At 41.6% G+C, this 72,089-nt stretch overlaps 1 protein-coding gene across 2 annotated transcripts; it reads right to left on the bottom strand.

The window, feature by feature from the left end:
- Positions 1–38,696: 38,696 nt before the first annotated feature.
- Positions 38,697–71,653, bottom strand: CDH20 (cadherin 20). 2 transcript variants are annotated; one of them, XM_026079765.1, is made up of 10 exons: positions 71,346–71,653; positions 69,537–69,656; positions 65,331–65,498; positions 63,261–63,448; positions 58,170–58,423; positions 53,878–54,014; positions 51,055–51,176; positions 49,044–49,161; positions 42,285–42,536; positions 38,697–40,273 (listed from the first exon to the last, which is right to left on the bottom strand). In XM_026079765.1, the coding sequence occupies exons 1-10, from the start codon at positions 71,626–71,628 to the stop codon at positions 39,774–39,776; spliced, it is 2,142 nt and encodes a 713-aa protein (XP_025935550.1). In that variant the 5' UTR covers positions 71,629–71,653; the 3' UTR covers positions 38,697–39,773. The 2 variants fall into 2 exon arrangements, with proteins under 2 accessions (XP_025935550.1, XP_025935551.1); XM_026079766.1 differs by lacking the exon at positions 69,537–69,656 and having other exon boundaries at positions 71,346–71,634.
- Between the last annotated feature and the right edge of the window lie 436 nt (positions 71,654–72,089).

Genomic DNA, 72,089 nt, shown 5'->3' with positions numbered 1-72,089 from the left:
ATAAATTCTGGTTGATGATGGTAACGAATCGCTGCATCCTGAACTCAGTCACAGCAATGAAAAATAGCAACACTCTTTCTTAGAGGACAATCACAGTGTCCAAGACAAGAACTCACAGGCAATGCAGGGTATCATCAAGGGGTGGAATCTGTACTCCTTTTTATGTTTTGCAGTGTGGTGGGCAGGTATGCGCTATTGCGTAAATTACAGCAACACGTAGACTACTATCCAACATGTCATTAACTCCAAGGCCTGTGGGCTTCAAAACGGACTCACTTTCACCTCTGTTTGTTATTCAGATGAAATTATGTGAAAAACTTGGCTATCTAGGCGTTTATCTCTTTCCACCATGGTCCTTAGATGATTATAGTTTTGTCATATTAGTCATCATTAGTTGCATACAACCCCTGAATTAATTAATGTTATTCAGATTGCAAAGTCAAGTGCTCACAAAATGCCTGTTGAGTATGTAAATGACAGAATTAAGGTATTTGCCTTTTCAGGCTTGACTCAGTCCCCTTGTGCATGGGCTTTGTGATCCAGCCTTGATTACATGATCACATACTGTTTTTCCCACATTCGGYGCCAGGATGGCCAGTGCTGTCTTTATAAGCCAGCTAGTTGATATTTTGCACTCATACTTTCTTAGTAGGTGGTGCCAGGATTATTTTTGATATTCCAGTCAAACACTGTAGACATGTTAAATATCCTATTATCCACAAAAAAGTGAGGATACTTATCCCTAGCACATTTTCAGAGAAATGACATTTAGCAGAGCAAAAAGAAATTCAGGAAATTTCACAATTTCACTATAGTCTTATCCTCCAAATCTCTGCTGTTCTGAAAAATGAAGAGCAAGGGGAAATTTAAAAATGTTAAAATATCCCATTTCAGCATTCCGCAAATACTGAAACAGATTGGTCTAACATTTCAAAACAAACCTTTTAATCATTTTGTTTGAAAGTAGCATATCTTCAAACAATGTGTTAAAAACAACCCCAAACCCCCCAAACCCAGAAAAACATTGAAATAGTTAAATAACACTCACACACACTCAAAAATTGCACCAGAAGGTTGTCTTGGATCCAACAAAATGGTTCGGTTAACCTTAAATAAAATGTGTTGATGCTTTTGATCGTCTGGAAAATATCTGTTTTGACTGCATCTGAAACACTTTTTCATTGACTTCCTTGTTTTAGCTTGTGTGTTTAAAAAATCCATTATTTTTGCAGTAAAATGTGGGAGTAACTGATAGCAGTAGTAACTTCTCTATTAAACAAAAAGAAATTGCAAAGTGATCTTATCAGGGGGCATAGGTGCTTATACATTGGAAATAGCTCATCTCAGGGTAGGAAAGCTTTTCAACTTTGCTAACAAAGGTGTAAATAGATCCAAAGCCTGGAAGATGAAATTAGATAAGTTCTGTCTTGAAGTAAAAGACAATTACTTAGCAGTGAGCCTTAGAAATTATAAAAGCTGCCTAGGGAAGTGGTGGATTCACTATTCCTTGTGACTCTTCAAAGTGAAGCTGTGTTTTTTTTAACATCATTTAATGCCTTTTCAGAGGAAAAAAAATATTGGGCTAGTCCACGTATTTGGGGTAGCTGGATGCAGGGGTCCTGGCTGGCTTTACAGTTTGCAGATCTCACATATTCACTCTTTTCTTCTTGGGTTTAGGTGAGAACATGATGCCTGCTTTATCTTAAACATAGTCCTAACACTTGCAGGTCTCCTCTGAGGCCCTGATTCAAATCACTTTTCATGTTTCAGGGATGCAGTTGTTTGCCTGCATTGGTCAGGAAGGATTTCTGTCTTCCCTGTGTATATCCAGGCAGCTCTCTCCTTTCCTTTTGAAGCAATAGGAAGATTGGGGAGGTTGGCACAGAGCACTTCTTCCCTAAGCTATCTGGCTGATGTGTCTTGCTTGCATACTTGGGGTCATAATGATTGCTGTGTTTTGGGCAAGACATAATTTTTCTGTGTCAGGTGTGTTGAGAACTTGGGGGTTTTAATCTTTCCCCAGTGTGCTTAGTTAGACAGGATCATCTCATAGAAGCTTCAAGCGCATTTAGTACTTTCACCTGTTAATAGCAGTAAACTTGGTTTCCAGTGGAGGCGTGAATGCATCAATGATCACTGACCGATCCCTTCTTTTTCTGTCTTCTTGCTCCTTCTCCTCAAATCTGTCCTATAAAGGAGCCAACTAGTGCTTGATACAATATGCAGAATCAAAGGACCAAGCTCTGGGAGTGATCTGTGAATCTGTGATCTGTGACAGTCTCCAGGTATCCTGTGGGGAAACTGTGGGGTCTTCAGAGTAGCTTTCTGGATACTCAGGTCATAAAGATGTGGAGGTCTCTGACTTCTGTAGCGTGAGGTGTTACCTTGTGTGACCAATATTACAACAAGACCTCTCCTGTACTTCATTGGCTCTGTCTGATCCTTGGTTCAAAAAGGAAATAAGAATTTAAAATTATTGTCACCTGAGGGATTTTCCCAAACAAGATGTATGCTTAAGTAAAGATGTATGCTTACAGCCAGCATCACACAGTTCAAGTTCTGTTGTGTTCCTTCATACTTCCTTAGCTTTGGGTGTTTTAATCTGAAAATAGAGATCCATTAAACATGTTGTACTAAAAAAATGCTCTTAATTTCTTCTTTGTTTCTTATCTCCTATGTCTTCTCTAAGTTTTCCTCTGTCAACCATCTTAAAAGATAACACAAATTAATAGGTTGTTTTCAGATTATGTCTCATCACATGACACATCAAGTTATTATGACAGCTTACAACATGTCATGTCATTATGTATCATTTCTCCTGATATAATAGAATAAAGGCAAAGTAATAAAAGTGAAATTAAGCTGTACAGAGAAATAACACAGTATTTTGAAATTCTCTAACACAAACAGGAAAAAAAATCTTCAGAAAATAAAATCAATGGGAAATAATAAAATTGATATCATAATGGAAGAGCACTTGAAAAAAATATTCTAGCAGTCCTGCTCAGGTCTTAGCTGACCAGGGTAGGGATCCTCGGAGAGTCAGGGCTGAAGGATCATATTAGAAGGCCTACTGCAGGAGAGGACTCATCACAGAGAGTGTGAACTGGCTCTCAGCAGCCAAATCCAGCTCTGCTTATCTCTGAGGCCTGCCCACGATGAAACTAAAGAACTGCCCCACTTCCATGGGAAAAAAAGAAGAGTGAGGAAAAGAGCGGGGAAAGGGAAGCAAAGGAAAAAAACAGGAGCTCTCCAAATGGTATTGGTGACTCTGAGAGGAAAAGGCCAGAAGGAAATGGCTCATCCAGTTTCACCCAGTGTTTGTTATGCCCAAAGACCTACTGGTGGCTGAAGAATGCAATCAGCAGTTTCCAAACCTCCACTGAAGCTCATATCTTCTGTGTGGTGGAAGTCTGTTCTCTACCAAGATCTATCCCTGTAAACAGGCAGGTTCCTGGGAGACATCTCTGCTGATCTGCTGGGTGAATTCAGAAGGGCTGCGAATCTGTTGAGGAAAGATCATGAAAAGGAGGTGGGTAACAAGGTCACAGCCACGTCTGGGGTTTCTTCTGTTCTGGGCTCCTGGACTCTATGTATCATCTGGGGCCCTCTCTGAGGCTACGAAGTGCCAACCACATTACCCAATGGGGTGAGATTCTGCAAAAAGATGTTTGTTGAAGTCCTTGCTACACCCACCTCTCCCTTGCAAGAGAAATATTCTCACCCTGGCTGCTTTTTTTGATTTTTTAAGCCAATAATATGCAGTTAACTAACACTCATAGTCCTTAAAGTGATCCAGTCCTGATAACTTTGAGAGAAAAATCAAATGGTTATTTGTCATCATTATAAAACAACAACAACAACAAATCTTGTACCTGATTTCTTGTTTACATTTTTTGTCTTCAGCTCCTGGCCATAATTTTGCCTTTCTATTCTCCTTTCAGGGTTAGCCAATATTTTCTGTTTGGGAGGCCTCTCCTACTTGATAGCAATAACTTCTCAACCTGTTATTAAAGGGATTGAGATCATTACCTTTGACCCTGGGCAGCCCTCAGATTTTTTTTGTAGTTTTGATTTTTTTCAGCCCTTTTTCAGCATTCTTCAAGAAAGCTGGCCAACAGAACTGCATATATTTGTTTGGGATTGGTATCAATTGCCTGAAATACAGAAACAATGTCACCTCCTTTTCCTATGAATGACTATATTCTCTATGGGTCCAGACATCTCAGCAAATCCTTTTATTACAGCATGAGAGTCTACGTGGAATTGTTTGTTCACTGTGGCCATGAGATTTTTTTTTTTTTTAGTAGTTCTTCCACTGTATAAGGCTAGCCTATCTCCTGTGTTCCTAGGCGTGTGACATTGCTTTTGACAATATTAAAATACATTTTGTTGAAGCATGCCCAGATAATGCATCTACACAGATTGCTCAGAAAGAATTCCTTGCCTTCATTGTACTTTATTTTATGTGCCACTCACCAAATTTTATATTCAGCAGCTGTTTTATATTTATTTCTGGATAATTGAAAAAAGTCTTTGTAAGCAAAGATTGTTCCTAAGAGGACACCCAAACCGCAAGTACTACAAATATTGCAGATTCTTCATTGCAGTTTGGGAAAGGCTTGCTCTTCTATGCATCTGCAGCTCAGAAGGTGCGTATGCTCAGGAACTCTGTTAGTCTGGGGATGTAAGCTATGTCTCAAACCTTGCAAATTCATTTCAAATTTGCAGTGTAAACGGTCACCATATCACTATATTGCATTGCTCTGTCCTCTGAAATAGAGAAAATATGTTTAGCTTTGATGATTTTTATTTTATATTTCATATTTAGGGGAAACTGAGTCAAATAAAAATAGAGTGACTTGAAAACATTCTTACAGTGACACAGTGCCAAAGCCATGAGAAATGCAGACCTTTTGAGTCCTAATCCCAGGACCCATTGCCTTGTCTTCCTTTCCTCTATTTTCTACCTTCAGGCACAATTTCTGCCTTTTCTTTCATCTCCTGTCATCAAAGGGAGAATTTTCTGTGATCTGCTGCCTGTGAAGTTTTTCACGGTCTGGCTGAGCCTCCCTAGTGGATTGTCACCAGATTGTGCTATTTGGACCCAGTGTTTAAGTTCTGTAGCATCCAAGCTGTCTTCTTCAAGCTGAATTCACTCCTCTCTTCATGATGTGGAGCTCCTCAAATGCTCTTTCTGGGACACATCTTTTTTCTAGTTGTCTTCCCGCATCTCCAAGATAGTGTTGAAACATCCTAAACTGTTGAAACATCCTGGCTTATGATTTAACCCCTTTTGGAGCTTCATGGCAGTTGAAACAAGGAACACAGGCTTTGCAAAGGAACTTCTCAAGCACACATACATGACTTGAAACAGCATAGGAGAGCTACAGCACTGGGTGAATCAATAGCTATCTGGATGCAGCTCTCTCTTCAGCCTCCTGAAACAATTTCTTCTGACAATCAGTAGATTAAGTCAGTGTCCTTAAGGTCTTTGTCCAAGAGATCACTTTCCTTAGTGAATTACTTTTAATAGTTAGTGCTATCTTTTTCTTTCTCAGCATTTTCTGGAGATTTTTTCATGTCTCAAATCACTGTAGGATTACTATGGCAAAAAGTCATTAAAAGTCAATGATTTTGTCACAACAGCTTGCTGTCTGCTAGGCTAATACTGTTCCAGTCTGATGACCCCACGAGGACCCTGCAGTTTGCTGGACAGAGTTTATTCTCATCACAAAACTCAGTCTAAATGACACTGAAGGTTGAAATCATAAAATTACTGTATTTACTTGAAAAAGATCCTCATTCCAAGAATGGCCATATGCATGGACTGTTAGCAAGTGGTACATTTACCTCAGTTACGAATAGCTAATTTTGAAGGAAAATCCAGAAAAGAAATTCTTGGTTATTGTTTGAATAGAGTCAGTACATTAAAGTCATAATCCTAATCTGATGTATATTCTGCAGTCTGACACAGGTGTTTTTCCTAGACATGTGCTATAGTTCAATCAAACATTATATGCTCAACCGAGAAATGACATCTTCCTTCCTCCTTTTCTGCAGCCCAGCAGTCACAAAGGGCTCAGTGGAGTCTTCTCATTCTTGTGGCCTTGCAATCACTTATATCATGTGTATCTGAGGTGTTTTAGCTCAGACTTATCAGAGAGTTATATTTTTGGCTGCAGAACAGCAACAAATAATCCTGAAAAAACACTGCACTCTTACTAAAAGACAAACAAGTAAATAAACCTGCACTCCCAAAAAGCAAAACAAATTGCAGTATTAAACCAGCAAAACCCCCCTAGGGTGGTGGAGAGCTTGTGAGCCATAGACTGCAGTCAGTTTGCTGCAGATTCCCGCTGTCGCTAATGGGAATTGTGTGTCTGGCAGGAGGGCAGATGCGTGGTCCTAACAAATAGCTCTTAGAACGAGATACTATTCTTGAGGATACTATTCTTTGCTTTGCTGTGCAAAGTTATATCATGGTTTGGGAGATAGAAGAGAGCATGAAAGAGGTTGTATAGAAGTGAAGATGAGAAACAAGGAACAGTCCTGATGGTCATGATGAAGGTGAAAATAAGAGAATCTTTTAATAACTTTTGTCAGGAGGGAAAACAGATGTTCAGTAATGCTTGCCTCACCATGTATGCAGCCCTGAAAAATACCAGTATTCTTTTGGAACCAGAAATGAAGGTGCCTATGAAAGAAAACTCCCTGCTTCTCTTCAGAGGGTGAGCAAAAGCTGAGAGTTTTTTCTGGTTGAAGTGGATAGATTCTGAAACTCCTTGGTGGCAGGATCTGATTGATCTGACTGACCGTATGCAACACAAGCCCTGACAGGCACTACCATGGCATCCGTGAGTAGTTTTGCATTGTCCATTCTCAGGATTTTCTCTAAAACTTTGGATAATTTCAATGATATTCAAGGTGTAGTTTCATGGCTCAAAACAGGGAAGGGCTGGGAGCATAAGGATTACTAAGAGAGGAAAAAGATCATCATTCTCCACCACGCCCTAAGATGATCTGCTCAGAAGCTATCCCAGATAATACAGGGATTTCTGGGGGCAGTTATTCCCAGAAAAGAAAGTATTCTTAGCATGGTACTGTGGCGTGGCAGGAACACTAGAAATAACATGTCATAAACACTGACAGAGAGATACACAAAATGGGAGAATTCATTATAGCAAAGTTAATTATTTGTCCCCATGAAGGCAGAGAAGGACAATGACTAACTGCTGTTCCTCCCATAAAAACTGAAATGTCCTGTCTTTCTGTTTTGGATATTAGGATGTGACATTATAGATTTTAAATACCATCCAAGGATGAAAGTAGAATTGAGTCACCAGCACTTTACTTTTAAACCAAAAATGTTAATACAGAAAGTGATTGCTCATCTTTGATTTTTCCAAGATTTATGCTTTCTTTGGACTGTTTTTTTTTTTTAAATGAGATTACATCAAAAATTTAGATTAGAAGTAATTAAAGACTTCTGTTGTTGGCATATGGATGATGGTTACAGTGACATAAGGACTAAGGACAAATTGGATTAGTGGAAACCTTGCTGATGCTGAAAAATGCCTAATGAGAGACAGGATGGGAAACCATAGACTGAGCATAATTTTTTTTTGAGTAAATAATCTTTCCTAACATCTTTTTTGCATTTAATCTGTGGGTAACGGCACAGAATTGTTGCTGCCCTTTTACCTGTGTGAGAACATGTTTAAGGTATCACTGATGTTTGTGCTTCTCTGGGAGGAAGCTGAGCAAGTTCTACAGAAACCAGCGGAGAATATTTGGCTCCAAATAAATGGATGAAAGAAGCGATGCAAAGCTGGCCACTCTGAAAAGAAGGTGGGTCTACAGGGACAGTGTGCACTCCTAGTGCCTGTGCTGTAACGAATAATGGCAGTTCAGGCTTCTTATCACTCTGTGCCGTCAAGTTATTAGAGCTTCTTCTCTTCCGAATACTCTTTGAAGCTGATTGTGGTTTGAAAGTGTTCCCTTCAGGGTACCAGGGACCAGCAAGGATGAGGAAGAGAGGCCAGCAATAGCTTCTTTCCTCCTTCTCCGGACAGTGTTAGTAGGTAGGAGGGAGTCCTGCCAGTTCATCTGAGCTTTTCATAGAGCTTTACCTCTTGGAGAGCTGGGAAGAGGCAGCTTCAAATACCTATCTGCTCATTCCCAGGAGTCCTCAAAGATGATTTGCCATGTCAGTTAAAGGAGGGAATGGGTGCATCCAGACCTCTGTTAGTTCTCTGTAGGACAAAGCAACCAGATGATTGAAAAGAAAGCCAAACTTCCCAAATGCTGGAATGTGCAGGGTGCCTCAGAGCCCTCTTCTAACATCGTACTGTGGCAGAGCTAATGAACACAGCTGAGTCAGCACAAGAAGATTCAGCCACTTTGAAGCAGGTGATAACTTTCTTGTCCTCCAGCAGAATTTTAACCTCTGCTAACCATGTTTGATTTTTTTGGCTATTCACTCCAGCCACTCTTTCACCTGTTTGAATGAACATGATAGAGCAGTCTATACTGGCTTCCTTGAAGAAGAAAAAAAAAGCATTTGAATTATGTCATTGTTAGCCCTTTTTATTTTGTCACTACACTATATTCTGCATTAAAGTGACAGGCTACTCATTTGCTGTGAGCACAAGAACATCTCTGGGATAAAATAATCCATAATCCSTGGTAGATCAGACTATAGCTGAATGACATGAAATGATTTTAAAAAGATAGTATTAAAGATACAAAGTCAAATACACAGAAGCTAGGAAATTCTGGAATTTGTGGTCAGACAAAGCCTTATTTTGCTCCCTTTCCGTACAGTATGCCTTTCCACCACTATTTGATTACAGTGTTTCCACAGACCTCCTGTCTCGCCAAGCATACAGGATATTTGGTGCTCATTTGCTAAGCATCTTCTAAAATATTTCTTTTCCATCCTTCCTCAGTATGGGCTCCTATACTCTCCCCTAAACACAGAGTTCTTCATTTAGTCTTGGTCTTTTCTATGGTGCTTGTACTGGGTTAACCTACTCATTTCAAGTACTAACGACCTTTTCAAGTAGAGAGGATAATATTTTACACATTTTGCTAACTGCAGACTGAGACATGAAAATTAAAGCCAGTACCAGAGGATTGGCTATTATTTTCCAAGTTGACTTTCAGTTTCCTTAGTTGTGAAATCTTTTTGCTCCTCCTCCAATTTCCTGCCTCCGTCACTGTTAAACCTGCCAATGTCATTAACAGATGCAATGGGGTCTTACGAACAGCCTTTCCACCACAGAATTCCAGTTCATCCCCAGAACATGTTCGTTCTGTAAAATGAACAGAAAAAATAGTTGATGATTAAATATCTATAGTCTTTTATAATACATAGGCATATATACAAGCATAATAGATATTGCATAATGTGAACGCATAATGTACGTGCAGATATATACAGTATATCTATGTATCTATTTGCATAATATACRCCACTAATATACATCCCGACCTGGGCATTAAATTTGCACATGTAACTTATTTCTGACTTGCAATCTGAACTTTTCTTAACACAGATTTAAAGAAGTATTTTCCTCCCTACTCACCCCCTTCACAAAATAAAAACTAGAAAACACTGTCCATCATGTAGCCTCTCCTTGACTTCCCAAATGACTCACCGGTAGCATTAGCTGCACAGTGCAGTTTTCAACCACCTGAAGCAGTACTGAGTTGTTACCGCTGTGTGGCTCAGTTTTTAGTGCTGGTACATACCAATGTTAGTGGTCTGATAGCTACTTGTATACAGCAAAGTAACATTGATGCTTGGAAATAAATGGACTAGTTCTACACTTTRCTTTTAAAATGGAAGGAAAAAAAGATTTCTTCAAACTTTCTTTACGGAAAGGAAAAGAGGGCTTTTTTTTTTTTTCTTCAGCATATCACAGTAAAGCCCCTGTCTTGTTATCTTAAAGAAAGTCTTAAAGGAGAATAGGACTTTGGGGAGGGGAAATGTCCCTGTAGGTGGAAGATGCAGAGGAACCAGACAGCCCAAGCAGACTGCCAGCTCCCTCCCCATCTCCTGTGGAGTTTTTGTTGAAATCATCAGGCTCTTGTGGAATGGGAGCAATCAGAAGAAAAGAGGAAGAAGTAAAGCTCAACTTGGAAGTAGAAGTAGAAATAGTTAGGGACACTTTGGAGGTGTAGCAATAAAGAAAGTGAATTGTGAAGGTGATATCCAAAGAAGGTTCCAGCTAGCCACTACTGAGTTTGGAAACCCCGTGGGATGTGGGATACTGCAGACCTTTTGGAAATGCAGCAACCAGCTCATTTGAGAGTGGTGTCATGTCACTGCCCTCACATGAGCTGGTAGCTCTAGAATGAGGAAAACCAGTGAAGGCAAGATAAAATCTGTAGAAAGGAGGTGATTAGCTGGAACAGTGAGAGCTTCAGAGCTGCAGAAAATTTATGAGTAGGAACTGAAAAGGAAATGGCTAGTGTGAGGGCATTAGGGAATATTCAAGAAGGACTACTGGGATTGCTTAGCTGTGTATCAGGAATGGACCCAGAAAAGACACCCACAATATATACCCAGATAAAAGCAATGAAAAGCAAAGGAAACCCTAAGGATGTATTAGTGAAAACTGGTATGAAACAGAGAAGCTTAAAGATGTACAAAGCTGTGAAGTGACTGCAAGACGGAAAGCAGGTGACCTACTTCCTTCTAAAGCTGGAAACAGAATTAAGCAATTCCATGGGAAGATCAGGCATGCAAGGCTTCTGCAGCCCCTTTGTATAAGCCTGTGGCTGGGGATAGCGCAGTGTGCTAGAACAGACTGTAAGTTCTCAAACACTTTGGAATTTATCTGTGGCAAGAAAATTAAAATAGGTTTAATGGTCTTGCAGTCCTTTGCAGAGAGGTATAGATTTCTCTGTAAATGTCATAGGAGTACAAACACCGAAGGTGGAAACAAGAGCTCTCCACATTAAGGGACAGGGAATGGCAGTGCCCTTTTATGATGATGCCTCATCTCCACCTCCATATTACAATAAAGTGGATAGGCAAAAGAAACAACTGCTAGATTTTTCAGGTGACCTGCACAATAGGAAAGCAAATCGCAGCACTTCTACAAACATGTGTGATTTTCCCTTCCCACTGTCCCTTTATCTCCAAGCTAAATAGGATGAGCAAATCAGTACTTCAAAAAGACTTTTCAGGCTTCAGATTCTTTGCTATCCATGGCCATCAAGGCTCTCTATTTGTTTATCTCTTGTTAGGGTGAGCTCTTAGAGCCTTTCTGATGTGAAATTTAGCTTGGTATAGCTCCTTGCCAGAACACAAAACCTGTTAATGAAAACTACTTTTAAAATACGGGCTTCAATCTGAAACTTCTTCTTTGCTGTCACACACACAGGCACACACATCCATCCTACAAGCATACATGTAACTATTGGGTACAGCTTGCTTCTAAGTCTTTAAGAATATTCAAAACAGGTTAGTAGCTTTTGCGGTTGGTTACTATGTTTTTGTAGGTCACCTTGTAATGAAATGCTGTAAAGCCATTTGCTTCATTTCCTTATCATTGGATTACAGAATCGCAGTTCAGCTGAGCCTTAACCATTTTCAGGACAATATATAACACTAGCCAAAAGCCATGTAACCAGCTGCCTTTTTGTACACAGATAGGTGTAATGTTCTGAAACACTGCCATCTTTTGGTAGCTTGAAAATGTAGTGTACAAATAGTTTTAGATTCCTCACAGGTGATCAGGAGGAGAGAGAGGTGTTTATAGGCCTGCAATGATTTTATCCCATGCAGCAGTGCATTACATTACAGAAGCCCAGGGAATCACAGCTCTATATTTTGGTGGGAACTTCGTTATTTGAAAAGTACTGCATTATTTTCCTTCCCACCCCCATATGCATGTGCAGGAAATGTACATACATCTCTCCCCACAGGCAAAAGCATGAACTTTTGAAAAGCATGGCAAAGCTGTTTAATGTTCTGCTGAAAAAATGCTAACATAGTCCATTAATGATGGCTTTATGAGACCCTATACAGAACAGAACATGGGTATTGAGATCCTTTAGGACATGAAGCTGAGGTAAACATGCTCTGAACATTGTAATCTAGAACATAAATCATTGGGAAATGCAGAGTCTAATTCCCTCTTTGAAGTTACCCAAATCCTCTAATCCATAAGATTTCCCTGTTTCTTCTATTTATTGTACATTTAGGAAGAGTTGTGAGGCCTGCCTAGCTTTCTGTTCAAAATGTTTTTCAGTACTGCTAGGGACCTTTGAATTTACTTTAGACCGGGCAGTTTAGGAATGAAACCTTGGAAATAGGGAGACTGGAGAGAGAAGCTCCAGCTCTATTGCAGGGGACAGGTCCTTGGTGTGCTAAGACCAGGCAACAGAATTTGCAGACTGCCCTCTCCATGCAGAGGGTGAATACAACCAAGGAAATGGTGGCAGTGGTTTGAGTCCTTCTTTAGGGTTCTGCTGTGTATTTACCTGACTGCCTTACCTGATAATTGTAATGTTTTGCGAGATGAGTAAGGTGATTATAAAATGGGATTGTAATCAGGAAAAAAGGGATAAGGTATCAGAGGTTAGATTCACTAGGCTTGACTCTCTTTTCTGCTATGAAGCTTTTTGTCTGGATTTAACTATTACTGAAGCATTACATTAGTGCAAGGAAAAGAAGAATTAGGCGCTCTCTCTCTCTGTCTGGTGCAGATGCCAAATAATTCAATAGCGCTGCTTCAGTACAAGACTGGAATAAGTGAAAGAAGAATTAGATGCCCAGACTTACTAAGAGATGCTTATTGATACATGATTGTATGAGAATACAAGTTGGTACAATTTGTCATGACAGAGAGCCAGAAGAAATTGTCACGTTAAATTAGGAGGATCTATTTTAATTTTCTCCTTCTGACATCCTACTATAGATTTGGTCCAAGTGCCTTTATTCAATAATTCTACTAAATGAATACCAAGCAGTCTAGTTCCTTAAACAGCATTTATTTATCAATACAGGTTTTAAGACACAAAATTTCAGTCCATTAGAATCCAGCTTATTTAGGAAAGTGTGTGATTAAAAAAAAAAAAAGTGTATTTTACCAGGTAGCCTGGGCAGTGATTAGCTGTAGCATGGAAACCCTCTGTTCTCAGGACCAGCCAGATTGCAGCTTTTCAGTAATGGTACTGTCAGATATACATCAGCTTTCAGACAGCACCTACCTACTTGATTATTTGGTATAAAAGAAATAAAATAGACATTACATAGAGGCAGGGGACTGTTACCCTATGACAACATTCTAGTGTCTGACGGCATTATCACTTAACCACACAAATAATTGGAAATGAAGTGGTCATTTGTGAAATTGTGTGGAGGCACCATGTCAAGAAAATTGAGTGACATGAATAATTTCCAAGTGGCTCAACATCATGTCTAAATCTGATGTGGTGTAGGAAAGTTTTATCCGGTATCCCCTTTGAGGATTGATTGCAACATCAGCAAAGCTTTTGTATGTCTGTTTTATTGCTCTTTGTTAGTAGATTGGGAAAATACAGTCATGAATTTAATATCTTCTTTGGAGGAGAAGCAACGCTGAAGTTCTGATAATCTGTGCCACTGAATTTCTGGAGAAGGTAAGAGTGGGAAGTTAATCCTCCTCCCACRCTGGTCAAATTCTATTTTGTGGAATAACATTGTATCGCTTAACTCCTCCAATATAGCCAATGGGCAATGGTGCTTTTGTTCACTTTCTGGTATTACGGAATGGCTTTTGTTACTTTTCTCTGCTCGTACAGTTTGTAAAAGCAGTGACAGCATTTCAGGGGTTGCTGTATCTGTGTGTATGTAAACATAATTATTGTTCTTATCACAGAGCCTTTCGGAATTAGAAATAAATTCATTCAGGTTGCTCACATTGCATCAGTTTTGCTGGTTTAGTTTCTCTGCCTCTGTAGAAAAGAATTGTTGCAGATGTGCACGGCATATATGTGAATGTATAATAATTACTGTTAGGCCTGAGGTTTGTGGAAGTTTGTCTAATCAATGAATAATTTAAGTGGTGCAATATTGATACTATCCAGAAAGTTGGCCATTAAGTATTCATCCTTAAGCTGCCTAGTATACAGAGATGTGCATGTGGAAGGGAATTTTTCTATGAAAATACGGAACAATAAAGTGAAACATTAGCAGAGTTCAAAGAAACATGGTCTTTTCTATCTAGTTCAGATACTTTCTTGCACAAACATTATCGTGTCCAGCTGACTTCAGAAGAAAACCTCTAGCTTGGCCAGCTAGACACCAGAAGACATTGTGGGAGGAACTTAATGATGAAGTTTAAGACTAACTAGCTCTTCTGTTACCTTAGTAGTGCTAATTCCTTTGAATGGGTATGATGAAATACAGTTTGATCAAGCAAGGATCAGAGAGAGGCAGTCATTGACGACAACTGATGCGGGGAGCAGACGTCAGATTTGTTCCTGTCTCCCCCCACCCTGTTCCCATTGGCTCTGAGAATTACTGTATGTAATGACATCAGGCATCAGAAGCGCCTTGCTGCAGTAGCTAACTTATGGTCCTGACTGATTAATTTTCTATAACTCAGTAAACTGTAAATAAAGGGATTAAAGAGTCATTTGATCTTCAAGAAGAGGTTTAAAGTGGCTTTGATGACTCAGTATCTGGAGGAATACAATGGATTATCAAGGATAATGGATTAAAGAGGAAAGGACATTAAACTGATGTGTATGTGAATACATATAAAGTACAGTTTGTGCACGTGGGTTTATGTGTTTGTATGTGCCTGTGTATATGCAGACATATAAATGAAACAGTAGAGTGGGTGATATAAATATGCATATTGCTATTTATTTACTATGCGTGCTTTCTAAGTAGGAAATGAGAGATGAGATGCTATGCTGTTACACTTTAGCTGTATTTGGAGATATTTTTATCAATCAGACACACTAACATATTAAAACTGCCTGAATGTAAAGGGCAGGACCATGACTATTAGCATAAGTGAGCTGAAGCATTCAGTCTTGTTTGAGAGGGTGGAAGGGTGCTGTAAACGTTGTGCAAATACCTTAGAAATAGCCTCCCCCTAATTAAGAGCACCAGCCAGGATGTTTCCTCATGCTGTCTTTCCCAGTGTCTCTTGATGTGGATACCATCAACTCTTTCTAGTGCGAGTATGTGCCTAGAAAAGGAAAGTTTAAAAACGTGGGACAAACAGTAAGGAGACGAAAAGATCTAGGAACTGTGCCCTCCACATTTCTTGATGGAAGAACCTGAAGATTTGTCTCAGCTTTTAAAAGATGATATTTTAAAGTCAGAGGTAGCCAGAAATGAAAATAATGTAACGTAACACTTGGTGACTAGTTTTACGACCTCTTTAAACTAAACAACTGGCTCTCCTACTTTGTAAACCGGATTTCAGTCTGGAGTATGTTAAGTCAGCAGAGCTGTATAAACCCACTAAAAATAAGAAGGGAAACGGAAACAACAATTCTGTCTTGACCTTATCTCTGTGAAGGCCAGGTTACAGGGACTGAAGTAAATTTATATATTATTTGCTTTTGATTTCTCTCTTTCTCTTGGATGAAATATGTTTAATTTTTACAGTTTTCCTTTCCTTTTCTTTCATTTTAGTAAAAGCTTTATTGGATAGGGAAGGGTGAATTTGTCTTGAGAAGGTGAAGAGGGAGATGATGTTTGTGCCTTGGGGCAGGTTTTTTGTTGCACTACTGTGACCTTTTTAGTTTTAACAGTTTTGTAGTTTAAATGATGACTTTACAGATAATACAAAAGCAGAATGATATAAAACAATCCATTCCTTGCTTTTGCTCCTTTCCCCCATATATTTCCTGCCCAACTGTAGTTGCTCTTTAAAATTAAGTGGAGAGAGAAGGATTTATTTTGCACTGGGGCTTTGGGAAATCTAGAAAGTAGCTGTTCACTTTCACTAGAGCAACAGAGACAGCACAGACTGTCCTCTGGGGACTGACACAGAGTATAGTACTGCATTATAAACACCATTTCCTAAATACAGACTAGGCTCCCTGAAGCTGATGAATAGACCCATGCTGTCTTTGTATTGGGAGTTAAAGAACAACATTTTCTTCACTCACTTTCAGAGCAGGGGGAGGTGTCTCGCATCATTTCTTTTACTCCACTGATTATGTCTGAGGTTGGATGGACCTTTAACAATCATTTATGGACTGACCTTCGCATTGGCTCTGGCATCTTCATCTCCCACTGAACTGAATTGCATTTAGGGGTGTGAAGCCCTTCTGAACAGAGCGTTACTAAGAACTATTGTTACAGAGGGAAAAGAGCTGAGAGTTAGGACCTTTCTGCACTTACCTGTAGGCTCAGCTGCTGGTCTGATGCATATCTTTTGGTAAATGGCTTCATGATGTCTTTGTATCGCATTGCTGATTTGTGAACTGGAGCCTAAACTTTCTCATAGTACTGTAGGGATGTTTAGATATTTAGTCCATTCATGGTTCTTTAAGTAAGCCACTCTAAATGTCTGTCAGCTTCACTGAGTGCCTATCTTTTTCTGCTCATCTGAAATAACTTTCCAGCATCATTAGGAAAATTAAACACCTCTCACATAATATGAAGGAATTAACTTTGTATGAATAACGCAGTCTGAAAGAGACACTGAGCAACTGGGTAGTGCTCCCACTGAATAACAGCAGGGAACTGTCCCAACAGAAACTGCTCCTCATTGTCTAATGCCCATCTTTTTGGGTGCTTTATTTCCCCTTCTCATTCTCTTTTATGCATGAAGATATGCCCCTTCCTATATTTCATATTACCATGCTCCGTTCTGCCACAAGGTATTCTCTGCAGAGACAAGGAAGTGAAGCAGAAGGCAATATGCAGCACCCTACAGCAGCTTGTTAAAAGAGTCTCCTATGAAATACAATTGTATAGGGACATCCTCTCTTCCTTAAAGAAAGCAGTCTACAAAATGACTATTCTGGTAGGCAACAGACAAGCTACAGTGAGGCTTGATTTTTTTTGGAATACTTCTTTACTGAGCGTTTACTGCTCTGAGGGCTTCTTAATTAATCACCACAACTTAAATGGTAGTCAGCACTCAGTATGCTCAGTTGCATATGATCATTTTGTCTCTTAACAGTTGAAACTGCAGTAGCTGCTAATATCTTAACCCCCATTAGAACTAAACTGCAACCTCCTGAAGAACCTGCTGTCAGCATAACTTCCACACTGCGACAGCAGCTGGCTTCCAAAGAGAGGGCCAGAGTTAGCCATTCACAGCAGTGATATGAGTGGCAATATGTCAGAAATAAGGGGGAATTCTGTTTTGTCATGGCATGAAAACAAAAGGTAGCTGGAACAGGTAAATAAATTTTTCACAGGATGGAGTGGGAAGGAAGGAAGACGTTGTTTTGGGAATGGAAGAAGTCTTTTTTGTTCTCTTGATACACCCCCTTGGTTAAAGCTCAACAAACAAATTCTCAAAGTTCATTCTCTTTATCTTACTTTTCAGTCAGTTGCCTAGTTATCAAAAAACCAATACCTACCAGCTGCTATTGAAGTCAATAAAAGCATCCATGGTCCTTGCTTTTTATTAGTTGCTTCTTCGCAGGGGATTCTCCCTTGTGAATCTGTTGCTTTGTTTTTGATTAGAAAAACAGATATTTAGAGCAGTGCTATTTGCACATACTGTAGGAACCAGCCAACCAAATTAAACTTGTGTTTAAAAACTGATTCGTAACACTGAGGAAACTGTAGCATAGATGAAACATTAGTAGGAACCAGCCAAAAAATGGATGAGGTTTTTCTCACAGAGAATTTAAATAATTTTTAATAATTTATCAAAATGTTCAGCAGAAAATCTCAGCTTTTCATTGAAAAAGTGAGTAGTTCAGTTTTTCCAATCAAGACAAAACAGTATTCAAGGAAAGAAGACACTTTATTGATAGCATTGTAATAATGCTAATAATAATACAAGAGTTTTGAGCTGAAGTGGGATGCAGAAGAGGCTGAAGGAGGAGTCAATGCAAAATTGCTGGGCAGCTTTGCGCATGGAGGTGACAAGGGCCTGTGTTGCCAGATTGCAGTGCCACCCCACGCACAGGGCACGGCATGCTCAGTCACTTCTCATTAGGGAGACACCCCAAACAACACAGATTGCTCTTCTTATTGAGGTCAATGTAAAGATGCATGAAACTGCAGCAAATTTCTGGAGTCACACTGTGTTCACTGTAGCTGGGTAATTGTGCTCCCCCAAACCTGCTTAACTGCTCTTAAGACAATAGGAGGACTTCTCTTTTGCTAGACATTAAGCTGTGAAGTGTAAATGCCACAATAAAGAAGTTCTCTCCTATGTAGTGATTAAATTTGGGAAAGCTCTAGTTTTTTCTTTTTTTTTCTTTTTTTCTTTTTTTTAAATAAAAGAACCACAGAATTTTGCCCTTTTCTCTTTCTTTCATTTGCAGATGTTGCCTCTTCTCACTGTGTACAACCAGGCTTCTTATGCTCTCTGATTAGTAAACTAGTTATTCTAGAGTATCAATACCATCCTTTCCTTCTGAGTGTAGTCAGTTGAGCCCAAACAATCCCAATTTTGCAAATGATTTGGATGCACTCTGAGATTTTAATGTAATTTAGCTTTCCCTGTGACAAAGTAACGATCTCTTCTGGGTGTTTTAAGGACTCCTTCTTCCAGCTAGATGATTTAATCTAATAATGCCTGTGTGGCTAGTGTTTGCTGGTGATCCAAAATTTGTAGGTTTATATAAGGAACTATCTGTTTGCCGAGGGAGCTAGTGTATCTTGAGCTCTGAGAGCTGCCAGCTAGTCTCTGTATCTTTCACTTGTGCAGCTGAAAGATGAATTCCTTCTTGCGGATCGTGAACAGCTCCATGGGAATCTTTTCTTTTTAATATGTGTAAAGTAGTGTCCACATAATAATAGAAAATACCCTGATATCACAGTCCAAGCACTTTGGAGTAGAAAAACAATGATGTCCTTCACACTGTTTTGTTTGTTTCAACCAGCCCTAGTGCAGCATCAAAAATGTTATTCAGGACTATCTTTTGAATTCTTGAAATGTCCTTGTACTCTGTTAAACTGCAGCAGTGATGAATCAATGTGAGAACAAATTAAATATAGCCCTGTGCACTGTGCTTTGCAGTGCTTTGTGTAAGGCAGGCCCATGAGTGTCATCATGCTTTATTGACTGTTTGGAGAGAAGAAAGAAGTTCTGCAAATTTTGCTTGTACCAATAAGTCGTCATACTGATGTTCTTATAAAGGCACATTGCCAGGGCAAGAAGGCACTTCAGAGACCTTTAATTAACAAGTTACCATGTGTGGATAGCATGTTTTACTCAATTTTACTGAGCATCCTTGTGAAAAAGTTTCAGTGAAGCAGCTGTCATTTTTTGTCTCTGGTTCTTCAGCCAGCCAGCTTCAGCATGATGTATCTGCTGCTGGGTCTCTAGCTGGCTCTCCTTCTGCATTAGTCCTCTTAGGTCCTTTTACGTCCCGATGAAAGCTGAGACTGGAACATGATGCCTCCCAAAAAAGCATCACTGCCCTGTTTACAGTGGTCACTGAGGGGATGTTTGATAGCTCAAGTGGTTTGCTATATCTGCCTGCTGCTATCTAAAACCTGTGGCGTCTGCTTTTCAGTTCAGTAGTATTCGTCTGTGTCTTTGACATCAGATGTTGGGATTACATTTGCAGTATTTCTTTGCTTGTTAAGTTTTGGGTAGTGATGACTCTTTAAAACTTTTAGTTGATGAGGCTGTACAAGCTCATTTTGTCCATGATTACCATGTTGATTACTGCCACTTGTGTTCTCCATGCCTTCTTTATTTTGTTTACCTTGTTGCTTCTACTGTTTTCTCTTAGCACTCAGTAGGCATGTGCTGTACTGGCCGAATTGTTTTTATGTATGTGATGTATCTTCTAGGATATCGTCATTATTTAAAAACATCGGTTTTACTTTAGGGGTTCCTGTACTGCGGGCAGCCCTAGATAGGTACTTTTCAGTATTTTTAGTTTCTTATTTCATTTACTTGCAGGGCGTGATTGCCTTCTGGCATGCTGTTCAGCCTTCAAGCATAAAAAGAAGTAAAGAGAAGACAGTATAACATCCAGGCTTTTTATTCTTTATGCCCGTATATTATTCTCTGTTACTAACTCTTCCTGAAAGCAGATATCTCTTAATTCCTGGCTATGATCATACTGTAGCATTCCCCCTGCATGAGAGCTCACTTTGTAATCTGGATCACCTTAATTTTTCCTCATTCTCTGAACATAACCTATGAAAATCATCCCTTTTTTTTCTCCCTACTTTGTGAATCCCAATTATAAATTGTGGGAGGGTCATGACCAAGGTGTACAGAATACAAGATGTTGTGTTACGAAGGTTTTACTGGCACTCATTTAGGGTGACCTACATAAGTCACTGGTGGTGTCATGCTTTAGAAAATTAGAAAGAATTAATTCATAAATGAAATTAATGGAAAAAATGACCATGAATTTTAATAGAAGTGTAATATTAACAGGAATGGAACTCATTAAGCTTTGAAGTATTAAGCAGCTTCTTCATCCACTAGACTCCACAGCTGTGATTATAACTGATGGGGATTCAGGGGTATTAAACTGGTTGCACAAGGGCTTTATAATTGGCCCATGAATAGCATAACAATATGGGGAGGGAAGAGGGAGAACAGCAGGGGAACAGCAAAGAAGATCAAGAGTGAGAGCAAAAGCTATTGAATTTATACCGTGCCTATTCTGCAGTTCATGGTGACTTACAAAGTTCATCAGCTGAGCCACCTGAGGGCTTTTCCAGTAGAAAAGTTGGAAGATTTTTTTCTTACCTCTTGCATCCTTGCTTGTGTGTGATTTCCAGTTACAAGCATTTCTGTGCTTTGAGGATGCTCTCTCTCTCTCCTGCCTCATATGCAGCAGCATCTGTGCGATCTGATGCTGCAAATGCAGCCCTGTGAGCACGAGTAAGAAATGACGGACCCTGTTCCAAATGCTTACCCATGACGAGTGCCCTTCACAGTCACATGTCCCTAGGGAAGCCCTGCTGGCATCGGTGCTCCTGGTCACCTGCCCTTCATGCAGCCAGTGATAAAAGATACCTTTAATCGCATTTATATCATGAGTGAATCTCACATAATGTGGCAAGGGCTCTTTGGTAAATCTCAGAGCCCTGCACAATCACTGGCTTTGTATGAGCTTTATAGCCTTTACCCCTCACACCCCCAGAGCTCTAGACTCTCAGCCCAGCCCTTGGTACAATACTTACCTCTGACTACAAAGGATTCATGTCACTGAGAGCGGATATAGAAGATACTAGACTCTTTTTAAAATTTTGCTTGCTTCGGACTGAACAACAGGTCTGTCCCTTGTCTCTCTTATTTTCTCTGTTTCCTTCCTGCCAGGCAATGCAAATGTGTCCCATGAATTCCAGATTACTTTCCAAAAATTTTCTCCTAGGTAAAAAAGCATTTTTCTGTTGGTTGATGCTACTTTATACGTGCAACTGAAAGGTATGTGAATTTGTTGTCTGTCTGCCTATCTATCTAGTCATTATTAATTCTCKTGATCTTCGGAAAATTAAAGCTCATTGACTTTGGCCAATTTCTCTGGCTTGATAGCTAAAGTTAATTTATTTTCTGCTTGCGTTTTTCTTGTATATCTGATTGGTGCTTAGTTCTGGTTCATTTAATGTGCATTTATGCACCTTACTTTTCAATTGAACTTTTAGCTGTCACGGGCTGAGAGGCAAGTTACATTGCCAGGCCTTAGTTAATTACTAGTGCCATTATTTTTTTATTTGCAGTACCTGAGCAAGCAGGAAAACAGCAGGTTAAGTCACATTTGCAAAGAGATCATGACTTGATTAGTGTTTCTGAATTAAAAAAAAGATAAAAAAAATTTTTTTAAAAGGGTGTGGCGATAACAGTCTTATATGCCTGCTCAAATGCTAAGGAACCTGCTCAAAATAGAAACCTGATAAAAGAACTAAGCATTAGAAAGGATGTGTATAAAACTTGAATGCAACAGGGAATTTATCTGAGAATTTCCTCACACAGAGGAGTTAGAGTCAGAGGAGTTAGAGTTACAGGAGTTAGAGTGGGACACAAAATCTTGGCTCTGGCTTTGCAAAATCCATGGACCCATATGTTTTGGTTTTGGAGGATTTGCTATGTGGGTAGTTTAATTCTGTTTTTTTGGGGGGGAGAAAAACCACCAGACATTCAAGATTGTCCCTGTCCAGTGCAATTAGAAAGGCACAAAAGTGTTAAAGATTCACTTATAAGCTCTGCTCTCTCACAAGGAAAGTTGTTATTCCCTTTAGATTCAGCTATGCATCTCTTCCTCCAGCAATTTATAGTTATACTAATTCACATGATTGTTAACTACTTGCCTCAAATAATGCTAAAATGCCAAAATAATGCTCAAGGACTGAACGGACCACTGCATGGGATTGGCCCCTCTAACTTCCTGAATATGTTCTTCACTGGATGTACTTATAACCGTGTGGTGCTGACAGTCCAGCCTGTGATAGAGAACTAACTAGAAGCAAAGAGGTGTATCTCCCACTGATGTGGAAGAGCTACAGCAGTTTAAGCTAGCTGAAGAGATATGTAATTGGATTGAGTCCCTGAGAACTAACTCACTTGAGGAACATATTGTATGCTGTATTTGTTAGCTAGCTGAAACATTTCTAAAGAACTGGCAGTTAAAGGATTTTTTTAAGCAATCCTGGAGAAAAGATGTAATACACAGAAGCAGGAATATTCTACGAAAGCTTCTCTTTTCCCTTCTGCTACGGGAATCAAAATCCTCTAGTTTTAAAGCTTTTAAAATTTAGGGTCCAAACTTGTGCCATTGAAGCTAGTGTGTTGATTTCAGTGGCAGCTGGGGCATCATCCCATCCCATCGGGGCACTTGGTTACTGTGTCTTCCAGAGTCCTTAAGAGACCCGAGTGAAGTCCCTGCCTTGTTGGGCTTACAAGGCCTTCCAGTAAAGAAAGAATCCCTCCAAAACTGTAGACCTCCTTGTCCACTGAACATACTGCTCTGGCTTGTTCTCAATTTCTGAGCTGGGAAGAAGCAGCTCCACTCACTGCAGCCTGCTCCTTCTCACACTGTGTGTTTGTCTGTCTGTCATTCTTGCTCATAGGGACAATCTCCCTCTTTGCTCAATGTGCAGCTGGCCTGCTTGCCTTTCCTACGGGCTGCTTTCTAGGAAGAAAAGGTGTCCTAGCACAAAGGGAATCCAGTCGTTCTTAAAGCTGGGTGCCTTTGGCTCACTTAGTTGTGACACTGTATTACCTTTCCTTCTTAGACTTTTTAAAAACCTCTGTACAACTCCCGTGACGTGACTCTGGGCCATCAGACTGGCAGCAATACACTGTTGGACAGGGAAGCTGAGCTGCGCATCCAGAGCAGTAGAAAATAACACTGACATCACCCCAGTTTCTGGCAAAGACTAGATGGTCATTTCTTTTAAGTGTGGATACATTACAGTGACAGATCATCACAGAAAGCAGATGATGGTGAATATGATTTTTTGCTGAGTGACAGATCCACTCAATGATAAGCCCCTACAGGGAGTTAATCCTGCAGTGGGGAATAGTCACTCTGCTACTGTCATTTGAATATATAATTGCCAGAGTGGCATATTTAGACCCTGCAATGCCATGGTAGCCTGCCTAGGCTAGCTCATTTAGCTAGCTTACCTACTGGAAGGAGTACAGCTTGGCGTAGTGGTGTTCTGCCCTAGCATTGCTATAAGGCAGGGGTTGCTTTTTGAGCAAAGTGGCATTTTAATGCAGCTAGACTGCAGCTTATTAGCATGTGGGCCATTTGTATGGGACATAAGTGCCAAGCAACCTATGGGGCCTCTGAAAGCATGTGCCTGGGAAAGATTCTCGAATAACGCTTTCTTTTTTGGGGGTGAGTGGTAGTGGTGAGAAGAGAAGTAAAATAGTGTGTATGTCTTTTCAAATATTTTAAAGTTGCTGAATCTGAAAAACTAGTCAGGAAGCATGTTCATTCACAGGGCCTGTGGCCCTCCTGCAGGGGCCACGTGAGCTCTGGCCATTCTTAACCAGCTGAGTGCTGCAGTGGCTGCAGTCAGTGCAGACATCTCATGCAGAGCTGAACAGGCCAGAGGGTTTGATTGCATTTGCTTTTCTTATAGAAACGTTGGCACCAATCTCTCCCCTGATGGATAAAACAGAAGTCAACTAGCTATACAGAGAATTAGCCTTTGCTCAATGCAGGACTAATGCTAGAAGGTAGTGTATTTTCTAAAGGGCATTGTCCTGAGTGAGTGGGGAATGAGTGTGATCTTTCCTCTGATATGTATGTTAATGGATGAGGAAAAATAATTTTGCTTAGTATATGAAGGAATTACAATGCAGAGTCCTCTATCAAGAGTGCTGGAAAGTGTGCCTTTCCTCATAATTTGTTCCTTTAAGTGAGCAGCAGGATGCTCCTATGCCTCCTAGGTCTTCTTTGACAAAAAAAAAAAGTCTTAACACTAAAGAGAAAAGGAGGAGTATTAGTGTCCTAGAGTCATGGCATGCATGGTAGAGGGCCCTGTCAGAAATGTTGGCTCACAGAAATCCACGTAATGTGATGGCAGACACTGCTTTCCCCTTTACTCCAGAAGATCAGGAATCTGTTGACCTTCAGAGTCAGGCTGCCATGTTATTTATGCTCCTTTGCCCTTGGGATGCAGGTTAAGAGCTTGGAGATTTATGGCTTCCAGAGACTAGGTAGGTCAGCTAGCTTTTGTTACTTGTACAAGGGGTTGTGCCGAGGGCATGTTCATGACCAGAACATTAGGGGTTAATAGGGGACTAAGAGATGTTTTAATATACAGTTAATTAATTTTCATGCTGGCTGATTGATTGCCTATCTATTACATCTTCTGTTGATGGACTTAGAACATGTATTACTCATCTGTAAAAAGGTTATAACGGCTATAAATCATTTATGAATACTTATAATTCATTTATAAACTTACTCTTTAGAGTAAAGGGGGATTGATCTTCTTCTTGCCTTTTTTTTTTTGTGTTACACATGTGACGACAGCATCTCACAAGAGCGTGTCTGCACATTTGGGCAAATGAATAGAAATGATCCCATGAGTTTCTGTGTGGCTGCTTTTCTTCTCCAAGTTTTGGTCCTTGTCTTTGGGATAGCAGTTTCCCTGCTTTTAAAGATGTTCTACAAGATTTGCTGCAAAATATTATAAACCTATTGGAGCTGACTGGAACCCAGTCACTTCCTTAATCTGTGGGAAGTACTGTGTTTTGGGCCTTTACCCCATCATGAGAACCAAAAAGTGTCTGCCAAATCTAGGTTGGCCTTTCCAAAGGAAGTTGGTGGTCTTCTCAGTGACTTCCAAGGAATAATGTAAGCCCTTGGCCAGTGTTGTTTTGGCTTGATCATGGTCCTGGATAGACTGGTTTAGCCTGGTAGCACTTTAGAGCATTGCAGAACATATTTGCGGCACTGAGGAACTGCTCCAGGGACTGTGGATACTTGGGAGTGCAATTTGTTCCCAAACCCTCTTTTTCCCAGTAAAATTCTGTCTGTCTGATTGTGTGAGGGATGTTCTTGCTTTGGGCCATCCAGAAATGTCCCAGTTTTTGTGGAAGCCCTTTGGAGAACTTGCAGACCCTTTCACCTGACTTAGAAGGTGCATGGTTGGGCTAATGGTACAACTCAGGCTATTTTTACGGCCACAGCTTCTGACAAAATTTAATGCTTCTTTCATGCACTGAGAACATTAATCTCTACCAGAGTTATCACATGCTGAACACCATGGAGTAACAGAGTAAACACAAGAGACTTTTCTCCCAAATTACCTATCCACAGCTCTCTCAGCAAGTGCTGCTTCCCCCCCCCCCCTCCAAATTTAGTACTGGTCTGTGTGTGGCTTTAGCAATTTGGGTGAGGAAGTGCAGCAGTGCGCTGGCTCTTGCCTGCTCAGAGCAGCCACTGAGGAAAACACCATCATTAACGTAAGGACCGATGCTTTGGGCACCACTGAAACCGTGTTGTGGCATTGCTCAAAGCTAATTCACCATGGATTTTTTTTTTTTTTTTAAAACATCTCCACAACACTGTCTTCCCAGCTTGCGCAAATACAGACTCATTAGTTACCTAGTGCTCTATAAATGCATCACTGGTGAAAGTCTGAAAAAGTGATTCACCAATTTAAGCCACTCTGCTGGCAGGATGGGTCTCAGTTCCCTCCTATTTACTTCAGCGGCAAGTCTGCAACCACCATGGCGCAACCTCCCTTGGTTAACTGCCCCTACCCTTAGTCCAGGACCTGACATCTGGAAATGAGGGTGACTGGCCACTAGGTGCCAGTGTGGCTTAGTAAGAATCAAATTTAAACACACACATACCTGACATTTCAAAAATGTGCTGCTATCTGAAGCGTGGACATGAATACAGATGGCTCTACAGTGACAGTTTTGGGTAATCGAGCACAATTTAAACTTGCTGAGGAATTTTTTTTCCCCCTGATTCAGCTACACATGTGTTATGCAGCCGATCACTGCTGCTGGGAAGAGACTGCCATGACATCTTTTAAAATGAAATTTAAAAACATTTCCCTCCCACCCCCCTTACTTTTTATACTGGCCTTTTGGAAATATGAAGTTGAAATCTGTTTCCTCCCTCAGTTTTTTTTCTCTCCCTTACATTGCTTGTGCATTTGACAGCTGCTCTTTAAAGGCAGCCTGTAAGTACATTAAAACAAACAATATTGTATTGAGGTGGAGAGGACTCTAAATATTAACACAATTTGTGGAAGGGTTGTGCAGATTTGAGACACAGCTAGGAAAGGGAGGATGCTATAGGTGATATTAGCACGCTCTGCATCCCATAAATACCTCTGTGCTGCTATAGCACAGATGCAGGTAGCCTATAAGCCCTTGGCCAAATGCCGATGTCTGTAGCCCCTGTATAATTCCATGCAAACTGCTATGCTGTGTGAAGAGGGAGATATTTACAGCCGCTGGAGAGCCTAATGTCTGAAGTGTCTTTCAGGAGGTGATTCACAGGTCTGTCCTGTGTCCTGCAGACCTCGTTCGTGTGCAGCACAGTTAAAGAGTCCCAGCTGAAACGTGTCCCATTAGGGCAAATACTACCTTCTGCCTCCGGGCATGTCAAGGATACTGAACCTCAGATACCTGGTCCCGTAAATGATGCCAGTTCCTCTCTGTATCATGACCGCGTGGCATGGTGTGATGTCACGCAGTCGTCTGGAGGTGACATAGGCTCCACCTCGGCTCCCTGGCACAATTCCCAATGGGATCCCCTGGTCTGCGGGGATGCGCCCATACTGCAAAGTGGGCAAGGAGCCTGTGGCTCTTGGGTCTGCTTCCACGGGTCCTTCCCTCCTATCAAGGGATTTGTTTTAGGTGTAAAAATTTTTTTTCTAATAAAAGCCTTTACCCTAGGAGTCCTGGCCAGGGTTTTGCTGGCTTTGAGGATTTTATCATAAAATTCAAGCAATTTGAGTGTTTTCATTAAAAAACAGGCTTCTGAGAGAGAAACTCAGATTTTCATTTATTTATAGAGGCAAAATTTTCATGCCTGGCCAAGCTTGGGGACCTGAACCCCAAAGTTGCCAATGTTGGAGGTAAATTGTTAAAAACAAAATTTGAGGCATTTGTTAAAAAGAGAATCATCTTATGATGAGGCATAGAAAATTGCATAGTTTGAGGGTATTTGACTTGTGTTTTTTGAATAGTTGCAATTGATATAACTGCTCCTTCCCTCTCCAAAACCAATTGTAAGAGTCACAGCAGGGTTAAATGTCCTTGCCATATCACCTTCTAATTCTAGCAGTTCGTCTACCCTTCGTCTGGACACTTTGCATTAGTGGCACTAAAAGTATAAATGAAGGATTTTTTTTGTTGTTGTTGTCATGCAACTTTTAGCTTTACTATTGAGAAGGGCTCCTGGAAATGTTCAAATTAGCAAGTACAGATAAAGATGTAGGGGGCCATTTTTTCCTTGGCCCACAGCTTTGCTGCTGGTGACCATGTGACCTCCTCACTTGCATCAGAAATTCCAGAGTTCAGTAGCTGCTGCAGCCACTTGTTCAGACATTTCTAACATGGTGCTTACTTCACGGTCTGCCCATTTTCCTCTTCAGCTGAAAGGCTGAAGTGGGATCAGTGCTTTTCTATAATTGTTGCCTTTCCCTCATGTTCTGACTGTGCTGTTTACAGTGATAAACCAAACACCTTCATAGCCAAATGCCTCCAGCTCCTCTCCTCCAGCTGAAGTCTCGCTCTTTTAAATGATGGTTTCTGGCCACAGTGCCCCAAATCTCATGGTGACACAGTACAGAGCAGTAGTGTCCCTGCTGTTCTGGGTGCATGGGGTCCCAAATCTGCACATTGCCCAGCCCTGAGACAGTACATCCTCCCTTTTGGTGTGTCCCGCCATGCCCCTTGATGCAAGTCCGTTGACACATCTCAGTCATGCAACTTGGTGCCTGGGCTGTCACCCTCTCCATGTGCCACCCGGTGCGCCGGGGCCCATGCACCAGCGCGCAGCTACAGGGAGAGGCCGGTTGCATCTGATGACAGCCTGGGGTACGCACGGCCCCCATGGCCAGCCACCTCTGATGTCCGTGTTTCTAGATGTAGCCCACCCACTCCAGCGCAAGCCTGAGGAATTAATTACCCTTTGCCAGAGCTATTATGAATGCAAACTAGTTATTATTCACAGTGAAGTCTGCCTTGCCTGGCTCCTGCACAGCATGACCCCCTTATCAGTCATGCCTGAAACAGCTCAGCACTGAGGAAAAGCCGGAGCACAGTTAAAACAAACAAATGAGACCTGAAGGCGGGAGCTTCCAGCCACAAAAGGCTTCAGTTATAAACTCATCTTGTCCAAATACTTAAAAACGTCATCAGGCTGCACAAACACTGCGGCAGCGTGCCAACTCTGATTGCTTGTTGCAGGGAAAGCGAAGCTTTTTCCATTTTCAGAGTGGTGCCATCTGAGCTGTTATAGTATCGGGGCAGCCTTCACCAGCTACGCAGAGCACCAAGGAAGTCAAAAGGGGTGAGGGGAGCAGGACGCTGGTGTGTGCTGTGCCACTGTGCAGTAGGCAGGCGAGAAGTTGCAGCTTTAGAGCTTGACCGTGCTGCAGCTTCTGATCTGTTGCCTCATTTTCAGCTAAGGGAGATGCTCCAGCTTTTACAGTGTATTGATTAGCATGGAAAATAATGTGTGTGGTGATACTGTCTGTAGTATCTCTCCATGAAACTTTCCAGCCAAAACTAGGTCAGGTTGAAAAGCCTAGTGTGGGCACTGAAGCACAAAGGCAGCGCGAGAGATACCTTATTTCCAATAATGATATCTTCAACAAAAGGAAAGGCCGGCATTCTGTTTGTTTAATGGCTGCAAGCTGATTGGATATTTCACTACAGCTGTGTTTTGCTTTTAGCTGCTATCACAGTATTTACTTGCAGAGACACAACAATGAGTTGCTGGCAGTAAGGCTCGCAGGGACAATGTTACAGCAAAAGTAGCTAAATAGCGTAATTTTTATTTTTATGATTCAGATATTTTGCAGTAGCCATTATCCATACACAAAACGAAAGGTGCTCCCCTGGCCTTTCCGGAAGAGTAGCCAACCTGGAGGAGGCCATTGTTTCTCTTTTGTAGACAGGGATCTGATACTAACAGAATAAATGACTCATCCCAGGGCTAAAGAAAGTCTTTACCACAACTCTGCATCAAGCCAATGCCGTGTTCTTGCATCCTGTCTGAAGTACAAAGCATCTTTGTTTAAAAGGGAGGTTGGCCAACTCGTTTTTGCCACATATCACTATGAGTAGACATGGTGGTAATTCATGATGACAGCGGATATATCCATAGGCAGTGTCAGGTCTCACCTCTGTTCTGGAATGTACACCCCTGTGAAGTAGTGTTTGTAGCATTACTGGTACCCAACCCAACAATTTGGGGTCCTACTCTCTAAGGTTTTACTCTTCATTAATGTCTCTTGCACTGATGTATGCATGAAACCCCTCTTCATCCCTGTGGGAGACGCGCCACAGGAGGTCAGGTTGCTCACAGCAGTCCCTGCATGGCCACAGGAGGGAGAAACGCTCCTCCAGGGGCTAGCTTGGCCTCTCCTGAGATGGGTGTCTAAGACAGGTGGGATGATTTGTTTGCTGGCAAACCTCGTCTTTCTCTATTGTCTAGACACTCATTTTTAGATCCTATTTTCCTTTTTTCTGGAAAAGCTGGAGCTGGTGTGTTATTGGTCTGAAATCCTTCTGGGTCGCAGCAAGACATTGTGTTGATTTTCTTTAGCAATCGTATCAACTGGTATTACTCTCCAAGGGTTGTTGATAGCAGACTTCTTACTGTACATATCAGAGGGATGCTGTGTTGCTTCAATAATTCGAATTTACCACATGCTTTGAGGTTCTTGGAGGGAAGGTCTGACAAAAAATCAAAATGTTATGACTACAGCTGATGAAATGAGACAAAAGGAATGGATTAGGATCTGTCTTGCTACAGTATTTTGCTCAAGTCTATTCTAGATCAGCTCTAGGGGGACCTGCATCACTACAGTCTCTGAGTGCCTTCCAGTAGTGTGTAAGAGATGCTACCAACATCTGCTGCTTGTGAGTCATTCTTCTTTTCTCTTTTTCCCAAGGCTAGAAGGGTATATGCTTTTTGAAAAGAAATATGCAGCTTTATATGCTATCTAGCATATGCCTGGGGTCCTAAAAATGCATAGCAGTCTGCTTAAATAAATAATAACACTCTTCACATTGGTTCACTACTTAAAGGGAGTAGCAAAGACGGTTTTCCCTGTGGTATGCCAGGTGGGGAGCCGAGGCACAGAGAGGCTGTACAGATTTGCCACAGTCACACAGAGGGTCAATGGTAGAGCCAAAACCAGGCACCAAATCTCCTGGTGCCTCAGCGCTGGCCAGTGCCTGCTGGTTCGCAACGAGCTGGTAAAACACATTCGGCAATATGTGGCTGATACAGAGGTTATGGCTGTTTTGCCAGAGTGTTGGTGGGAGATGCCTTGCTTTCAGTGAGCTTGTAAATAAAAATATGATACTGGGGTCCATGTGGGAGGTATCCAACCTTTTATTCTCAGAGCTCCAGCCACCCAGATTACTGGGGTGGCTGCTGTGCTGGTTTGTGCAATATCTCACTCACTCTGTGGCATGGAGACTTTTTTCCTTGCTGACATTGGTTTTTCTTGTGCCAACTTGCAAATAAAGTCAAAGCTGTCAAGGAACTGGCTCTAATCCTCATCAGAAAATGCTGACAGAAAAAAGAATTGTTTTACTTGCTCTTATTTTAAGCAAAGTCAATAGTTTACTACATCTTTGAATGTGCTGTTCATTTATAAAACAGATCCATGAGATGGCTGAAATTTTTAAGGGAAGATGAAGGAGGCTCAGTGTATTATAAATTGGCCAGTTTGGAGCTCTCACTATGAGTGATGTTTCTAAAACGCTAACATCAACTCTAATTTCTCAAAATTACACATAATTTATGTTGTGGTTGTTCACTACTCCATCAGTTTAGGAAAACACTTTACAATTAACTCTGGATGATAAGATTTATTAAGAGCTGTCACACATTTTTATCTGACTCATCTGTTTTGGGTTATAAATGCAACATTGACTTTTGATTTCTTTGGTGGTTGGACAGCTGGCTGAATACTAGTTGAGACGTTCAGATATACAGAAATCACTGAAATGGAGTTTCCTGGGATCAATAGTAGAGTTAATTTTCTGCCATAGGATTATATTTCTCATTTTACCTATAGACATTTATTTTACTAGTTAAAAAATAACTGCATTTCAGCTATAGCTCATTGCCTATCTGCCACCTATGTCACTGACATACTTTACTAAGTGATATGAGGAGGTATCCTTAGTTAGAGCAACAGACTATTAGGACTGGTTACCATTTCAATGATTTCCTCTGAAATCTGAAGCAGTTTTTTGAACTTCTCTTTGCTTCCATTTACTTGCCTGTAAAAATATATGATTATTCCATACCAGATATTATGGTCTTACTTAACTGAGATTCGCAAAACACTTTACAATCCCAGGACAAGAACATAGAATCTAAATGCAACATACAAGCGTTTTTCCTTACTCACTTCTGGTGAGCATCTTAAATGCAAGACACTTCTCCATGGTCAGAGAGCACAAAACCAAGTCTGTCAAAAGTAATCAGGTGCCTCAGGTCATGAGTTCTCATCTCGAGAACTTGGCTCTAAATCAAAAGTAAACAAGAGTTTTCTAAAAGATGCTCTGAGGTGCCAAGGGCTCGTATGCAGGCTGTGACTCTGTGTCTGTTGCCACTGGAAAGTTACTTGATGGCTTGGAGCCTCTTTTTTTCTACCTTTCCCATCTGTGCCACTTATGACTCTACAGAATAGGGTGAGGTCCTTCAGAAAGAGCACTGCTGAGCAGGATGGATTTGGAGCAAGTCTGCAGATTGTCTCTTTCCGAGTGCTATCAAAGAACCCGTGCAAAAAGAAAAAAACAAACCCAAGCAACCCATCCAGGGTTAGCACTACTGTTTGGGAGAAGAACAGCTTTTCTCCTCTGGGCTCTGAAACACTTTTGCTGTAGGTGCATGGCTATGCCTGTTATCTGTCAGGAAGGCAACATGAAGGTTATGAGGCTGTAAAAATTCTCCTGTTGTGAATTGCATCCCAGGCTGCCCAGGGGCAAATGCCCACACAACTCGAGGAAGTAGGGGACTCATGCTGCTCTCCTTTTTGCTCCCTCATAACTGATTAGGATAAGGACCAAATTAAGACAATCTGGGGCACTTAAAGCATTAGGGACCAGCACTGACTCTGACACTCTCTGAGGTGATCATGGCGGTGAACCCTTTTCCCATCATAAAGGGGGAGCAAGACATGCAAGGAGATCTTGCTGTACCTGTAAAAGTGGCAGCAGAGCAGGAACAAGGGGGAGGACATGTTCCCTTGGCCATGGGTTATCTTCATTCCTGGTTTCAAGGGAGACAGGATCTCTCTTTCCTGGAACACTCTTTCCCACCTAAGAGGGGCTCTTCATCTGGTGCTGGTGGAGCCCCAGAGCACTAAGCCTTGATGGTATCACTGCGTTGTGCACGCTGCTCCAGGCTCTCTGCACACTCCAAGTAGCACAGTATGCATCTGAATGACATTTTCAAGGTTGTTTTTTTCCTGGACTTGCTGGAAAAGGTGAAATCTCCTATTTTACGCTCATCATGAGACTCAGGAAGCTCAAGTCCTAGCTAAAGGCTTATAATTTCCAAGCTTTCATCCTGCCAAGCAGACATGGGTAAGTCAGAATACAGCGTGATCTTCCTCCAGCTGGTTGTTCCCAAATCACAGTATGCAACATACTGGAACTCTCACCCTTACCACAAAACTGGAACAAAAGCTGAACCCCACTAGAGACAGACATTGTCATTATTATTATTATTATTTTTTATATGGCATGACAAGCACTTCCGCCTTTACTATTAARTGTTTTAGCTCATGCACCTTTCAGAAAAAATTATATTATCAGTCATCGTGGGACTGGCCTATAGCTATTAAGAAGCTATTTTGAAAATTCATATTCCCCAAAAGGCCCATTTCTTAATGGTGGGCCTAATGACAAAGGAAGTCTGCAAATGGTATTCTGACAATGTACTTGCTTCTGCATTAGCTCTTGAAAAAAAACCCACATGATTTTTTTAAAGTGAGTCATTGTAAAGTGACTCTCTTCCACCTCTTCCACCATATTACTTTTTAGTGTCTCTTGGGAAACAGAGTATGAGCATCACACTGCTTTTCTTGCTCAGAACCAGTGCATGCAGGTGCCCTGATCCTGCCACTACTGAGGCCAAAAGTACAATGTTCTTGCATTTCAGTGGGGGTAGGATATTTAGAGGGTTGATAAAGGAAAGCAAAAGTGAGAATCTGCCCCTAAAGCCTTGGTTTGGCAGGGAAACTCTCCAGTCCTTATTGCCTTCCTCCGTCCATAGCTCAGACTCCGCCCCAGATTCATTGCTGTCCTGGTTAATTTTTCTCTGTGTGTTTATAAAGAATACATTGGTTCAGATTATTGCTGTATTACAGTCCAAATGAGAGGCAATTCACGCCTAATCTCTGTGCACAGGAATGAATCCCTTAGGTGATACAGCTGTTTGATAGCAGTGGCTCTCTTGGATGGAGCACTCTGATGGCATATGCATTGCCCTAAGGGGGACTGAGCTCTACAGAGCAAAAGGTAGCTCTTCCTCTTCTGAATGTTGTAAGTCTCAGCAGGCATAAATTAGGATGTCTTGGACAGACCTGCTCCCTGCTTACACCAGCTGCAAGTGGAATGAATGCATGAAGGACTATTTCTTGAGCAGTATGCAATGGGCTGCCTCACATCCTGATGGACAGGAGCAGGGACAGAGCAGCAAAATATTTAGCTTACACAATATGGAGTGCCTCACATGTCATCCTTGCTCATTACAGATCCAGCCATCTCTTCCAGGGGGCAGCAACCTCTCCTGGGTTTGGTCTAACTGGCAGCTAAGTTAGCAGAAACCAAAGTGATAAAGTCTAACAGCACTTCAGTAATAAAGTCCTGGCAGCATGAAGTCAGAAGCAACTGAATCTCCTCAATTTTGAATTTGTCCAGGTAAGCATATCTGGAGTCTCTCGGACAATACTTGTACCTCCCTTAAATGCCTCTTTTCTTTTGCTAACAGCCACCACAGGTGTAATACTCTGGGATCTGTCCCCTGTGGGTTTAACAAACTCTTTGTATGCATACTTGAGTTCTGCATTTTTCTTGGAAAAGAACTGGGATCTTGACAGGCAGCTTAAAGAAAGCTTCTACTGAGTGCTTAGATATGATGATCAATGCAGCATAAGAGATGGAAGGTCATGCAATCCACACAGACAAGGCAGAGATGAGTGAGAGGATGGAAAAAAGGAAAATATCAGATGAAATGTTCACCCATGGTCACTTATAAAGCCAAATGTAGAGTAGAGGGCTTAAAAATGCCATGCCTGGTGCCACACTCTGAACTGCAGGTATACATCCCTACATGACAGAGCATTTGCTGAGAGAAAAACATCTTCTGAGGGCAGGCCATTGCATTGTAAGGATGTTCAAGATGGGGAGAATGAATCATTCTTTGTCTAGCTCTGTTGGTTAGAAAGAAAACTTAGATGGATCGCTTAGGCCATATGCTCAACTTTTAGGTGGCTGGAATTAGCAAAATGGCTTACACCTTCTGTTATTTCTTTCCCTGAATGGTTTGTTTTCAGCCACAGCTGAGACTAGGCAATTGTTCCTGGACAGTAATTCCTTTTTTTTTTTTCCCCCGGGGAAACTGCCTAGTGTGGAAAAAAATGTCAGCAAGACTAAAGGAACAAAATTAAACCAAGAGTGATATAAGCTTTATGCACTCAGACCTGTCTTCAAGCAACAGGGGGCTGGGAACGCTGGTTATGGGATATGGGATCTTGTCCTGGCCCTCTGACATTACTGCCCTTACACCAGAGCAGCGGCTAGAGTGCGGGTCCCATGCAGGACTGGGGCTATCACTTGGAGTTCTCTGCTAGTGAGGAAGCTGAGCCTGGCCCAAAGTAGAAGAATGGAGAAGAGCCTCAGCCCAGAGGCCAGGCACGTTGATCCCTGATGTGTCCATAAATGGATCTTTTCTATATCTCACCAGTAAATACAGAGAGTCTTTCAGATTTGTTTGTGGGCAGATGATAGATGCAAGCATTGATTGTATGCATTGAGATTTCACACTCTGCAAACAGTGCACTAGGTCACCTGTTTCATAGAAGGAGAAAAAAAACCAAACAGGCTGCCAAATGTCTACAAAACACCATCTGGTAAGTGTCACAGCATCAAGCTGTGGAAGTATTGACTGGGCTCACAAGTTTAGGCAAAACAAGGGGATAATGATATAGCCTAACTGATGTGCAGCTTAGGAAGCCAGGTTCAGAGCCCAGTGTCCCTGTAGGTTCCTTATGTGTGAGACCAAGCATGTAACAGAAGTGCCATTAGCGCTTCCCTGCGGTATGACACACAACCTAGGAAGCTGGTCTCAGTCATCCCCCAGTCTCTCCAGCACAGGCCACTGCTGAGGACTTCTGTGGGGCAAAACCAGACCTTTGAGTAGCTATTCCTGCAAACCCCCCTCAGTACCTGCAGTAAATGTCTTCTAGCGCAAAGCATACATGACGCTGAACTGCATTTCCACTCACTTTCCTCCCACTCTGCTGTACAATGGGAGAAGTAAACCATCCTGGTATCAGGAAATGAAGAATTATCCAGAGACCTGTTGTTACTGTAAGTTGTGCCTGAAAGGAGAGTCAGTGATGGCCTGCAAATACCTGAATATAGCTCTTGAGAGGGAGAGAAACATCTGTATTCATTGTGAGCTTGTATGGCAAGAAAGGATTATATTCTGCGATTCCTGTGGTGTCAGGAGATGAAGATCACATAAGTCTCTTAACAGTGTTCATAAACATATATCTATATGGAGGCATTCTACTAGTCCCCCAAATGAATATTGTACCTTATCAGGAATGTCTTGTCTCTGCAGGGATGCAGGTTGGGACCAATTGCATCACTGGGCCTATGTATGCATGTAACAGCTTGGACCAAAGATCTCTCCACCTCATTTCTCTGTCACAAATTTCTCAGTTAAAATGAATACATTGTATGCATTTAGAGTAACAAAATCATTATCTTAGCATGGAAATGGGTCTTCCCTGAAACTCCTTGCAAAATCAGTACCTGAAGCTATACAGGGGCYGATGCAGATGCTTACGAAAGAATGTAAGGACTGAGGCAAGCTTATAGTGATATTTTCTTAAATACTCTCCCAGCTTCCAGGAATCTCAGCTCAGAGACACCCTGAGACCCTTAGGAGTTTAATAGCTCCTGATGGATTTTCCTTCCATAAACTTTTCTAGTCACTTTTTGAACCCATGGAAACTTAGCATCCACAGCAGAGCCTGTCCTAATTCTCAGGCAAGAGCAGGGGAGGCCAAGCATTACAGGCATGAGGCAGTGTTTTGCCTGGGAACTTTATTTACCACTACTCAAATATGCAAAGGCAGACAAGAACAACAACATCCCTTTAAAGATTTTAAAGTATCTGAATTCTTGAATCTGTTGGTGAATTTGAAGCTGCTCCAGATTCTGAATTATCCCTCTGCAATGTAAACATGCCAACATGTGTTGTTAAAACAGTTTTATGCAAGCAGATAGAGATGGGGGTAGGGAGAGGAGGGGTACAGGGGCTTTAGTTTGTCTAGTAGCCCCTGCCTCCTGCTTCAGCAGAGCAACGCTAGTGACCCAAGCATTTCCAGTCCAGCGCTCTGGCCCCTGAACCCCGTATGGTGGATGTTGCAGACCTGCTTCACCCAGCTTCACTGGCCAGTTGCAGGGGCTTCCAGCACCAGAGGGAAGCCTGGGAAAGAAACTGTTGCTCTCTGCAGCTGCACTGCTGGCTTGTGGCATGCAAGCCTGGGTGGGGAAAGCAGGCTGGGAGTCCAGTCCTCCCACTTCGCACCAGGGCTGTGTTTGCCCCTAGTGAGTGGCTCTGCCCCATTTACCAAGGAAAAAAACTGATATAAAACTGCCATAACACACCCGAGCATTTTTTGCATCGTATATTTTTCAGCACTCTTTCTCCAATGGTGTAGAGCTCCAGTTCAAGTAATAAGCAGAACCCATGGCATAAACATTTGCTAAAGTTCAGATTTGCATCACAGCAGATGAGCAAATGTTTGAGAAGTCACCAAAACTCTTTTCCTTGCTGGCTACCTGCCTCTGCAGGATTGCATGACTTTGCACAAATCACTGGAAACAAGGCTCCTATCTTCAGTTGGTACAGTCTAAGATTAGGCAAAGTACGGGCAGAGGGGTGTGCATATCTGCAACAGAAACTGAACACAATAGGCACATGGAAGAAGTGTGGTACCTGGGTGCTTATGTCCGCACATGTGTTTTCTGGGCAATTTTAGATGGAGAGAGTCTTTAGCTAGAAACAAACCTGCAAATGTCATTGCAGTCAGCTTTCAGAAGTTTTTCCCCATCTTCAGTGAAGCTTGTGTTAGTGTAATTTCCTTGGCACCTCCCCATTTTACACATGCAAATGAGGCAAGACTCAAAACTTGCAGTGTAAAATTGACCACAAATGGATATTGCAGCTTATATGCTATCACGTTTTTGAAGACACAAGATTCTGTCAGCGCTGTGTAACTGGCTTCCAAACTTCTGAATGCCCCAGCTGCAATGTTTCAAAAAGATTAATCAAGACTTTCTTTTGGCTTCAACATGGTTGGAACAGAGAAGTAACTGTATTCTCATGGGCTGTACACAGGCTGATTCACTGCTAAGGATAGTGTCCAAAGGAACACAGATTAAAGAAGCAGAAAATCTGCTTGAACCTGCAGACTGAAGGCTTGTCTCCTTGACGCAGTGCTGATTAACCATTTCTTCTGATGCCCAAGGCATATGGCAATAAAGCCATAGATAAGCACTAACTGTTGTGTGCATAGTAGTCAATAAATTGTCATCAGACTTTCCCTTCCATTTAACTTTTATTAAAAGAGGTGCTAAGGTACTGTACTGTATGCAGTACATCATATTTATTACCAAAATTAACAAATATACAAAACTTATACATGTAATTTTCTTACATCCATTTATTGGTCTATAATACTGCATTTGTTCAAGTAGGTTATCTACAGTATGTAAACATCCCTTGGATTGACCTCACACAGATTAGGAAAGCCCATCTAACCCATGTAGTTACCAAATATAGCTTTTTCTTTTTTTTTTTTTGAATTTTATTTGGCTTTCATTGGTAGAATCTAATCTTCACATTTGGCACGTGGAAGAGACATCTACAGTGCAAAAGAGGCAGATTTTCTGGTTTTGTTCTGAGCAGTTTAGCAGTGTCATGGTTTTAAAGAGCTGAGAGGAGAATAAATTTACACTAACTTGATAGGAGATGGATTAGTATTAACGTCAATGACTCATAGATCAGCCATTAAACTAGAGCAGAAATTCAAAGCCTCTTCCCCAGCCCTCTCAGCCAGGTGGAAAAAAACTCAGCCTTGTTTCTAAAGGATTAAAAAAGGACTCTGTTAGCAACAGAGAAAGGAGGTTTAGTTTACAAAGAACCCTCTCAGATTCCAGTTTCAATTTTCTGCTTTGTGTTTTCTCCCTTTTATTATCAATTTTTTTTTTCTTTTTAACAGGGCAAAAGTAACCAGTTGGCAACCACTTTTTTTGTGCTGGCAATTTCTCAGTGAGTTGGAGATTACAACTGGAGTTTACAGATCTTTGTACCCAGATGTATAGAACTCAGTAAGCTGCCATGTATAGAAGAGAGAGAAAGAGAGAGAGAGAGAGAGAGAGAGAGAGAGAGTGTGATGTCATTATATTCCAGGAGTGGAGCTTTCAAATTTTGCTGCAAAAACCAGGAAAAATGTTCTTCCTTTTGTTTCTCCTTATTTCAAAATGTGACTTAATTTAACTGAGTAAAGCTGATCCACAGAGACCTTCTTTCACACCCTTCTTCCCATTCTCATTCAAGCACCGTATTGCTATTTTAGGAGGCCTCAGCAATGTCCATGGAAGCATCTGATGAGAATGGACCTAACTGGGCATTGTTTCGCATAGAACCCCTCTGTAATTCCTTGTTCATTACCACAGAGGCCCGCTGTTGTCTGTGGCACCATACATCTCAGCCAGCTTTTTAAAGTGTGGCCCCCAGTCTGTCAGATAGTCATAGCTCTGGTCCGAATCTGTTGTGACTGACTGTAGGGAACTGAGCGACTCTGCCACTGAGCCATTCCCTTCGAACATGTACGTCTGAAGGGAGTCGAAGGGAGGAGCCCAGAGGTCCATGTCAGCTTCGTACAGCTTGGCAAGCACGTAGTTGTGGACGTTGTTGTCCATCACGCACGTCTGAGGCACGTATCTGGAGAGGCTCTCTATTTCAGGGAGCATATCCTGCCTGTTTTTCACCACGAGCTGGGCCTCCCGTGGGTTCCACATGGCAGCGATATCGAAGGCCTCCGTGTCCTCTTCCCCACCACCTTCATCATCATACCTGACAATGTTCTCGTGGATATTCTCCTCCTCGTCAATGACATATGGCTGCTTCCGGTGTCGCCTCATGGAGAGGATGAGGAGCACCAGCACTGTGGGAGGCAACCAAGACACAAGATCATTAGCGAGAGGGCAGATCTCTTGCTCTGCTCAGTGGAGTGAGATGGGGCTACCAAAATGCACTCTAGCAATGGGTTTAAACTGTCTGCTGCTCCATTTTCCCCTGGTGAGCCCCTTGGATTTGAAGATCTGTGTTGTTTGCAGGGGGAGGGATATAGAAATCTAGACTCCTCCCAGCCAAAATTAGTACCTTGAGGTCCTGCTGATCTGTCCCTTTTCTCACCATAATTCTTAAATCCTGGTGACACTTAGGACATGTCTATCCAGGATTGCTTGCTGTGCATTGTAGAGACACTTGAACTACTTTTAAACCAGCCAGATCAGGTATCAGTAGGAGTTTATCTACAGTGGCACACAGCTCTATAGAGGTCATTATTTTCCTGCTTTGTAGCTGGCTTTTGCAGCCTGCTTTGGGAATGTGTCTTGCAATGGGCTCTGCACCTGACACAGATGGAGGAATGCTGAGCTGGTGATGGATGGTGCCTAGGCATCACGGTGATAAGTCTGTCTACATTGCAAAATGCAAAGCTAGCTCCTTTAATTGCTCCAAAGCAGTTCTTGTTTATCTGCAAGGCACTGCCTTGGGATGAGTAAACCTACTGTCAGTTGCTCAGCACTATCAAGATGAAGATACTTCTTAGCATGCAAAGAACTGATCATACAGGTACCAAGAAGCCTTTACTATTGGAGACATAAAGTCACCTGGTGACTGTATTTTCAGGGCTAGAACTCAGCAAGAGTTTTAAATGCTGAAATTTTGGACTGAGGTATCTAAGCTTTTTCATGGAGCCAGAATGCTTTTAAAGCATTTGTTCTCCACTGCTCCTCAAACTGGATCCTCTGAAATTTAAGGGAATGTGTCTTTTGAAATAATATCTCATGAATCAAGAGTGTAAACAAAGAAGCCGAGGTTCTCTTGATACTGACAGCTATCAGAGAAAATAGAAGGTATAGGCAAGGAAAGGATGATATTTGTGGAGATGGAACACCTGCAAGATGCTCAGTTCCATTGCTATTTTTGAAATAAGAATGATGATATATTATGGAGATGGGACCATATAATGAACTAGATAACACAAATTTGAATAAAACAAGGGAACTGGGAGAGATCAATAATACCCATAAGGGAATTTGTAAATTAAACTCCAGAGCAACTGAATACAAGAACTTTGAAGAGTTTTGCTCCAATTTGTGTTTGTGTCAAAAACCCAAATGATAGAAGGCCCTCTTGTGCCCCACAATACAAAGTTTTCTTCTTCCTCTTCTAAAGAAAGTCAAGGAAAATGTAGGATTCAATAAAGAAAAGTGTCCGTATAAGGCAACCTCAGAGAGGTTTGCCTTTAGCTCTGTCTGGTGTTGATTTCCTGCAAACACTTTTAGATATATGAATACATCTTCAACCTCATCCCCCCATGAAAGGAGAGGACTTCATAACAGCAAAGGTATCATTTAAATGTATTTTCTCTAGGAAAAAAAGGTTGGCGGGAGAGTATATCTCTTGCCAAAAGGAGGCAAGATGCAGAACAGGATTTACCATTCCTGTTTCCTGTGAGAGGGTAGGATCAGAAACTGCTGTGGGCGAGAGGATAACCTGTCCCAAGCAATAGCTCTCATTACCTCCTCCCAGCATACCCCTTCCCAGACAGCACTGCTGCACCAGGAGGCTTTACACTTCAGGGCTCTGGCATAAATATTTGTAAATCATATTTGTCACCCCTTCCCATGTCCCACAGTCTGAAGTCATAGGCAGCTGACCACATCCTCTGTTCCTTGGTCTGGTCCTTTATGTATGTGTGTGTCTATATATACATATGCATATATTTATGCATATGTGGGTGTATGTATATATTTACGTATATGTATACGTACACACACACGTATACATACACACACGCATGCCCAGCCTTCACCTTCCATGGATCAGAAAACCCCTGGCCCAAATAGAAGAGGTTGTCCCCTCTTGAGAAAAAGCCAAGGGTTTACCTAACAGGACAAAGATGCAGGTAAGGATTGCAATGAGTGCCCCTCTGCTCAGGCTGACAGGGAGGACGTAGGCTTCAGCGGTGCAGGACATCACCATGCCATCATCATCACAGCTGCACACGTGCACGGTCAGCGTGCCCGTACTGCTCAGCATGGGGCGGCCATTGTCGCTAATCAGGATGGGGAGGTAAAACATGTTCTGCTCGTGTTGTCTGAAGCCAGATCGCCTTGTTAAAATCCATGCTGTATTGTCTAGGGGTAGAAAATAAATGGAGAGAAAAGCTTATTTACAGGGTAAATGCATTCAGCAGAAAAGGAAGGTCAAAAAAATCAGCCCTAGACGCACATCCATTTGTCCTCTTTTTTCCTTTGCTTTTCATCATTTTGTCATTAACCAGCATTTTGCCTCTGCTTCCCCTATTCCAATATCTTCTCAAGTCATAGTTGTGAGACCTGCAAGGCATACACACATTATGAGTTGCCTTTACCCTTTGGACATAAAGTACCCAGAGCAAACTCACAGTCTTCAGATTTAGGTAAAATAGCTTTCAGAAGGCAAGACAGAAATTAACAATTAAAGGCAACTTGTTGTCCCTGTTTGTTCCTGCTCAGCAGCTTTTCTAGACCTCACTCTTAAGTGCTGCCACTATTTTGGAGATGTTTGTGTATAACCCTTGGGGACATGTTAAGGTTCTCTTTATGTTTTTTGATGCCTGGCTTGTTTTATCCTGTTCCTGAAAGACTATTCAGGCAGGCTGACCAGATCTTTCTGAGCCCATCTGCTTGAGGCAACAAGAAGACAAAGAAAATAATCAGCTTGTTATTTCAAAACAGCAGCAAGTTGAAAATCTGCAACTAAACATTTTCCAGTCAAACACATGCAGTTTTACTGGCCATTTTGCCACTGAAAAAGTCAGAATGCTTCATTCCATCATTGTCAGAATTATTCTGCTTGGATTTGACCATTCCACTTCATTTAGTGTGGCTATCTGTTTAACATAAGAACATGAAACAAAATGATTCAAAACAGTGCTGCTGAAACAAAGTATTAAGAGATTAATCAAACAACAAATTACTTTGAAATTTCATTTCAAAGCAAATTCCTACCTTCAGAGCTTTTCCTCCATGATCAACATTTTTTTTTTAAATGCCACAATTCCCCAACGGTATTTGAATTCCTGTCTACCCACTCCCTCAAACTCCTCAGTGCAGACTAGGCACTGAGTTTCCCAATTAGAAAAAAGTTGGATTTAGGAATTTGTTCTCCTCAATTCTCATCTCATAAATGCCAGGAAAAATTCTTTGGAGATCAGTGATAATTTTACCAGTGCTGACTTTCAAGCTTTGTGGCCTCAGAGACTTTTAGAAGGCGCAAGGTTGAAACAGAAACATAAGGCTGAATGTCTCCTATGTGATCTGTGCCACTAGTGGTAAGAAGGAGCCTTGAGGAATGTGCATAAAAGTTGGCCTTCCTCACAAACATTTTTGCAGGTCTTGGGACAGCAAAGATGAATGGGAAACAAAGGTGATTTTTTCTCTTTGGCAGATCTATAAGCTCTGACCCTGTGCAGTGATGCTCTGGGATTTTTGTGAGTTGAACCTCATGGAGTTTCTTTTACTACTTGATTTTGTTTCCTGTTTCCTTGGTTCAGAAGAGGTCACAGTCTGGCCACCTGCACCTTGAGGTTCTTAAGGATGTGCATTTACTGTGCTTAGGAATGCAGGGAACCATCAGCTACTCCTGGGTGGCGTGGCACAATGGAGCTGCTACCCAGAAATGGCAAGAAACCTGATCACAAGCAGATCGTGAAAAACTCCCCAAATAATTGCAAGGAATCACTCCATTTTCCATAATATTTTCATGTCAGTTCACTTCTAAAATTTAGAACCTAACTGAGTTTCTTCAGTGCAGAGGCTCAGTTTGCTTGCAGGTGAATCAGCTTTATTATCTGCTATAGTCTGAACTTCAGAAAATATTTGATGGCCTTTAGGAGTGAAATAGTCAGGAATGTTATATACGGCCAGCTATGGAATATATGCAAAGACAAGCTAGACTTGCTAGACTTGCCTGCTAGACTTAAATTATGCTGCAAGTTCCACACTTCTTGATGCAAACCTTATGGCATCAGACAGTACTGGCACACATAAGTATWGAGATATGCGTCTACACAATTCATGAGATTGGTTTGAATTTGTGACATGATGTTTTTTAAAGCAATCTCAGGCTCTTTTCTTTCTTGCACTTAGATGATATTTCAAGCTTTTACTCTGAAAGCATAAAATTCTGAAGTGAGTGTATGTGTCTGTGTGAGAATATATAATGATATTGTAGTGTCTCATTAAGTCATGTGATCCCAGAAGCTAGGGCTTTGAGGAAAGCACCAGATAGCACCAGATGCAGGACAAGATCCCCAAGGTTGATTAAAACTGATTATGTGTCAGTGTTTGCTGATTTTACCACCCTTCACCACCATGCAGCTCTGAAAATGTGCAGCAGGTATAGACAGAAGTAGGTGATTTTCATGAATAGGTCCCAAGACCCATGGGAGAACAGCACCGTTGGGCTTCCCATGAGTCCTGGGTGTGCTGCAGATGGGGAGTCCTTGCCTTCTGCAAACCCCCCTCTCCTCTCTTCTGTGCACTCACAAGTCCTTTCTCACCTGCAGGCTGCTTACATGCTTCTTAGTGTGTGCTCCCCATCAATTAAAACCACATCTTTTCAGTGCTGGGCCTGTTTTAGCATGTGAAAAAGCAGCCCAAAGGGCAGGGAATAGCAAAGTGGCTGGATTTATGCTGCGTCAATGGAAATGTCTGAGTTACCTTGGCAAAAAGGTAAACCATGCAGTAGTTTTGTTGCATTTCTCTTTCCTGGATGAAAAATCTTTCTCTTTAAACTGATTTGTAATAAAAGTCACAAATTCCATTCAGGTGACAGAAAACCTTCATTTTATGTGAAATTGCTCTTTGTAAGGAAAAAAGTCTTCATTTTTCTGAGCTGGTCATACTTTGGTTGTAAAAGAAGTCACAGGTGGTGAATCTGACTGAAGTTGCACAAAATCAGTTAGTGGGAGATCTCAAGTATTTTTAACCTTAATTCTTCTTCAGGCTGAAAAACAATTATCTATAATAAAATGCTGGATGTTTTCTTTTTCTTTTTTTTTAATGTGATGGGCTGACAATATCACCCAAATCTTAACTGTTCTTGCTGATATAATTCCCCTTGGTGACTCTCAGCATTACATTTCCAGTCCTCTGTTTTTGTTTTGCTTTGTCCTAGGCAGGCATCCAAATTATTCCTAAACAATGACTCTACCTGCTACTCTACAACTGCAATATGTTGGTGCCAAATCTTGTTGTGTGACTCTTATGTGATTTGATGTAGTACTGCGGTGCAAAGGACATGCTGAAATGTGATGAGGCATGGCAGAAACTGGAATACACAATTTTCTTCCAGACTTGGTATCTTGATATCTGCCAAGCCCCAGCCCTCAAGAGAGGAGGACTTGTGAGCACATGAAAGCCCCATTATATAAAAAAAAAAAAAAAAGCATAAGCATACACAATATTTTTGCATCACAGATTTCCATGCAGCATCTTTGCCTCACAGAGGAAGAGATGGTAGCCTTCGGCTACAGCACTGAGCAGAGACACTGAGGAACCCATGGTGGCCAGTCCCACATCCCTGTGATCAGAAGGAGCATGAAAGCCAAACTTCCTGTTGGTGTGCAGGCTGCTGTGTTCATGTGATTGGGAGAGCAAGCTATGGAGCATCTCCTTCCTGCCATTTTTCTGCTCTGTTGGAAGTGATTTGCCTCTCTGGAGAGGTTGGGAAAGTAACCACTGCGTAGGTTGAAATGCAGAGAAAAGAGCTAACCTTCGCTCCTGCCGTGAGAAAGGTTTTGTTTCTTTTGCATGAGCCTATACAAGAACTGGTGATGATATTTCCCACAACTTGCTAGCTTTTTAAAATCAATTGTAATAATTATGATTAATAGAAGGCAATATTTTACCAGAAGTGGGAGAAAGAGTACAGGGAAGCAGACATTCCAGACACCACCAGCTTGAGGAAGGGATTTTATTTTTTCTTAGGGATTTTTCAGCTCATTATTTTTGTTCTCTGTCATGCCAAAGTCAGAGGTAGACCTCAGTTTAAAGGAAGGGAAGAAATAACTAACAATTTTTGTAGGACAAATTTAAATACAATGGGAAAGACTGCCAGGGACTTGCAATGACATGCCTGACAGTGATATGACACTGACATTTGCACCCATTAATATGGCCACACTTTCCATTAATTCCTTTTACCCAAAGATGGAGGCCAGAAGCTTAAGGGTCAGCAGAAGATCAGCTAAGAATTTAATTTGGTAATGCCGTAAGTTTATTTTGTTGTTCATCCCATTCTTACAGCAAATTGTTGTGCCAATTATTTCCCAGCATAATCTCACCTGGATTTAGAAGGGGGAGAAGACAGCTCTGCCAAAGCCTAGATCAGAAACCTAAGAGCTGGGAGACACCAGCTCATATCCTGTATGGCCTTGGAAAGCCATTTAGCCTCAGATCTTTGCAGCTACTTACGTGTTTATCTCCCACTGATTTTACTGAACTCACAGGGAATAAGGGTTCTAAATAGCTTAATTTCTCCTTTCCCCATGTTCCCATATACAAAGTGGAAACAATAGGATTTCTCTGTCTGCCACAGATATGGGAAAAATGAATAGACTAAAGAAGTTCTCAGAGACTATAATGACAAGGGCCAAAGAAATATGTAAAATAGCTCATCAGAATGCAAACTGTGATCTGTCTGTTGCTTAGTATAAATTAAGGTTTTAATTGCTGCCAGGAAGGCTGCATGTCTTGCAGTTTCTCTTACTGCTGTATGGGGCAATCAAGTAACTGGCATGATTGCTAATCTTAACAGTGCCTTCCCACAGTTTGGGAACCATTGCTTTCTCGTGTTTAGATGCACAAGCTGTGACTAGCAAGGTGGGTTCTGTTCCCTGTCTTGCCATYCTGTGACATTCGATATATATCTATCCCCTCTGTGACTTAAGTCTTGTAATTTATATAGTACTTAGTGGTCCCTAGATGAAAACACAAACATAAATTATTTTTACTGAACTGACTACTGCACTCTAAATTGCTAAGGCAGTAAAATAATCCTTAATGTGTATATTTCAAATAGTCGGTGGTTTGATACTTCACATTTCTGTTTCAGATTTGTAACCAACAGTACCCTAAGCTTCTTGTGATATATTTCTCTGGAAAACTGGTATTTTAGAGAGAGCGGGAGGCACAGCCATTCAGTCACTGCTGTCACTATAAATTATAGCAAGTATGGCCTTAGACAGAAAAAGTGCATCTGATGCTGGGAATTTCGTGAGCTGCTTTTTTTAGTGCAATGCCTTGAGGATGAAATGAGCCTAGTTTGCCAAATGTTTTAGCAATGGTTGCATTTTATTTGTTTATGTATTTAGGCTATATATATATAGAAAGAGAATGAGGATGAAAGAGAGAGAAAATCACAAGAAATTTTGTGGGGAGACTTCAGAAGCCCTATGCAAAAAATTGCTTTGGGATGATTAAGCAATAGCATGCTATGGAAGAGGCTCCAGGCTCTACAAGTGGTATCTTTTAAGACATGGTTAGAGAAGATAGGGTCTTCTGTATTAACCTATATGCTATTCTCTCATATGGGTGCAGAGGAATGGATAGGGGATCATGGCAGTAAGAGCAACAGGCAGGGATGTGTGTTTACATGGGACAATGGGTAGGCACTCCACTTGGAGACTGGCCACAGATGCTGCAGGTGCCTTTCTTTACGTTTATTCCACATTTGCGGTACTTCACATTCTGGAAGAAAATCCCACTTAAATCCTACCCCTTTATATTGACTTTAAAAATTGCAGCAGTTCAGTCAAGGTCCTCCCTCTTTCCCACTGAAGGCTGTTGTGGATCTGACCTCAGTGCCGTTGTCTGCTCACAATGATCCTCTATCAGCAGCCATCATGTAAAGGTCTGCCAACAGAGACACTTTCCTGCAGGCTCTAAAATCACCAAATCTTCCCCCAAAGAAGTAAATCACACAGGTTAGGATACTCGAAGGCCAACACTTTGCTGCGAGTCTCCCCACTGGTGTTTCAGTTTCTGCTTAGCCCATCTTATGCGGACTTTTAGCTTTACATCATGTTACTCCCTAAGGCTCTATAAACCATCCCCTGCATCTCCTCCCTATCTCCCTCCCTCCCTTTCCTAGACAATAAATGAGGATGTGTAAAGAGGAAGAAGAAAAGAGCTTTGAGAAAAATATTGGAACAATACAGGAATCTTCCCTTCTGTGCCTGGAAGAAAATATGAAGGGTACATAAAAGAGCAATGTAATTCCCCTCAGATTTGTCTCCTACTTCCAGTTTCTATCCTACCTTTAAGCAAGCATCTTTTGAACGAATGCAATTTCCACTCTGGTAATCCGAGATGCCTGCAGCATGACCACAAGAACTGAATTTGCACAAAGCACTGGCACATTTTCTTGAAGAAGAAAAAAGGGGCCTATTTCTAGAGAATATTTATAGAGAAGCAAATATCATATAACCTTCAAGTGTATTAAGTAATATGTCATTTTATCACTGCCTTTAAGGAGCAGGTGTCACTTGGTATTATTTGAAATGGCAGTCTTATCACACGCTGTAAGTCAGAGCCTCTCAAGACCAACGGAGGCACTAGAAATTAGAGTAGCTAACTGTCTGTGTCCACTCGGATTACCTTGATTGTCCCTTAGAGTAAAGTTGGGGTTGTTGGCTGCCTCAGGAGCCAGGCTGTAGTAGAAGTGCTGACCCTCCTGTGGGTCATCCCGGTCGATGGCGCTCACTGTCTGAATCAGCTGCAGAATGCGAGAGCAAAGCAGAAGCAGATGAGTAGCAATCCCAATACTGCCCAAGAATTGAACTTTATATATAGGTATATGCGTAAGCAGCTGCAGCATTTGAACAGAATTGTCTTACAGAGGGACAAGAGATGACTCCAGAACAGGTTCAAAACCTTGCAGGTTTCATTTTATTTTGCTGTGATCATGCAAATCACTTTTAAACAAAGCAGGAGACAGTTTCATTAAAATAACAACACTTCTGTCCCATGTGTCCCTATCTCCTCTCACATATTTTTCTTTTCTTTTGAGGCCCCAGGGTGTTCAGAAAAGAAACTGTGCACTGGAGACATTGCAAGAAAGCCCATACTTATTTTCAGCTTCATTTTGTAGGTAGAAAAGGACTCCAGACTGATTTTTTTATCACTCTCTTAATTTTAAATCAATTAAGCTATTCCTAAGAAGTCAGTGGAAACAAAGAAAGAAAACACAACCAAGCAAACACTCCCCATATGCAACAAATAACACTGTGGAAAGAAACTAAGACAATACTAAATCCAGAAAGAGATTTGTCACCTTACTAAGGAGGTTTAGCAAAGTAGGTCTGATGACTTCAGCCACAGTAAGCTATAGCTCTGTCTGAGTAAACATTCTGATACATTTTTAGACAAAGAATAAATCTTCACCTGTATTTTTTCATTCAAAGTTATTTTTGGATTGAGCAGCAAGAGACCCATAAAGTCTGATTTAGCAAATTAAAACTGATTACAGAACTTTTCAAAATGTGGCAACAGTATTGGCTTTCTTCAGTGAAAGAAGCAGTCCAAATTAGTGTGCATTTCTTGAAAAGCTTAGTATTTAGAACATGCTCCCTTCAAAACCTGAAAAAAACAGATGATGATTTCTTTTCCCTGTACTGTTAAGGGACTCCTTCAATTAGTGGGATGAAATTATCCTGTATATGAATGATCTCAGGAGACTTGTCCCAGCAGTGAATTGCTATTTTGTTCTGCTTCACAGCAAGCCTGGAGAAGCTTCAGGGAAGTCAGGAGATGGGCTGTGATATTGCTAGTATAATATTTTCCTTCACAAATCATGGGTTGCATACCTGTCTGTTTAAGCTATGTTAGCCGACTGTGCATTTGGAGACCAAGTCCGCACTGTGGACGCTGGGTGGCGAAGTGCCAAGTCGCGTCCCCCTGAAGCGACCGGTGGTAGACCTCCCACCAACTTCAGCAAGGCAGAGCGCATGTCTGTCTGTGGCAGAGGTAGACCTTATTCAAGGGTTTTTATGGGGTTTTGGAAAAGAAAGGAGCACAGAGGCACCACAGCTTACTTAGAGGCATTGATTTACAGTATGTGAAGCTGGAAGTCCTGTGTTATCTACGATTCTGTAATCCTTGGTTCACGTCCCAGCAGAACAGATTCAGCTTGTCACCCCTTTGAAGCTGCTGTAGTATATTATGTCCAGCTCCCATAAGTCAGGGGTGTTCAAGGCACTTATAAATAGGATCTTTTAAAAGTAAACCTTGTCTGTCACACATGGGCCCAGCTGAATCCACAGCACTTCTTGAAAGATTTTTCGTCTCTTTGTTGCTGCTACAGAACGTATTGGGTGTTTGCCTGCTGGCACCTTCCCAAAGGAGGGCTTTTTTTCAGCAGTGGTGTGTATTGTGCGGTGAGTTTGGAAACTGCTGTGGGAGAAAAAAAGGTGCTACATAGGATGTTAGTACTGGTGTGATGTGCTTGCCTCTGCAAAGCAGCACAGGCATTCACAGGCAGCTGCTGAAGAGAGTTCAGATGAAATGTTTGGTTAGCCAAGTCCTGTTTTAAATGCTCGCCCTTTCCAAAGCAGTATCTCCATATAAGACAACATTCATCCCTCACATGGGCATTACCAGCATTTCTCACCTGGCCAGCTTTTGCATTTTCACAAACAAAAGCTTCATAGAACCTCGCAAACTCTGGCGCGTTGTCGTTCACGTCTAGGACTTTCACTGTCGCTGAGACATTGCCCACCTGCGAGGGATTGTCTAGAAGAAGGAAGAGCAAAGTAAAGAAAGGGAATTTCTGGCAAGGGCAAGGGGCTGCTCTTCACTCTACTGAAGAGGCAAAGCAACTTTTTCACTACTAACTCGCATTAAATGACATTCTTTCATGTGCAACTGCGGTCCTCTGCAGATAGTATGACTGAGAATTATGTTCCAAATGCCCTCCTATCTACTTTTGCTTTCCATCTTTTTGAACAAATTCCTTTGGGTATGAATGTCTTCAGCCTGGTTTAGTCCAATGGGTTTATTTCTCTAACAAAAGTTTTAGACAATGCCCCGCAGTTACAGCTTGATTGGGAAATATTGTTTGTTGAGTCTTGGTATTGATGGCATGAGTTAGGAACAGACTCTTTTTAAAGATAGGTTTGCTATCTAGAGCTTGTTGAAAATGATAATTCTGCAACTCAGATATATTTTCCCTAAGATTTTATATACCTTGAAGACAAAAATATTGTTTTCAGTTTTTTAATACTTTATACAGGGGGCTAAAACATAAGAACACATGAAATTGCTCAGAAAAGCTTTCATTGAAGCTTAAAATTGCAATGAAAATTTTACATTCTTCATGACATCATTTGTGATATTTCTGTCCTACTGGTTCATCATTAGCTCTCTTCTCCAGCAAATCCAGACATCGTTTCACATATCTTCACATTTTCTAATCTTATTGTTCACTGAATAAATACAATTTTTTTTCTTTCTGTGTTTATCTGCCCCAGAGCTCCTTTTTTTCCATCATAAATGATAAAATGAAGCTCTAAGCACAAAGAAAAAAAAAGAAATTCATGATTAGGAGGTCAGAAAAGTAAAAAAAAAAGTAAAAAAAAAAGCTTAAAAATTAAGCTTAAAAATTAAGCTTTTCCTCTTCTCTTTAGCAATACCACCTTAGGCATTTATCCCCAAATACATCTCCCTTTACAGCGTGAAATGATATGTTCATATGAACAATAGATAATTTTCTTACACTCTGGATTTCCCTTAAAGGCTTAATCTGCTGTATCAAAGCATGTATCATGCTGTATCACTGAGATACTTACTCTTAAACTTTATTGTTTCTCACTAACTAATAATTTAATCCTTCATTTTCCCACATATGCACACATATCTTACTAAAGCTCTTGTCATTGTGGCATATGAATGCCTACATTTATCCTCTCAGTAGTATTGATCTAACTTCTGAAACTAAAAGCTTTATTCAAGAATGTACTATGCAACTATGGCATTTTAAAAAATATTTACTAATTTAAAATATTGTACTGTACATGTACAAAGCAAAACTGACTGAGGATTGATGGAGGATGAGTCAATGAATGGCATGTGTGAATATATGCCTTCATATTGCTCTCACCCTAGAGTGCTGCTACAGGGATAGCTTTTACACACTCAGTGTATGCGAAGATACACACAGTTGCAATGACTCTTCATAGCTGGAAATAAATCTAGCATCAAAACAGGTGAGGTTAGATCATACCACGTCATGAAACCCTCTCACTCCTGAAAAGGGGGCAGGAAGGCTCTTCATGCTGGAACAGGCTACACATAGGTGGCAGATCACCTGCACGCTTGTGACATATTCCCCCTGCTAACTTCAAGTTGGCTGACTGGGTTTGGGGCAAGCTTCCTGAAAATATTTTCCTTGAAAATACAAGCATGTGTTCCACAGTTCGGCATTGCAGATTTTCACTGCTGCAGAGATGAGAAGTAGCACTGCATGTGAAGTTACTCTGTAGCACTTTTAGTCTGGGTACAAAGCTTCTTCAAACTGCCCCATATCTCTGGTACTACCTGGGTGTCTAGCAAGCTCCCTCAGATATGAGGGATCGCTCAGCTATTGGCAGCAAGCTCCTGAAAAGCTGCTACCCCTCAGCAGATGAACCGAGATCCTGAACAAAACTACAGGGAACAAAGAGATTTCAGGTGAAGCTTGGGTGAACCTTTTATTTTATTTGCTCGTATATCCTGAGCTCCTTTATGAAGCTGACGTTAGTATTTCAAACTCCACTAAATTTTTCATAGCTTCATAGTGAAATGATCAGCATCTCCCTTAACTCATAGCCTTGGTAAATATCTGGCATGGATGAACCAGAGCTGAATTTTAGCTTGCAGTGAAACCTGAAAGCCTAACAAGTTTCAGTTGCTTTGAGTTTTTCATACAAGAGGATCCCAAAGCACTTGGCCCAAATCATTTCTGCAGCAAGCAGATGGTGATGACATTCATTCATTACTGATGCAGACCAGATTTAAATCGGAGACCTAGGAGTGAAAGGCTCTTTGCTGCCTGCCATTCCCTGAGTCACGTAACCCTCCCAGGTAGTGCTGGCTACCCTGGCAGCTGCGCAGCCTTTGCAGTGTCTGCTTTTGTTGCCTAGTTCTTCTGGAGAGATAAAGCTCTTGCTGAAACATATTTCAGGAAGAATTTTAAACAAATCCTTGGAATACTAATGAACTGAAAAAGCAGCACCCTGCATTTAATTGCCAGCCTCTACTCCTCCCACTACCCAGCAAACAGGAGCGTAAAAAATAAATAAAATGCAGTATTTGCTTGTTCATATCAGAAGACTAATTCAGTTAATATGACTTCCCACTCAGTGCATAAGAACATGTGAATTGCTAAATTCAGGTCACTCAGTCTGCTTTGTCTATTATATCTCTTTAATCTCTCTACAGTCTGCATTCTCCTTACTCAGCTCCATGGCCAGCACAGTGATATTGTGCCAAGAAACGTCCTCCCGGTCAAGAGGTCTTGCAGTCATCAGTGCTCCTGATGTAATGTCGACATAAAAGAAACGCCCTGGATCACTGCTCCTGTCAATCGAATATCTGCAAAAGCACATATTAAAAATATTAGGCAACCCTTGTGAAAACAGTGTGTTAAGGCCAACAAAGTACCCCGGCAATGGGAATACTGTCATATACAGCAGATCCACATTCACCCACAAAACCTAGTTGTGTGCTCCATTGACGTCTAAAGGTACAGAACAAGGGGTTTGAAAATCTGGGAGTTCACATGGCTGTGAGCACAACTTGGCTGGAGCTGGAAGACAGAAAGATTTAAAGCAAGAAGCCTCCAAGCAAGACAGGGCTCAGCCCAGGAACATCTGCTTTACGGAAGAAAGTCTGTCAGTGAGGAGTGCAATTTCTTTTTCTAAGCAAAATAATTATACCCTTTCCTTGGGCACAATTCAGACGCTATGAAAATGACTTTACTCCAGCTCATTCTCTGCACACTTAGGCTGATGAGGAGGAACTGATCCCTTCCCTGTGCTTTTGTGTTCCCTCTTCTTTTACAGGAATAAACTCCACCTGCATCCTGGACTGCTCCACCGATAGAGCAATACCCACGCAATGGGGCGAGGCACAGCTTTCTCTTATCATCCAGCCAGAAAAAACACTTTCCTCTCTGAGGCCGATTCATCTTAATTACGGAACCTGCCTGGCCAACACTGCGTCAATTTAATGCTGGGAGGAAGTTCGCATCTGTGAGCAGGGGAGCGTGGCATTACCCGCAGACCAGAAAGCTCAGGCAGGCAGGCAGCGGATGGAGGGCTGTCAGTGCTGTGCTCCTTGGCCAGAGGGTCACCTTGCCCAGCGCCAGCACTGCCTGCTGGGGGTGGCAAGGAGAGGGTCCCAGAAAGAGGCTGCTGCCAGTTTCCCAAAAGGAAAGAAGCAATTTGAGCTGTGCGTGCTACCTGAGTGTCCAAACTCTGCCTGCTAGCGACACAGCCAGCCTTTCTGCTGCCGCTGCTGCTCTGCAAGGTGGAAAATGTCTTGCTGTTGCTGGGAGGGCTGCCCTGTGCAGCGGCAGGTCCCTTGGCACCCCTCCCTCCCACGGCAAGCCGGGCGCACGAGGGTCGAATATGATCCTCACTGTCTAATTAAATACAGCCCTTGCTGCTGAGAAGCCTCAAGTCATCCCTGAGACTATCTCCTTATTTCCATGAAAAAAAGGTTAAGAGTGCCCATACTTAGTTCCTAGGAGGGGTGAATTCCCTTTTAAGCCCTCCGACGTGAGAGGCAGCCATTGCCCCTTGCAGGAAAAGCTACAGACTAAGTTGGACCACAAACTGGGGCTGGGGGTGAGCAAGCACTGCCCCAGCTCACAGGGCTCCTGCAGGCACCTTGCTTCTGCTTCTGAGCCTCCTTCAAATGCTGAGCCAAAGTTGACTGCATTTTATATCTCCCTGTTTTTCCTGTCTAATCGCTAGTGGATTCCTAGTTTCAGTGGTGATGTCCCGCAGAAGTGAGTTTCACTCATTCTGTATGTGCTGTGTTTGCCACTGGGGTGTGTGGATGTGTTTCTTGCATCGGATATGTCAGAAATGCTCTCAGGTTTCATATCAATCAACAACTTGCACAAATCATGTTCATTCAGTTTTTCCCTCAGCAGTTGACTAGACTGGTGGCACATACACTTTTTGCAGGGAGCAAATACTCAGTACCCTTCATATGCATCACCTCGCTCTTAACAGCAATTTGTACAAATTCTCTTCCTAGCTAGTCACCTTAGCATGGGAAGAGATCCTTTGGCAAAAGTCACATGTGTGCTAAAGTAAATACCACAGCTTAGAATAGAGCTTGGACTTATTCCCATTTTTGTTGGTTCTTTCTTCAAAGTTGATGGGAATTTAGGGCATGAGTGACAAAAGATGCTGAACAGGGCATATTGTTCTGAATTTTCTCCTTTCAGCGTAAAAGCACTGACTAGAACAAGCATGCCAGCCTGATCTTTATATAGGGACATATTAAACTGGGGATATAAAATACTACTGAGCTATGTCATGGGGAAACAAACAACATTCTTTTACACATTTTTTAAGAGACATGAAAGAGGGTGGAAAGGCAAATTTGCTTCCCTTCCCCTCCCAATCCCTCCCATTTCTTCATAAATAAAGAGATTTCTGAGGCATTTGATTTATTTAGGAAATAAGTACGAGTGTTACTATATTTTGCTATAATAATTATTCTTGTATGAGGGCTGTAAAAAGAATCTCTCTCTGACAGTTTAAGGCCAACGAGTATCTGAAATTGAATATGGCCTTGTGATTAGTGGTGCAGTATTAATCACTGGTGTCAAGAGGCACAGGTGGAGTCTTTGTCTGGATTCTCCACATACTTTCTCCTGTTAATAATATCTGCTTCTTCACACTCATTTCCACAGTACTGTTTAGCTGATCTTAGTCACTTAACAATAAACACGGTATACTTCCAGCAATCAGAATTTCACAGTGTAAGGGTCCAGATGCTGGGAGCTGGGAAAATGAGGATTCCCCTGTGTTTAGTGAGTCCTTCTGAAGTGTGTTCTGGCTTTCCATACTTGAAAAAAAAGTCATAAGGCAAGATAAGACCACAGTTTTAATTTCAGATGGACTTCATCCTGGATAACAAAATACATGGGATTTTATTTTTCTTATCTTGCCTCGCCCTGTGTACCTGTGCAAAGCAAATGCAGAGCAAATCTAAAACATTGCCAGACTGATGCTGCACAAGGTTGGCAGGGATGAAGATGACCACGTAAGAGGCAGAGTAGGAGAACCAATTCTTAACATTTGCATTTTAGTTAGTATTACAAATAGTATTTATTCTTTTTGGTTTTTTTTTTTCCTTTACCCTAATCATGTATAATATGTATGTACAAGGTGCAGGAAGAGGAGGGAGGGAAGGAAGAAAGGAAGAAATGTGAGAAGGAAGGACTATGGGAAAGAGGGGAAGAAGGTGGGAAGGAGCAAAATTACAAAGAAATTTGTGCATATTTGTAATTGCTTCCTTATTAAAATATAACTTTGGTGATGCATTCCATGTTTTCTAGAGTGCTGTTTCATCAAGGGTAGTCAGTGGAAAGCTCTGAAGAAAACTAAGAAAAATCTCATAAATAACAATGAACACTTCTACCCTCTGATAGTCCACAGAATTATTTTCATACTATTTTAAGCAGATTAACACAAAGCTGTTTGCACTGCCGTGTTTGGATAATGCTAGACAGCAAACAGCAAAATAAGATGCTAGTGGAAAAAACTTTAGGATGATGAAATTTTGATGCAGACACAGTTTAATACTTTAGTTTGATTGAATAATTTGAGACTGCCATGAAAAGTATGATAACATTATAACATAGGTAGAAAAGGTAGATATATTAAGGTAGGAGAGACAGAAAAAAAAAATAGAGCAGTTACACAGAAAGCAACATCATTAAGAAGAACAGTCTGCTCAGATCTCCTAGCTGAAGCCCACAGAGCTGCTCGTATAGATTTCCCTTTCTTCAAAACTCCAAATACTCAGTGTTTTGACTCCCCCCATATGTCTCAGTACTGGTCTTGAATCCAGACAATTCAGAAGCTGGACTGATGCAAACTTAGGAAAACAGCAGGTCAACACCTTGTGTTTCACAGATGAGAGAAACTTTTTAACAGCTGACCTGCTGGGGTTATTATCTTGCAGTTACCCAGAGCTTCTGCAAGTTGTGAAAATTAGTATGTGGGATGGCCTCAGAGAAAAACAGCTGTCTCTGGTAAACTGGGCTGACTTGGCAGCCACTGTGGAAATGAGCACTGTGATCACACAAATCTGCTGCTTTGGCTCCTGGCTGAGTTGCAGCTATGAACCTCCCATGACTGTAAATGCACCTCTTACCTTTCTTAACTCCTTATGGGAATATCTAGTTCTGCAGCTTTGACCAGACACTATATAATTTAGTGTTTCATGAATATTTATTAGCATGCACTCAGTCTCCTCCAAACACAGTTGTGTATCATCTGCACTGTTGACACAGACAGGTCGCACATAACAATGTCTTTGAAAGAGAAGGGGGAGAGAGGAGAAGCAAGTTGATTGCCTTCCCCTTGGTACTACAGCAGGTTCTCAGTAAAGCCAGCAGCATCTTCAGGCTGTGCCAGACAAGGCTCCTAGGTCACCTCACTGGCCCACCTACTGCACGTATCAGAAAACACTCTGGGGGGGACACACCAAGACAGGACAGACCTGATCGAGTTGTTGGTCAAATCCGGGTCCTTGGCAGAAATTATCTGTATGGTGGTCCCAATCTCCACATCCTCAGGCACTTCCACAAAATAAAAGCTGGGCTCAAACACGGGAGGTTCATCCACATCTTCCACACTGATGTGGATGGTGGTGGTGTCTCGGAAGGGACCCAGGTTCAGGAACCGCATTTCCAGATGGGGGTTGGCACCCTCTACTTTCAAAGTATAGCTTTTTTTGCTCTCAAAACTTAAAGGCTGAGGAGAAAAAAATAGATCTAGCATTAGGCACATTGAGCCATATGCTTTAAGCCCTTTCCTTCTAATTTTCAGAAGTAAAAGACGTCCTCTACTGTAAACTGATTCTTCTTTTCTTAAACAAATCTCTACTATGATTTTTAAGCATAAGGGTATGTATTTATCTTAACATAAACATTTGCAGATGGAAGCAAAGCACAGAGCTGCAGCAGTATTAGGAATGACACTGTCTAATTTTTTTTTTTTTTAATTTGACAGTTGAACTGAAAAAACAGGGAGACATATTTGGAGATCACACCAAAATACATATCCTTTCATCCTTCTTGCTGAAATGAAAATAAAAGTGGCCATATCATCACTGTGCTGTTCTTCATAGAGCATGTTTTATTCCACTCTGGGAGGAAAAAAAAAAAAAGAAAAAAACAGACAGAAATATTTCACTTACCCTTCAGAAGCACCTGAAAAGAAGGTGAAGCTATGAAGAGCTCATTCCTCAAAACTGGCCATGGTGGCAGTGGTGGGCCAGCAACAAGGGCATTCACACACGAGGTGGAGATCCCAGTTAGGATCCCTCTTTCTCCCTGATGAGATCTGAGTGTGTATCTTGAGAAAGCCATGTCTACCCAGCCAGTAAATGACTCGAGTGGATGTAAGGGGACACGACCAACCTCTCTCGAGGGATGCTGCTCCAGCATAAGTAATCATCCTTTCCGGAAGTGGGACCTTTCACTTCCTCAGTAAGTGTCCTAAACACAGGTTCAAAATCCAGGTGTGGTCTGCCTAGAGAATATTTTAACTTCAAAGTGTTATGAGCTATCCCTGACCTCTTCCTGTTGAAGCTCTTCCACTTCGTATGAAATACTTAAGTATTATTTGAAACAGGAAATGGAAATGGCTCTGTTTATTACTGGGCTAATGGATAAATAGGGACCAGTTTCCTCTGTTAGCTGCTTCATGAATTCAATTTTCTATCTAGATAAAACTATTTATTTGGTGAACACTGATTTACATTTGTAAATGGGGATTGTAAACGGGGATGTAATTTGGGGATGCCAACACTAAACTTTTCAATAAATAAATCATTCATTTCTCTGTCCCCTTCTTTTCACACCTCTGAAGAAAATAGAGCCTCTCCAAAAGCTGCTTAGATCTGAATGTAAAATTCCATATTTAATGTGCAATTTACCAATCTTAATAAGAGATAACAAAAAAGATCTGACAACCAGATTGACAGTATAGAAGGCTCAGCCTGAAACATATGATAGTCTTTCACCAAATCAAATACATCTTACAGAGGACACGGTCATACTTTCCAAGTTGCAGTTAGAAGTTATAAGCAATCCTGCTGCAAATTGAGTCTCTTAGAATTGTAACAGTCAGGTGTTCACAGCTCTTTACTTTTACAGTCTGGGGAGTTTTAATGCTGAAAACCAGCACAACTGGATCCCATTAACTGGCACAGATTCTGAGCAAGACAAACATTGTACCATAAAAGAAATGGTCCAGTTCTCAGAGGTGCAGGGTGGGCTAGGAGATATTTCTTTTCGTTACATGAATGGCTTTTAAAATGTGCGGATTTATTTGTATATATGGATTTAAGCATGCTGTGTGGAACTGCCATGGACATACTCATTCAGTCTCCTATAAGACCACTCTTGTCCCTATCCTACAGCTGTTTTTCCTGTTCAGCTCTTTCTTTTTGAAGACTTACTGCCAGACAGGGGCAAGGAGATGGGCAGGAGGATGGAGAAGAGGGAGGGTGGCGAGGCAATTGGAAGATAAGGGTACAAAACTCATTACTGCAGCAGTGAAGTCCTCCTTAGCCAGTCATAATCCATCTCTTTACGTCCCTGAGTAATGGTGCAGCTGGGCATTTCTGCATCCATTAGATGTACATTAGTTTGATGAACAAAGCAAGTTTTGTGTGCTCAGGCATTGCAGGAATATATACCATAGGCCTCAAAACATCCCCTGAATTCAGTGGAGGCTTCAGTTCTTGTGTCCTGCCACAACAGCTTATTTCTTCAGAGGTGGAAACATGTCAGTGACATACAAAGGCTCATGTTTTCTCAGTAAAATTACCAGTACTAGGAGGTTCTTCATGTGAAGGCCTGACCAAACACTGGAACTAAAACTCTTTCAGCATTTAATACATGGGGGGTGAGAAATGAAGACTGGAATGGGAACTGCTTTTTTTTTTTGTGTTGGGGCTCATGCAAGTCCAATATAACTGAAGAGTCTGTGCAGCAATACAGCATCAACTGTGCAACCTATGGCAGCAGGGACAAAGGATCTGAAGCTTACTCTTTCTCCCCTTCATTCCACCTGGTAAATCAGTGACTACTGCATGCACAGTACTTGTCAGCGAGGATTTAACTAGCTCTACAAATATATTACACATTATTACAAAGTCATTATGGTCTACCAGTTGCATATTTATGCATTGTAAAAAATAGCAATAAAATATATTCACAAGACCAAGCAACAGTTATTGTCCATCTGGTAAGGAGCGTGAAATACAAAGATGCTTAAACATATAGTAAGAAAAGAGACCATTATATCTCCCAGAACACTGCACATATACTAAAAGCTAAGTTATAAAAAGAGCAGTTAAATCACAGCAACACTTAATAGCTATAAGAACCAACTACATTAGGAAATGACTTAATCACTTAAAATACTTAAGTTAGAAAAAGGAGAAAAATCAGACAGGTGTGATAGGTCTTTACACTTTTGATGCTCCTGGGCTCAGACACCCTCAGTTTGCTTGGACTCCTTCATCTTTGACTGTGGCTCCCTCTCTAGTACTTGCTTTCCCTCTCAATCCTTTCATGTGCTCCTCAACACGTGTTCCTCAATACTGCTTTCGCGCTCATCAGATTTCTCCTCTGCTGGTGCGTTCAAACCTCTTTTCAACACTGGTCCTGTGAGGAGGACAAAGAGGCTGCCCTTCTCCTGCGAACGGAGTGTGCTGCAGGTCACAGCTGAGAGACAGACATGGCAGAAAGCACCAGGCACCCCGTGAAACTCTTCCTCCTCCTCTTCCTCCCAACCAGACCCCCGGGGCCAAGAAGGGACCAAGAGATGTACTGAGCAGGTGCAATTTTGGAAGAGCTGCTGGGAGAGAGGGCTTCACCGGGCAGCTGTGCCAAAGGAGGCAGGCATGGGGCTCTCTCCTGGGGGGCAGGGTGCTACCTTGTCTATAGCCCACCATTTCCTATGGGCAGCGTGAAAACAAGGGCAGGGAGAAGTAAGCAGTGATCACCAGCGTGAGTAAAACAGCCTCACAGATAGAAAGTTTTAAAGGAACCTTTACTCTTCGGGAGGTACTCAGCATTTTGCAGGATTATTTTGCTGAGATGATAACCACATTTAAAAAACGGGTAATTTTATCTGTAACTGTAAATTCCAACTTATAGATGTCTATGAGAGAAGCAGGATTAGCAATAGCTGTTGTATCTGGGAAATCTCTCTGGAAAAATAAAAGGGAAAGTTTTTCTTTCAAAGAAGATTTCATTATGGTTTTAGAAATGCATATATACACATATTTGCATTTTCACTGTCATATACTTTTCTATCAATATTAATTAAATGGTTTTTTTGGCCAAGTGGATCCGAAATCTGGATCTAAGCGCAATTTTCCCAATGTTTGACTATCGCTAATAATAACACTACAATAAGTCATAGTCATATAGAGAATTTTACAAACATTAATATACAGTAACTGGATTGAGCAGTGTGTACTTGATATCAGTACCTAACTCTTAAGATCAATGCCAGATATTTTTTTATCTCCTCCTCCTGACATACACAGACATCTACTAAAACTGTATTTACGGTAAGCAAAGGTAAGCTTATTGACATTTTTGCTGCAAAGAAATGATTTATTTTCCTCAATAAATGAGTGAAAAATTACACTAAAGTTTTCATTCAACATCAGTTTCATTCCACCAAAGCACTTAAGCACATGCTTTACTTTAGGGACTAGTGCCCATAAACAAGAATTGGAGAGAGGTGATCATAAATACATTCTTAAATGCTTTGCTGTAGGGCATAGAGACTTGCAGGGTTAAATCTATCCCATGTGTTGTTCCATTTTAGTAGTTAATTTTATCCCAGGCCTATTTAAATGGAGAATATATTTCCATATGAGTACACTAGATACACCTAGGTAGAAATACAGTTACAGTTTCAAAATCTAGAAAGAGATTTCAGCTTGTAGCATTTATGTAAGATTGTGGAATAAATAGCTTATAGCAGGCAGTCTAAGCAAAATACTCTATTCCTTTCTGCACAGCCTGCGGTACAAAGTACTAGCAGTTTCACAGCTGCCATTTTAGAGACAGCTTCTTCTAGCCTAATTAGCATTTATGGATCTTCAAGCAGCAATTAAAAAAAAACTGCCTGGGTTTTATTGGTTTATAAATAATTCTAAGCCTTGCTTTAGTATTGTTTGTGGGACACTGGAGTGAAAAATGTGAACAGTTCAAATGCAAATATTGATCTAATTTCTTCCATTGTAGGATAATGAAGCTACAGAAAATATTTAAATAGATAAATAGAGAATCAGAACATTCCTCTGGTGGGAAAGACATGTTTATGATAATGCTGTCCCCACTTTTAAAGGCTGCTGCTAAGAACACAGTCTGTTTTCATATTTCAGCAATGAATGTTAAAGAAATTGTGTTTTATAGCAGGAAAGGGGCTACTGTCATGCAATGCGAACCAAGTTACTGTAGCCATAAGAGAATATTGCACATATAAAACGTAAGCCATATAATGGTTAACCATATGATGGTTAGCCATATAAATTACTATAAAAAGGAAACTTTACTACCTTTCTCACAGTTATGATGCCAACTTGGTAATTAGGATCAGTGTTAATATCAAAGACGTCCAGTCCATCTCCATCCACAAGGCTGTATTTCATCTCCGCGTTAATGCCTTCATCCAGGTCTTTAGCAACCACGCGGCCCACCGTGGAGCTGATGGGAGCGGACTCCAGCACGCTCATCTGATAATGTTCTGGCACAAGCAGCAGAGAGGGAAGGGGAGCAAAAAACAAGCGATGAAAAGGAACCAAAAACTGCCTAACAATTCAAAGGGGTCAGGGCAGGCCATAAATAATACTGCATAGTCTACAGGGAATCTCAAGTACCATTCCCAAGGTGGAAAGAGCACTGTTATTTCCATTTAAAAGCAAAGCCCACACCAAATAGTCTGGGAAAGTTCTGTTTAGATACCTGTCATATGAACAGGTTTCTCTTCTAAACAGCAATATACCTGAAAATGGTAACTTCAGCTGGAAAAAGAGGGCAATTAGCACTAGGGTTGTTGCAGCCTTGATGCAAGCCAGGATATGAAACAGATTTAACAGGACAGGCATCTTTTAGCAGATTAGCTTGTATGGTTGGAATAAACATAAAAGTTTTGAAGCACTGCAAATCCTTCCTCAGGTCTGAACAAGCTTCTCTTTCAGGCTAGAACAAAGCTTTGTGAGCTCAGAAGCTTGCCTGTTTCTTCCAAATTTACCAGTTTTTCTATTAAAATATACTACCTTTCCCTACAAACCTTATTCTGAGCACAACTGGTGCATCACTAATTTGCTGAGTGGCAAGCCTGGGGAAAGAGAGAGCTGCTATTTAAAAAATATGTTTTTTAAAAATATACATGCTGTATCTATAATACTTTCTGCCATCATGCTTTATGTTCAAATCTTCCTTGGTGCACTCACTCTGTTAATTCTGCCATTAATTTAATTTCACATGGCAGAACAACATCAAGTATAAGGTTTGATCTATTATCATTTTTTCCTAATCCAGAGAATGATATCAAACAGGCACGATTCATGCAACTTTAAAAACAGGATTGGCAATGATACGTTTAACAAGCTGCTTTGAAAGGAGAAGAAGAAAAATGGAAGTCAATGCTTCTTGCTGATTTTAGTGGAGTGCTTTGATTTAGCAGTACAGCATGCAGAAACAGATGGAGAAGAAGAACAGCAACAAAAAGAATTGCAGAAGTTTTCAGTTCTCTGCCAGGTGAAAATAATGGCAAAACAAAATTTGCTTGAGATTGATCTGTACCAGTAAAGATTGGCTTTCTTTTCTAAAAAAAAGTAGAGCTTTGAAAGATATAGTTCCATCAAACCAGAGATATGTTGCTTTCCAATTTTTAATGGTAACATAGTAGCATGGTAACATGTAGGTAAATATGATCTAAAAAAATTGTAAAAGAAAAGGCAAAACATGGCATATCTTGCTTTGAGATACACTTCCGTACACACAATGTAATTTTTCTGATATGAGTGGAAATACTTGTTTTTATATTGTGTTAACTGAGAGTATTATATACACCTTAGGTTTTAACTGTATATTGCCAAGGTTTAGATGAACCTGTACTGGAGAGGAGTCTGTATGACAAGGTACCCTACCCTGACAGCACAACTACCAGAGGCTCCCCTGCAGCAGCCTGGCTGCAGTGTTGGCTGAATTATCTGTCATCTTCCAGCACTGCCACGTCTCTTATTTGACAGACATCCTTTTGGCGATAGTATGAAAAGAGAAATAGGGCAGCAGTTAGCAACCAAAGGCAATGGCCACTAGCTGCCTAGGAACACAAAGCATCTCCTGCTTTCCTTTTTCTGTAAATTAATTTCCCACACTTCAAAAAAGCCTTGCTTTTGATGACTTTGATGCTCAGCAACCTTTTCTGAAAGACAAGCTGTTGAATGTCCCATTTAGACATTTTCGAAGGAAAGTTCCCTTCTTCGATTCAAAATTTTGCCTGTCTCTAGTCATCACTAGAATCAGTTGGAAAATGGCTGTAATTAGAGCAAACAGCAGTTGTGCAACTAGGCCATCCCTTTTTGCCCGTCCAGTAACGCCCTGATGCAGCAGATACTCACTCTGTGGAAATCTGGGTGGATTGTCATTGACATCAGACAGGGTGATGTTGACTGTGGTTGTTCCAGCTAATCCTCCCAGCTGTCCACCCATATCCTTGGCCTGAATAATCACTTCATAATATTCTTTTGCTTCTCTGTCCATGTTCATTAGTGCTGTCCTAATTAAGCCTGTGACATTGATGGGGGAAAGGGGTTTCAGAAACAAAAGAAATGGCATTTAAAGAGCACACAAAACAAGGCAGAGCTGTCTTGTTACTGTATCATACTCCCAGTGTAAAGAAAGATCAGCCTCTCCATTCAGTTCCACCTTTGCTGGCACAGAGAAACTCACCCAGACTAAAATCAGATTAACAGAAGGCGTGAATTTTAAAGGAGCCCAGTTAAAATGCATCAGCTGTGGGGCAGGCTGTTCTGTTCAAAATCAAAACATTGTCTTCCAAGGGAGCTGGAAAAATACTTCAGGAACAGAGTGAGCTAAACGGAATTAAGGCCCCCCCGCCCCAGGCTAAAAATGTCTGTGCAAAAGCTGGGTGAAATGTGACTAGTCAAAAAATAAAGCCAGATGAGTTTTCCAGAGTGTCCCCCTGTCCCCGCACGCAGTCCTGGAGGCAACCTGAACGAAGCCTGTGGGCTTTGCTGGGTCCTTGAGGATGCACACTGGAGTCAGCGAGAGCAGAATTGGGGGCGAGCTGTGAAAGACAGGTAGTTTGTGCAAATTGTTCCCGCAAGCCAGGGAAGAGAGCAGGGAGAGGGGGTGGTGGTGGGAATAGCTACCTCACTAGCCCTGCTACCTTCCACCCTGTGCGGCCGTCCCGTTCCTTCGGGGTAACACTACTGCAAGAGGACATGAGGTGGCAGCAGCACTTCTCTTATGAAGGCTGCAAAGAGCTGGCCAAGGTGAGTGCTGGCTTACGAAAGCACGCTCTTGCTTTTGGTTAAAAGCAGAAATTCGGAGAGCCAAAGCTGCCCAGACTCCTTGGTGGTCCTCCCTCCTCTCTCTGTGCATCCGCAGCCCCTGGGGTCCTGGCTGGGTTGCTGACCTCTCCTTATTCAAGCTTTTTGCGTGCCTGTCTCAGACCATGCAACTTGGATGCTTTCTTTTTCTTTGGCAGTTGGTCTATTGGCTAATGCACTCATTTCCTCTCCTTTTCACCCAGGTGCCCTCCTGAATCCTACCTTTCCCCATGTTTGGCTGCTGGGATGTAGGGACATAGGCTTATGTTTACAGAGCTGTCAGACCTCAAGTGCTCCAAGTGTGATTTGTTTCTCGGGCCCTGCACCCCTTCCTGCTGCATGCTGGCAACTTGTGGCTTTGCAGCATGGGGCCTCTGCTTCTTTCCTGCTCCATGTGCCCATCATGGCTTCTCAAGAGGCTTCCTGGCTGCACGAGGGTCCCTGAGCAGGAGAGAAGCAGCAGTGCAGTGATACAGCCCAGGGGACATGCTTTGAAGGGACAATTTCTTTTGTGGCAGCCAGGCACTAGGGGCTCTCTCTGAACACGGGCTGTGATACATTTGGGGTGTCCCATTACATGGACTCCTGTTGGGGGGAAAACATGTCATATCCCCAGGCACCCGTCCCAGTCACATGGCTCAACAGGCAATACTTGCACACCAGGACTCTACTAACTTGCACGATCCACATTTAGCCTTTATTTTTAGCAGACACACAATGTATGGGTTTAATAAATGAGCAGTAAAAAGGTATTGCATTTGCAATTACCACTGTATGCAAAAGGAAAGAAATAGCGACCAGTACTGAACAATTCACAATGCACTATTTTATTCTTGCTACCTGCAGTCCTTAAGAATCTCATCCCGCAAAGTGCTGAGCAACTCCTATGGAGTGCTATGGCTCCAAAACTCCCATGTATATAAACAAGATATAAAAGGACTTAGCATTTGGGGAAATATTTTCTCCATATGAATAATATGTAGGAAATTTCCCCTCTTGGCTTGTCCTTCATACACTACGAGCTAGATCTAACAAAGGACATCAGTGCCTAATAGCCAGGCTCTGCCATGCCTACATTTGGGGCCTCTGGTCGCTAAAGGAGGGCCAGTGAATGGTCCCAGAGCAGCTGCCACGCTAAGCAGGGAGCCTCCTATGATGGTACACACAGCAGGTCAGCAAAGAAATGCCGAGAACGGTGATGAGCCTTAAAACCCTCCCTAAGGCTGTGGCGAGGCAGCAGATCCTCTTATCTTCTGAAATTAGGTGTTGGTGCCATTTCTTTCACCAAACTGAATGAGGCTCATTCTCTTTTAATGGCAAAGACCAGAGGTGATGCTCCTTCTTTTCCATAACAGCCAGATGGTTCCTGAGGAAGTGGAAGATTCAGGGGCCATTCCCTATTCTTCCTGATGGTATTTAAATCCACATTTTTTTACCTTCTAGGAGAATAAGATCATGGACAGGTTGTAAAAGTATTCTGGGGAAAGGGAAGAGTGGGTTCTCCAACCTTCCTTTGAAGTTGTTCCTTTATGTATACATTAACTTAGGATTTGTGAGGCAAGAGAGAACAAGACCAGCAACATGATTCTGTAGCTAAGAGGTGAGGTTGGGAGGTGAAAATCTTCTAGCAGAAGAGTGTTTTGAAAAGGGTTGTCCACTATTGGGTGCTTTAATCACTAGCCACTATTATAAAGGAGTTGGTAAGCAGTTACGCTCTGGCTCTGTTTTAAAGGAATGTGACAGCCTCAACTGCATTTATTGTATTACCAGATCCTGCAGTGGGTTTGTGCTGAGAAAGCTGGTTAGAGTCCTGGGCTTGTGATGGAGAAACAGTTTCCAGATCACAACTGCACTTAGCCTAAATGGGTGCCCAGTTGCCAACTGCAAAGCCTGATGCTGCTCTGGACATGTCCAGGGATGCAATTACAAGCAACTGGGAAAACTCTTTGTGGAGAAAGAAGACTTTTTCTGGGTTACACAGCAATCAAGTACAGGATCACCAGTTTGGACTTAGGGGTCTATATTCTGCCTAAGTTGTACTTTAGTGGTCAAATCTGTACTGGATCTGGCTGTGAGTATCGGCTCCTTACTGTCTTAGAAAACATTAGCAAAACTATGACTATGCCCTTAATTAGTCTTTGGTTGATAACCTTATTATGAAATGAACAGTTCTGTTCTGCTTATATTGTATAGAGCTGAGGAAATAACAATCTGTATGTGGAAGAATGGTTAAGTGAAAAGGGGCATGATCTCTTAGAAGTGAGCAATCCTGTCTTCCCGATGGAGGGAGGATCCCACATCTATGCGAGCTGTCCTTGAACAGCACAAAAGAAGGAAGCTACAAGGAGGTAAACAAGTCGACAGACCTCTCCACGCAAACAGCAAGCCTGCACCAATCATATATCCGCTCTAGGCACATGAACAAAGATTGTGAGCCAATCATATAGCTATCGCTAGCACGTGTTCTTATTGCCCGTCTATATATACTCTGTAAAAGCTTGAATAAAGGGAGAACAATCATACTCACATTGAGACTCATCGTTACTCCGGGTCCGTCTCCCACTCCGACATCTGTACCCAAGTTTCTACTTGGATAATGCACATATTCCATAAACTGGTAACTTTCAGAAGTGGATTATGCAGCATTTCATTCTATTTTGTCCCCCTAGGGTTCAGCAGTAACTTCCTCTCATGAGTTTCTGACCTTAACACTACAGATGCCCTTTAGAAACTGTCAAAACCTGTCAGATTCCTCTTTTGGATATATGCATTGGATATATACAGAAAAAGAGAGAGAAAGAGAGAGAGAGAGAGAAAGCAAAACAGAGAGGGTGTCCTGTAGAGAAACTTAAGGTTATTAACAAGTACACCCTTAGGGACTGCATCCTTTTACTTGTACTTTCCAATCCTGGTTGGTTCGTATGTACATATATTTTCTCATTAAGCCTTGTGACCAACTAGAGCTCCTGAAGACATCATTGAAATGATAGATGCCAACAAGAATATTTACAGCACCAAATAAACCTAGCTCCCTAACTGCAGAATTTGGTCATTCAGATGAATATGATGAGGGCACTTCTTTTCTCTGGAGTGCAGTATTGCTTTAGCCCTCACATAGTGCTGCTCTATCTTGGCTCCTAGACATAGAAACATGTTTCTATGATCACAGTCACGACGCACTACCTTTTCTTTCTGCTTGAAACTGTTTCTTTCAGTGTTCACACTGGCTGATCCCCTGATGAAGTAACATACCTGTCCGAGAGTCCACAGAGAAATATGGTTGTCCTTGGAGAATGCTGTAAACTACTCTTGCGCTATTCCCATAAGTTGGGTCATCAGCATCTGTAGCTGTCACCTGGATAACAGAAGTGCCTGACAAAAAAAATGGTATCGGGTAAGACCTTGTGGGATTAAGAGCTGGGAGGAAAAGTACACTGTTCAAACCAGATTGAAATGCCTAACAAGAACTTTCTCACATTGGACTTCTCCATTTCATGCTGGCAGTGCTCGTACTTATTGCTCATACTTGTATTTCATTAGCACTGAAGGAACTAATAGGCATAAATTCATCATGCCTCTGTAAGAAGATATAAAACAGCAAGTACTCCATGGACCATGGTTACAGAATTGCCGATCTAACAGTATGTTCGTGGTAGTAGTCATATGTTGCTGCCTTCTTTTCCACATTTCTTGCCCTTAAATGTTATTTAAAGGCAGCTAAAATAACACCTACAAATACGTGGATGTAAATCAAGAATTGCTGCAGCAGGCCTGTGGATGCTAAATGATGACTAAGGGATGGAAATTGTACACAAACTGTGAACAGGAAGGGAGGTATCTATGAGATAATCTCTCAGTGACATTGTAGTTTACATTGCATGGACTAGAGATTATATCCCTGTGAAGTGCTTTTTGGAACCTGCATAGATCCATATACTTTTCCTCAATTAGTTTTCAAGGGCCACTTCCTCTGAAGCTAATTATGGCTTGTAGATGATGCAGTTTTTCATGAACAAGAAGAAGGTAAGACATAACCATTTGGAATGTACGTGAGTTTTGACTCCTTAAAATGTCAGACAATGCCTTTATGAATGCATCCAGCCTTCTATATAATGTTTTGTGTTCAGAAACAAATCTGCTGTTAATAAATGTTCACTGGAAAATAAATCTGAGTTCAAGTTACCCATTACCATTAAGAAACATTTTTTTCTCAATGGAACTTTTGTATCTCATGCTTGTCTCTAGCTTTACACCAACATTATGATGAAGAATGAGAAGTTGAGGCGTATCTGTAAATTCAGGACATGTGATTTACCTGGCATTATCTCTGTAATGATGTCACAGAGCCAAAAAGCAATCAGCATCTCCAAAAGAAATAAAAACCCCATAAAAATAATATTTTATGTAGTTATTGGAAGTTTTAGGTGGAAATGGTTTCTCCTGACTTGTGGAAGAAGGCTGCTTTTTCCTTCTGGCTGCACTGCAAGAACAGCACTGTTTTTGACACGATCTCACTTTCTAAAAGTGCGGAATAAATGGAACCAGACCTTTGGGATCAGCTGCACTGTGCTCAGTGCAGACTCAAAGTGATTAAAAGGAGTGAATTTGCTAAAAATCGCCATGTTTCCATGATTTCAAGGGCTCCTGGACAGTATTTCAGCTCTCAGCATGAACCAGAACAGGTTCCTAGGATTGTTTTAACCTTTTCTGGCTCATAATGGATGCCTGATTGTCATTACCACCACTACCGTCTGATGGCAGGGGAAAAGGGGCGCTACATTATTGCAAGTTGTCTGAGGATGGCATGTTCAGATTACGCCTTTTCTCATCTCTCTTTCTCCTTTGATATTCTGTCTTTTGGAGGAGGCCAGCCACCAGTGGTGTAAAGTCTACTATCCTTCTTCTGCAGCAGCCAGACACCCCCTAGGGAAGCTCTCCTACCTACCAAATTGCTCCTGGAGCACAAGGGGAAAAAGCTGAGTTCAAGGAGTCAGGGAATTTATGTTTTGGTGACCATCGCTAATTTGCTGAGAGGGGAAAAGACTGCAAAATCTGCCTTACCCACAGGTGACATTTCTGGAACAGAGGCTACATAAGGTCCATCCAGGAACTTGGGTTCATTGTCATTGATGTCTTGTATTTTAATGATGAACTCTGACTCTGGTTCCATCGGTCTGCCTGTTCGCCTGTCTAGAGCCTGTGCCCTCAGGGTATACTGGGACCTTTCTTCTCGGTCCAGCCTCTGAATGGCATGAATGTCCCCCGTGGTATCATCAATAGTAAATACAATGCCAGCTCCTTCTCCCGACAGGATGTATTTGATCGAACCATCTCCTCTATCCATGTCAGAATGGAGCTGTAAAATGGAACAGGATTCAATTAGACCAAGAACTGGGCAAACAGCTGGTGAGAGACACTAAGCACATTAACATTCTGAGCATTTTGGTCTCATTGTTGGGATTCACAAGCTGGTTTTAATGAACTTATTTTACTGAAACAGGCAAATATTCATTAAAGTCTGTATGAAAGAGGTGCAATTAAAAACTCTCTCCTGTCTTCCCATTTCTGTACCCACAGCTGTGTCAGACAAAAAAAGGCAGCAACCCCCAAACAAGTATAGGGTCTGTGACTTTTTCAGATCTCGATGATGACAAGAATTATCTTTTGACTGGTTGCAATGGCCATTGAGAAGGACTCACTGCCAGGCTTGGGATAAGGTGAGGTCAGCAAAAGTGCAGAATGACTGTGCTTGCTCATGTGAGAGCGCAGCTCCCAGAGGCAGCGAACAGACGCAGCAGTTTGCGC

This window comes from Apteryx rowi, unplaced genomic scaffold (assembly GCF_003343035.1).
Source record: "Apteryx rowi isolate R43461 unplaced genomic scaffold, aptRow1 scaffold_50, whole genome shotgun sequence".
In the NCBI taxonomy this organism is placed as follows: Eukaryota; Metazoa; Chordata; class Aves; order Apterygiformes; family Apterygidae; genus Apteryx; species Apteryx rowi.
This window is presented reverse-complemented; position numbering and strand designations above follow the sequence as displayed.

Bases quoted from the DNA above. Each gene is read 5' to 3' on its own strand.
- CDH20 (XM_026079765.1), bottom strand. From the start codon at position 71,628: ATGGATAGAGGAGATGGTTCGATCAAATACATCCTGTCGGGAGAAGGA. The intron at 69,657-71,345 runs GTAAGGCAGATT...TTTTTTTGTCAG, and splicing joins TCCAGAAATGTCACCTGTGG to GCACTTCTGTTATCCAGGTG. The intron at 65,499-69,536 runs GTATGTTACTTC...TCAATGTCACAG, and splicing joins CTCTGTGGACTCTCGGACAG to GCTTAATTAGGACAGCACTA.